Source organism: Pelmatolapia mariae, linkage group LG14 (assembly GCF_036321145.2).
Source record: "Pelmatolapia mariae isolate MD_Pm_ZW linkage group LG14, Pm_UMD_F_2, whole genome shotgun sequence".
Lineage (NCBI taxonomy): Eukaryota > Metazoa > Chordata > Actinopteri > Cichliformes > Cichlidae > Pelmatolapia > Pelmatolapia mariae.
This window is the reverse complement of record NC_086239.1, coordinates 25,163,182-25,224,321: the sequence shown is the minus strand read 5'-3', so window position 1 is coordinate 25,224,321 and position 61,140 is coordinate 25,163,182. Positions and strand designations below refer to the sequence as shown.

Genomic DNA, 61,140 nt, shown 5'->3' with positions numbered 1-61,140 from the left:
AAATGACTCTTTAATGGTACGAATTATTCCTGGTGAGCTCAATAATCATGTCGACTTTAAATGAAAAGTAATAAGTAACTTGAAGGATTTGGAGGAGTAGATTTAGACTTGGGAATACATTATGGTTACCACATACAACACTGTAAGCCGCCGCTGCATGGTGCATGGATATTCGAATATGTGTTTATTTATGGAAACCAGAGGCTTTTTAAACCACTGTTGTTGTATCCAAGTGCTATGCCATGGCGGGTTACAGGGTGCTTTGGCGTAACCGTAATGTAGGCCCAAGTCTAAATCGCCTCCTCCTGCAAATCCGTCGCGTTACTTTTTACTTTTCATTTGCAGTCGACATGATTATTGAGCTCACCAGGAACAATGGGTATAAGATCAGAAATGTACTGTGCTGGTTACAAAATGCTTTTTTCTCACTTATCTAACTCTTGGCAATATGGTAATAGACAAATTTCCACTTTGGGTGGAATATCCCTTTAATTGATAAGAAACCCTGCAACTTGTATTATTATGTTTATTTATTTATTTATTTTTTTAGGATGTGGACTTCCATGAGGCCGAAAGTGAAATGGAGAAGACGCTCATTGGCATCTACGTCATCAAACCAGAAGGAGAGCGTGACCTTGACCCGGCAGAAGACATTGGTATCATAATTGAGGGTGTCGCTGTGCTCAGAGATCTTCCTGATGTTGCCACTGCTGTTGTGTTGTTGTTCGGCCTGATCTACACTTTAAACATGAGCTACCCATCCAACCTCAGGTACACTTTTGAGTTTTTTCAGAAAGTACTGATGGGACTTGATGCTAAGAAGCTATCAAACAAAGTTCAAGTGCTCAGAAACAAACTCCTTGAATAAAGAAGAGGAAGCGGGAGGCCCTTATTGCTTAACTTAGTTTGAATGCTTTACGTTCAGGTATAGTTAAGTTGTTCATAAACACTTTTTTTCATTGTCAGTACTGTTTCTTGGGAACATTCACCAGTTTTAGAGAACAATAATGTTCATTTGCATTTTAGCAAAATACTGTTACTTAAAAAATTGGTGTTGCACTTCTTCTACTGCTACTTGACAACATACAGAAAATGACAGACATTTTAAAAAGTTTTAGCGGTTAGGCCGCTGTGATTTGATATTTCAAAGAATGTGACATTTGGCAGCTGTCTGCAACTTGGGATGTAACCATAACTTGAAAAACTGAGTAGCACTGTTTTACAGTACAGTTTTTGAACAAAACAGCCAATTTTCACTGTTTTAAATGAGTTTAGTTTGCTCTTTCATGCTTATCAGTGTTTGAAAATAATTCCTGAAACGTCTTGTAAAATGTAGGATTTTTTTTGATAATTTGGATGCTTTCTGGACCAGTTGAAAGACAAGTTGGTTAGCACTTCACTGATCTTTGAAGTAAAATATTGTTTTATGCACAAAGTATTTAGTTAAAGTTGTAACAAGTTGTCTGCATTGATTGCACTTTGTGTTAAGCTACGGCTCTACAGTCTTTTCGGTCTGTCAACAAGTATTTAATATGCACTGAATGTGCTTAGTAAAGACAGGACTTTGTTGGATCATTTTTTTAATCATTTTAGTTTGACGACAAGTTGGTTAGCACTTTATACTGATCTACATTTTCTGCACAAAATATTCACTTGGAAGTTGTAACAAGTTGTATTGATTGCACTTTGTGTTAAGCTGTTGTGCTTGGAAAAAAGTATTTTATATGCACTGAATGTGCTTATTAAAGGCAGGATTGTGTTTGATAATTTGGGTGCTGTCTTCATTTCTTCCTAAAAGATCTCCCTAAGATTTACTTAAAAATGTTATGTCAAGTGGTTCCACATAACTGCTTTAAGTAACTTTTAAGAAACTTTGCTATTTTGTATGGAAGTAACCAGTGTAAATGATTTATATGTAATTGTATTGAATAGAAATTACTTAACATTTTTATGTAATTCAAAAGCAGCAAAGTTATGTAGCAGCTACATAACAGTTTTACAAAGATACTACCTAACCAGGTTATGTCCTTCTAAAGCAGAAAAGTTATGTACCAGCTAAGTAACAGTATTACAAAGATATTGCCTAAACAAGTTATGTAGGCTTAAAGCAACAAAGATAAGTATCAGCTAAGCATTGCAATTAAGTTACATTTAGCCAATACACTTACGTAAATCTAACTTAACAGTATTGAGTTCAAACTAAGTAACAACATTTCTTAAAAGTTACTTAAAGCAGTTGTGTGGAACCACTTGACATAACTTTTTTAAGTAAATCTAATGTTTTATTTTTTTGAGTGCAGGCACGCTCCGTTTTGCATAACTATTTTTAAATCCCTGTAGAACTGCAAGCACATAAGCTAGCGCAATAATTTTTTTTGCATATGAAACCGGAGGAGTTGTACTTACATCTTATGCCATCAGCTCGTCCTAGGTCTGGCTGACATTCCCTGCGACCGCTGTGTGGTCTACCTGGATGACCTCCTCGTCCACGCGACAGACTTCGAGAAAGCCTTGGCTGCTGTTTTCCATGCTATCCGCCAGGCTGGCCTTCGTCTCCACCCCAAAAAGTGCCACCTCTTCCGAAAGGAGACAACTTTCTTGGGTCACGTTGTCAGCGGAGCAGGGGTTTCCACTGACCCTGCGAAGGTGGCTGCTGTGAAGGACTGGCCCATTCCGGGCAACACTGCTGAGTTGCGGAGCTTCCTTGGACTGGCATCATACTACCGGCGTTTCGTCAAGGACTTTGCTTCCATTGCAAGCCCCCTGCACTGGCTCACACAGTAGGGCCGGGAGTTCCACTGGAGTGAGGACTGCGCCGTGGCGTTTGATCGGCTCCGATCTGCACTGGTTGAGGCGCCGGTGCTAGCCTACCCAGACCTGCAGCTTCCTTTTGTCGTGGACACCGATGCCAGCAACATGGGTGTGGGGGCTGTACTGTCACAAGAAGGCCCTGAGGGAGAGCGGGTCATCTCCTACTACAGCCACTCCCTCAGCAGACCAGAGAGGAACTATTGTGTCACCCGTCGAGAACTGCTGGCCATCATCCTGGGTCTCCACCATTTCAGACCCTGCCTCTATGGGAAGAAGTTCCTCCTGCACACAGACCATGCGTCCCTCACTTGGCTGCTCAGCTTTAAAGAACCGGAGGGACAGCTAGCCCGGTGGTTGGAGACGTTGCAAGATTACCACTTTGAGGTTCGTCACCGGGTGGGACGTCTCCACACCAGTGCAGATGCCGACGCCCTTGTGAGGAAGAACAGTGCAGGTACTGCCAACGCCTGGAGGACCGGGAGGGCATGACTTCAGTGATTGCGTCACCACAGGGCGGCCATGAGAATGACTCTGTTCCGGGTGGGCACTGTAGCAGTCTTCAGGTCCAGTCCGCCGCAGGGGATACCGAGGGTCTGGAGGCCATGGATCCCCAAAGGCTGCAACGCGACCAGAACCAAGACCCAACAAACACAACAATGTTGACAAATCGTTTTGCTCCGTCAAAGGCACCTGCGGGTGCCATTGGTTTCATTCTATACATCATCTATAATTGACTGAGACTCTCCTCCAGACACTCAATTCCTTTAACTTTAAATATGTTTATATTGTCCATTCTGTAAAATAGTCAGATGTCTATTCATATTAATGTAGAGAATTCACCTGCTTGCTGCTACTACTGCACATTCACCCAATGTATATACTATATATAAATATATTTATAATGTTATTCCTCTACCCCCCCCCCCCCTTTTTTTTTTGCACATGTTGAGGAGCGTGTCAGGATACATTTCACTGTGTGTTATACTTGTATAACTATGCATGTGACAAATAAAGAACCTTGAACCTTGAACCTTCTATAATACGGGACTTATTTTTCTATGAAGGCTGGAACTTTGAGAGTGTTTAAACAAGAGAGAAAAGTGTGAAAATGTCCTTGCCTGTCTGAGAAAAGTGTGTAATGAGGGGTTTTAATGCCTTAAAACATCTATAATAATAAAAAAAATAAAGTTGGCTACTTTGCGGATTTCAACTATCACGGGTTATTTTTAGAACGTAACTCCCGCAATAAACGAGAGGTCAGGTGTAAACTGTCCATTGCTATTTTCTTCTTGGTTAAAATTTGTATCTTTCTTTTACTCTTCAGTTACTACTTTGTATTTTTCCTCTGCCCATTTAGTTTGACCTCCAGATAAACTACACAGTGATCTTATACACCTGCTTCTTGAATTTCACATTTCTTTACCCTATATAGTTACCTTCTTATGTGTAAAAAACAAATAGTCAATTCTTGTGTAGCTGTTATTGGGCCCTGAGTAGTGTATAGTCTCTCTTTTAGGGGTGTACTGCCCTGCAGATGTGAACTATCCCAAATTCTTTGTGTTGTCTTAATTGTTTTTGTAATAAGATTAGTATTTTTCTTATTTGTTGTGTCCAGTTTACTGTCTAAAACTATATTAAAGTTGCCACCACGTATTAATATCCCTTCCATTTCCAGACTTATGGTATCAAAAAAGGTTTTAAAGAAATGTTTTCCACTGTTGGGCTATGCATATACATGAATCACTGTGGCCATTTCATCTTCCAGTCTTCCTTTCACAAGGACAAATCTCCCTTCTTTTTCCTTAATTTTTTTAATGCACTCATTTTGCTTAAAAGACAGAAGGTGAAAGTGGGAAGTGCATCCTTGTTTTTGTTAACATAAGACTTATTGCCGCAGGGCTCCATGGAGTAACTTTGCCTTAATACATGTATTGTTTAATGTCCACCTTCAGTAGCTAGACTTTGTGTCACTGACAATGGGCCAATCTACTTGGGAGACTGAAGAAGTCACTTGGATGAGTGACGAAACATTTCTCCCACTGAAAATGCTATGTCCAAATGACCAGAATCAACTTTTGGGGATTTACTTACCTGGATGATTGAGCATGCATCGGGATACTTGGGAGACAGATTCTGTTCAGCATCAGCAACAATGTACCACATGTGAGATGAAGAGCTAACACAGCACAAAGGCAACAGTATATGATCAGTAGTTTAGAGGTATTTTAGACATTCAATTTGTGTTTACACTAAAAACCCATCTTGTAGAGTACCATATATTATATTTTGTTCTGATCCTATACCAAGGAAGAGCTGGACTGTTATTGCTGTTACCAATATATTAAGAGAATAAAGGTAAACTTTCCTGATTTCATTTGCTATGTATCTGTGTGTACCTGCTCTTTGACAATTATGCATGAAACGCATACATGGACAAAGCAAAGCAATTACTGTCATCAAGTTGAACACACACACATTGGACAAAACAAACAAATGGCCAACTGTACCCTCATACACACAATAATAACATGGACTGAACCACCACTTACAACCACTAGCACTTTATATAATTACTGTATAAATTATCCATATATCTCACTGATATCAACTGCACTACTGTAAATTCTGCATTGACAATCATACTGTAAAATACAATAATTATAGTTTTACAACTGTTTATTAATATTCGCAATTGTATATGTACAATTTGTATAGTTTTCATATTTCATATTTCTGTATTTTTCTATATTTTTAACCATATGTATTACCTGTTCATAGCCTGTACATAGCTTGTACACTCACTACAACTATAACCTGTACATACTTATAGCATACATACCTTCATACTGTGTACATTGTGACATACCTATAATTGATCCATATTCTGTAATATATCTATATTATTGCTAAAGCACTTTCAGGATGGATGCAAACTGTATTTCGTTGCCTCGTACTTGTGACATGTGGAATGACAATAAAGTTGAATTGTATTTAATTCTATTCTATTAGACTGTGCTGCACACTAAAATTCAACAGTGGCATGGGAATAGAGCAGCTGCGAGAGAATTCAACAGTAATGAATCAATGGTACGGAAGTGGAGGAAGCAAGAATGACTTGAGTAAAGTTTGACCTATCTGACTGTTTTGTTTGGCTTAATGCCCCTTATAATCCAGTGCACCTTACGTATGAAAACAGACCCGCTCATCGACAGTGCGCCTTATGGTCAGAAAAATACGGTACATGGAAAACGCAAAGCAACGATTGTCATCTTTTAGACTGTGCTGCACACTAAATTTCAACAATGGTTATAGATAGAGGCTTCTTGAAAATGAGAACGAACAAGATAGAAAATAATAGATACTATTACTGATTTTACCTGTAATTGCATATTATTCAAATGAAAACTTTCCTGAGTTTTACAGAACAATATAAAAGCATGTCAAGATGAATGTGTGAATGACTCAATAACCTTTAGCTATCACTAACTTGGTATGGTTTCTTCTTTGAATAAGTAATTAAAATGCATCAAAAAGGAAAAGTAGTTTCTATAAAGACAGTATCAATTGGAGTGTATCCTGCTGACAGCTTCTTTCTATTCTGACAGGATGGTGACCAACTAATTATGTGAAAATGATCAAATTAAAATCCAATTTTACCGCATTCATTTTTCAGAGTGAATTTGGTGCCTTCTTCCCCATCATGTATTTCTTTGTATTCTTCTCTGGTTTCATTAGGATTATATAACATTTGGGTATGAAGATGCAAATTAGCAGTCCAAAACTTGATGCAAGTATAGCAAATATTTCTACAGCAACACTGAACTTCCCAGGGGAGCTGACATATGCTGGGACAAATGTAATCCATACTGCACAGAATATCAGCATGCTGAAAGTGATAAATTTGGCTTCGTTGAAATTATCAGGTAGTTTTCGAGCTAAAAATGCAAAAATAAAACATAAAATAGCCAGAAGTCCTATATAACCAAGCACAGCCCAAAAGCCTATAGCCGAACCGAGGGCACACTCCAATGTGATCTTGTCTTTAATTTCCTTAAAATTCTTAAATGGAAAAGGAGGAGAAATTGTTAGCCAGATGATACATATGTTAATTTGAATAAGAGTAAATGCTGTAACACAGAGTCTCTGCTGTGTCTGCCCAAACCATTTTTTAACATTACTACCTGGACGCGTAGCTCTGAAGGCCATTAAAACAACCATAGTTTTTCCCAGAAGACAAGAGATACAGAGGACAAAGGTGATGCCAAATGCTACATGACGGAGCATACAGGACCAATCAGAGGGCTGACCAATGAAGGTCAGAGAACACAGGAAGCACAGAATTAAGGAGAAGAGCAGCAGGAAGCTCAGTTCAGAGTTGTTTGCCCTGACAATAGGAGTTTTCCTATACTTGAAGAAAATGAGTATCACACCAATCGTCATGTGTGCCCCAAATACAGATGCTGCAGTGAGCAGTGCACCCATAATCTCTTCATATGATAGAAACACTGCTTCCTTCTTTATACAGGCATCTCTTCTTTCATTTGACCAAAACTCAGGGAGACATCTCACACAGGTGACTGAATCTGGAAATTAATATTGAAGCAGACGTTACTTTTACCCAGTACAGTTGTGTATGCCTCTTCCATGATATATTCTACTGGTGCTTTAGAATTAGAAGTTGAAAAACAACATTATTGTTGAATGACTGCTACACTGTTTTGTGATTAAGTGACGATTGACACAGCATTCATCAGAGATTGTGAATGTGGTATACTTTCCCCTAGAATTTAAAGGAATATGCATATAATTAAAAAAAAAATTCATGAGAGTACACAGGGAGAACGATACATAAATCTCCTGTTAGAAAATCAAACATGTCCCTTTTATCCTATTTATATATATATATATATATATATATATATATATATATATATATATTTATATATATATATATATATTTATATATATATATATATACAGTGGCTTGCAAAAGTATTCGGCCCCCTTGAACTTTTCCACATTTTGTCACATTACAGTCACAAATATGAACACATACAAAGTGGTGTACACGTGAGAAGTGGAACAAAAATCAGACATGATTCCAAACATTTTTTACAAATAAATAACTGCAAAGTGGGGTGTGCGTAATTATTCAGCCCCCTGAGTCAATACTTTGTAGAACCACCTTTTGCTGCAATTACAGCTGCCAGTCTTTTAGGGTATGTCTCTTCCAGCTTTGCACATCTAGAAACTGAAATCCTTGCCCATTCATCTTTGCAAAACAGCTCCAGCTCAGTCAGATTAGATGGACAGCGTTTGTGAACAGCAGTTTTCAGATCTTGCCACAGATTCTGGATTGGATTTAGATCTGGACTTTGACTGGGCCATTCTAACACATGGATATGTTTTGTTTTAAACCATTCCATTGTTGCCCTGGCTTTATGTTTAGGGTCGTTGTCCTGCTGGAAGGTGAACCTCCACCCCAGTCTCAAGTCTCTTGCAGACTCCAAGAGGTTTTCTTCCAAGATTGCCCTGTATTTGGCTCCATCCATGGCTCCAGCCTCCCTGTCCCTGCTGAAGAGAAGCACCCCCAGAGCACGATGCTGCCACCACCACATTTGACAGTGGGGATGGTGTGTTCAGAGTGATGTGCAGTGTTAGTTTTCTGCCACACATAGCATTTCGCATTTTGGCCATAAAGTTCCATTTTAGTCTCATCTGACCAGAGCACCTTCTTCCACATGTTTGCTGTGTCCCCCACATGGCTTGCGGCAAACTGCAAACGGGACTTCTTATGGTTTTCTTTTAACAATGGCTTTCTTCTTGCCACTCTTCCATAAAGGCCAACTTTGTGCAGTGCACGACTAATAGTTGTCCTATGGACAGATTCCCCCACCTGAACTGTAGATCTCTGCAGCTCGTCCAGAGTCACCATGGGCCTCTTGGCTGCATTTCTGATCAGCGCTCTCCTTGTTTGGCCTGTGAGTTTAGGTGGACGGCCTTGTCTTGGTAGGTTTACAGTTGTGCCATACTCCTTCCATTTCTGAATGATCGCTTGAACAGTGCTCGGTGGGATGTTCAAGGCTTGGGAAATCTTTTTGTAGCCTAAGCCTGCTTTAAATTTCTCAATAACTTTATCCCTGACCTGTCTGGTGTCTAAATCCAATCCAGAATCTGTGGCAAGATCTGAAAACTGCTGTTCACAAACGCTGTCCATCTAATCTGACTGAGCTGGAGCTGTTTTGCAAAGAAGAATGTGCAAGAATTTCAGTCGCTAGATGTGCAAAGCTGGAAGAGACATACCCTAAAAGACTGGCAGCTGTAATTGCAGCAAAAGGTGGTTCTACAAAGTATTGACTGAGGGAGGTGAATAATTACGCACACCCCACTTTGGCAGTTATTTATTTGTAAAAAATGTTTGGAATCATGTATGATTTTTGTTCCACTTCTCACGTGTACACCACTTTGTATTGGTCTTTCAAGTGGAATTCCAATAAAATTAATTCATGTTTGTGACTGTAATGTGACAAAATGTGGAAAAGTTCAAGGGGGCCGAATACTTTTGCAAGCCACTGTACATATCCCCAAGAAAGAGGAGGAAGAGGAGGAACCATCATGAAGAATAGGCCTCTGCACGTTATGTATGCTGGCAGACAGAGGAAGTGGAACTGGTAGGAATCCTACCAATGCCTCGAAAAAGCTAGACTGAAAGACAGCACAGAGGCACTAATCATGACAGCAGAGGAACAAGCTCTGAGCACAAGATCCATAGAGGCTGGGGTCTGTCACACCAGGCAAGACCCCAGGCGCAAGCTGTGTAAAGATGCCCCTGAGACAATCCAGCACATAACAGCAGGATGCAAGTTGCTAGCTGGCAGGGCATACATGGAACGCAATAACCAAGTGGCTGGCATAATATACAGAAACATCTGTGCCGAGTATGGTCTGCAAGTCCCAAGGTCAAATTGGGAGAAACCCCCTCGAGAATGATCGAGTTAAGATCCTGTGTGGCTTTCTGGTAGGACTTGACAAAGAAGTGCAGGAGACAGATGCTGTCCAGTGTAGCAAGTGATTTATTCACCATTTTGTGACCAACCAATATTTACAAAAATAAATAAAAAACTCATCTCCATAATTAACTCAGTTCAAATAAACATAACTAAACTTAAATCAATGGAAATTAAGGTCAAACTGCACACAGCTACACTGACCCGGTCCTTCCTTCCTGAACACCTGCGTTCATCTGCTTAAATAGTCCATTCACCCCTGGACTATTCCATTAGGGTAGGTAAGGCAAACATTTCTATACTCAAACCTGTACTACTACTCTTCCTAGCAATAAAACTCTAAGGTATAGTCAATACATATTAAAACAAATCCATTTCTCTACTAACACTCTAAAAATCAGCTAATAACATGTTAACTTAACAAACTTGTCAGAATTGATTTAAACCAAGATGTTACATAATCTGTAAAAGTGCAAAACATAAACTAACCCGTGATAGTAGATGTTTGCCCATTGCAGACTACATATGAGATATGGCTAAATCAAAACAAGAATGTTAACTAAAAATATGGACAAATGGTGTTCTCACTCACTTTGTCACAGGCTTTCAGATACAGATGGACAAAATGGAGATGGCTAACCAACCGGACATAGTGGTGGTAGACAAACAGAAGACGACAGCCGTAGTGATAGATGTAGCAGTTCCCAATGACAGCAACATCAGAAAGAAAGAACACGAGAAGCTCGAGAAGTACCAAGGGCTCAGAAAAGAGCTCAAGAAGACGTGGAGGGTGAAGGTAACAGTGGTCCCAGTGGTAATCGGAGTGCTAGGTGCAGTGACTCCCAAGCTAGGTAAGTGGTTCCAGCAGATGCCAGGAACAACATCCGAGATCTCTGTCCAGAAGAGCGCAGTCCTAGGAACAGCAAAGATACTGCGCAAGACCCACAAGTTCCCACACCTCTGGTAAAGGACCCGAACTTGAAGGATAGACCGCCCGCAGGGGCAAGAGGGAGTTTGTTGAAATATATATATATACTTTTCTAAGGTAGCACGTTTTATTACAGCTCAGTACTTAAATATTAATAGTAGGGTAACAAGGCAGAAACAAAGTAGTAATGCAGTTATTATTATTATTATTAGTTAAGTGATTACCATGCAATTACCAAAGTAATAACCACTTAATAACTAAGTAATATTATGGTAGCAACATTTGTTACAGTAAAGTAATATTATGCTGACATTTATGTTAATGCATAATAAGCGCCCAAAAACTAAGTGTAATACTGTAGAAATACAGCTCGGTAAAAGAGTGGTAATAGTAGGGTAACGATGCAGTTTCCAAGTAATAACTACTGAATCACCACTGGTGGTTTCTGTGTAATAAGCAAGAAACAGAACTGCAAAATGCAAAACTGCCTCTCTATTTAATAACATATTAATCAACTATTAAAGCAGACTTAAGAACGTTGTGATTACCTGGAAACACCTGTGGTAGTTTTTCTGTAATAAGGATAAATAGAAACAGCCTACAAAGAGCTGGCTGCCAGTAGGTGGCAGTCTGCTGTCTGCTGGGAGTCTGTCATTTGTATTTTAGCCCTTGATAAAAACAAAGAAGAAGTAGTGCATCTTTTTGGCTTGCTTCTTAGAGCGATGCTTGCACAAAACAATGGATTAAAACAGTATATTGGACAAACGGGAGAACATAGATGGCATCTTATTTTTGTGTACTGGACATTTTAAAAATTTGTTCCGCTTCCTTTCCTACCTGAAATATTTTTACGATACTATGCATTGTCATCCATATATAAACTATGCTGTGAAAGAGGGTCCTTTACACTTCTATGCGGACCTAATGTATTCATATGTATTATTCTTTTAAGCTTAATTATTAGTATTTTACCTAAGTGTTTTCACTTCATTACAGACTTCCTGGTGCTGGTTTCATTCAGTTATAATGATCATGGTATTCAGTTCCTACACTGAAAAAATGGGAATTGGCAGGCTTTTGAATTTGCACAAATGAATTTAGTTAATGCTACACAAGCCTTTCATGTTTCTCTTATTTACACGATTGAATAAAGTACCATTTACTTGATTGTAAACAACACTGAGACTACTCATTTTTCTTGCATTGATTTAAAGTGACTAAATTAGAATACTAAAACCATTGTAATCATGTTTGACCACAACTGGAAATGATGCAATATATTCAAAGATAACTAAATATGATTGGATAATAAGACCTAGAGTCTTATCCAATAAGACAACAACATAATTTAAGCAGAGCGCAATTGACCGCCAGATTCTGGAAGACTGTTTAGCCACATGCAACCTTTGGCACTGAGTCAGGCATACTGAGAAGGTAAGTAATCTAAATAAATTTGTTTTAATTGGGTACGTTTTCACAGAATTGTTGTAGTGCATGCTATAGGAAAAGTAATCTGTAATGCATCTACATGTTGTTTTTACAGTGCTAGCTAAAGTTAGTATTAGCTTCGTGGCTAAAGCTGAAAAATAGTAACAAATTGCACATAGTCGGGAGAAAGCAGCTGTTGTCGGTCAGATATGGAATTTATGCATGTGACAGAGAGCACTGGCGTTTTTGATGGCTTAGCAAGTTAAAGCGTCACTGAGAGAGCGCAATAGTGTTTGTGTTACTCGTGCTAGTTATGGCTACAGTGGCTAATTAGTCAGGCTGTAACCCTCAGAGTTTAAGAAGCTGGGAGCGCCACAGTGCCATACCTTAATTCTTGCTGTTGACATGCACTCGAGTTATAATAAGTATCCTGCCACCTTAGACGTGGGTTTAAGAATCTGTGCCCATAAATGCCAAATCATTTTTCCATTTAGTCATTGTTTTAGGTGAAATGTCACTTACTTGACTATTCTATTGGTCAAGCCCAAATAATACAGCAGATATCTACAACAGAGTATGTCTTATTAAGGGATGTATTGTTAATTTTCCAACATTGTCCTAACAAAAATTAGGACCCTTTTTTCCCCCTTTTTTTCTACTTTGTGTGGAACATATGTGAGCTGCTTCTCAAAACATTATGTATAAATGAGAGAAAGATTGGTACTCTTCTGGACTGGAATACCTTTTTTCAATTAAAATTAATGTTTTTGTGATGGTGGAATTTTCACCTTTATGATTACAGAAGTCAAAACATCAGATGATGATAGCTTACCATCTAAACTCCCCATCTCTTGGCAAGTCTGAATTAGAGGTCTCAGCTGTATCAGCTTTTCTAGTGGATTTGCTTAAAGAGGAGATAGCTTAAGTCATTAGGTACATATTCCCTGACATTCTAGAGGTCAACCTTGCACAGTGTGTGACATTAAAGGGCATAACTTATAGAAAGGGAATGGTACTGGCCCAAAGGGCAGCAGGTGGATTGCCAGAATACTGAAAAACCATATCTGTATTGTACCACAGTATATTCTACATCGTCAGAGAGCTTGGTGGCTGGTACAGAGAGAACGACAGAGCTTTTGAGCTCACCCAGTATCCACAACAATATTCACTCTCGTTTCACTCTGTGAACTCCTTGATACTTATCCATTGGTTGACAATAAGATTGGATCAGTCCACATTGTGACTTTAAAAAGGCATATAGAAATAAAAGGTGTTCAGATAAGTGTAATAGGTTCAGTCGCATGTATTTCATTAGATCAATTCTTCTTTTTTTATGTCTGATCTTTATAACTTTGACTATTGGGTATGGATAGCTGTATGAAAACTAAAATGAAATGATTCTTTCTGAATGTCTGGTATGTAATTCTTTTTTGCCTACGGAGTCCTGTGGTCCTAAAGACTGTCTTGGCTGACGGAACCTGTCGAAGGCTCACTCTCTAATGGAGCGACTGAGTCAACTGAGGATCTCACGAGAGCTTGGACTAATACTGAAAAGAATTGTGGCACAAATGGATAATGTAAGTGACAAAGCCTTAACACTCACTTAACATGATCCTCTTTGGATGAAACTTTATAATTGTGGAAGATTTCAAATGTTTTCCCATGATAAATTTTGTATTTTTACATCTGCTTGTTTTTTTAACCTTCACATTGTCAACTTATTATTAATTGCCAGTAAACCTATTATTAATTTGTGTGCCTTTACTTTAAAAACATTCATGTAAAGTACACTATTAAAACTTAAATCAAGGACAAGGGCTGAATGAAGATGCTAATTACATACATTTCATTTCAGTGTGAAGATGTTGATGCTGGACGTGAGTGTGTCAAGCGGAGTGTGTATCTACATGGGTGAAGACCCTGGCATGCTTATCCGGGAGTATAAGGTATGTACTTGTCTTTTTTTTTCTTTTTTTTCGGACTTTCCACAGTGTCATATTACTTACTTGGCATGAAATGACTAACATGGCTTCTTTTTTACAGAGCATGGAAGAACGTGCCATCAATGAGACTGTTGAAGACACCACTGTTTGAATTTATCTTCTTAAAGAGCAAGCTTCAGCAGATGAACAAGAGTTGTCCTTGCAGGCATCAGGGTGGTGAAAAATTTGGATAATGTAGCATTTGCTGTGATAATGCTATTTGGACTCATGTATGCATTAACCCTCTCAAGGCAGGCGTTGCCGATTTGCAACAGTTAAAAACTAACAACCTGATTACCCCACATACATATTTTATGAGGTTTTTTTACTCAGAAGTACCACTGCAGGACTTGGTTGTGCATTAGCAACAAAAACTTAATTTGAGCCTGAAAGGGTTAAACCTTGCCTAACCTGCTGACCTCCGCTACACCTTTGACGTTTTCCAGAAGGTTTTCATGGAACTGGATGGTGTTAAACTCTCTAAAGTTCTTGCTTTTAAAAACCACCTGTTTCATTGAGAAGTCAAAGACAGCACTTCTGCAATTCTTTGCAGTTTTTCATTTTGTGTTCAGTAACGTTATACTGCTTATGTTTTTATTGCTTTCCCCTCATGTGACTGCAATGCAGGATGATTTTTCCTTCTGGTATCATGTTGTAAGAAATTTTTACTGATGATTTTTGTTCTGAGTCAACCTTAATGTCCTGCTTATATGTTTAAAAGGAAGATTAAGATTCATGTAGGTGTGTGGTTGGTATTAGTTATGTAACAATGTCATTTAAGGCTCAACTTAGTTGAAATTTTGTACAGGTAAATACTTGTACAGAAGCTGAAACTGTTATCAAATAATACACAAGTTATATTTGTGTAGATCTGTTTATTCATAAAAGCGTGTTGCTTTTTTTCAGGTAGTCTTAATTTAGTTTAAATTTTCAATTGTGTAATTAATACAAATGTTATATGTAAGAGATGACAGGATCATCTATGAGGGGCCGTACAAGCCAAAATTCATTCTTTCACTCTCACACACATACATTCTTCTTTCACACACACGTATTGTCACTCTCACATACATATGTTCTTCTTTCACATACATATACTTTCGCTCTCACATAGTTTTATTTTAGTTTTTATATTTAGACATTTTTATTCTCATGTTTACACATATTTAACACACACATTGCAATATTGTGCTCTCTTATACATGTATTTTAATGTACATATTTACAAATTTTCACTCTAACATACATGCATTTTCATTTATGCATTCCTACATTTTGCTCTCATTTACATGCATTCAATATGCATTTAATCTCACAAATAAAATATGTATGTAAGAAGAGAATGCATGCATGTCTGAAGAAAATATATGTATGCAAGAGAATAATGTATGTGAATGAAAGAGTATAGTGGAAACGGAAGGAGTTTAATGGAAACGGAAGGCTGGGTGTCTGTACTGCTGTGATTGGCTGAGAAGCACGCGCGGGTCACTTTCAAGTGTCTGACAGCATGGAGGGGGGAGAAGAAACTTGAGTTCTTCAGCAAGCTATCGGGGTGTTAAGAAATATTTTATCATCTCCTGAAACGGTCACATCGTTGTCCTCGTCACTTGATCGAGATGGGACGGGCTCAACTGCACCCAGTGTTACCCACAGCACGGTGGAAAGTGAAACTTCAAATATCTGCTTGATTCATCAAGACATCACATATTTCCATAAGTGCTCTAACGTTTTCGGAGATGCCTGTTACCCACCAGCTGACCGGGTGGTCACTCGGGTTAAACATAATATATAAAGCTCAACTGACAAAAAATCACAGACTACACCACCAGGTATTATAGGAAAAACCATAAAGCCTTTGAACTAAAACAAACGCTGTTGTGACAGTGACGTACACTGTCTTGTTGGTATATATGCATGATTTGTATCACCTTCATGTTTCCAAACCGATACCATGAGCAGCAGCTTTTACAGCTGTGGCTCCAGCAAACATCAGCTGATACTAGAAATTAATTTTAAATAAATTCTAACAACAGCAGATCAAGCTTGAACATGCTGTTGTTGTTTAGCGCAACATCCGTTGGTTTCCTGTTTCTGGCGCAAAGTGGGAGATAAACAAACAAGAGAGACAATCAGCTGATCATTGATCGGTTTCATGATTGAAGTAGCAACAGGAGAGGGAGGGAGAGAGAATGAGGGGAGAAGAGGCAGCTGTGCAACGTAAAGACAGAATAACTCCAGCTTTGTCTTTTTTTCATTCTAGCTGAAGTCCGGGACTAATCGCGTTCCTTTTCCTCTCGATACGGATGTATTGTAATTGGTCCAGCCCAGAGTTGATTATGACCAATTGGCTAATCCACCACCTTTCATTGTTTATACCGTTACAAAAACAAACAAACATAAAAATGAAAAATCACCATCGGCCCACCAGGCAAATGCCCGGTATGCCCAATGGCCAGTACAGCTATGCGGTCAGCTGGTGGGTAACAGGCATCTCCGAAAACATTAGAGCACTTGTGAAAATATGTGATGTCTTCGAGCAGGTATTTGAAGTTTACACAGCACCATTCTCACATGAAAATATCTTAAAAGTTTATTTTGTGACCCAGAAAGAGTAATATTTCAAACTCCGCCACTCTGTATTCCTCCGCCAGTGCCTCGTTTGAGTTTTGGACGAAATGCATTCTGGGATATTGCATTTCGTCATTTCAAGCTGATTGGAGACCAGAACAGCCAATCAGATATTTTTGCATCCAAGTCTGTGATTGGCTGGTTTTGTGGCACAAATATAACGGTGTACAGAAAGAGTTGAGCGCGCACGGGCAGAAATGTTGAGAGCACGAGCAACACATTGCGAGCAAGCGCAAATATAACAACTGAGCGAGAGGAGCTGCTATTATGTGTGTGTATGGATAATAGCAAACACTGAAATACATTTTTTGCACGCAGCAATGAATTTTGTTCACTCAAATTCAGCTTTTCTTCGCTCAAAATAAATTTCTCCTCAAAATGCAACACTTGCACCTGCAAACTTTTTTTTACGTGCGCTCAATTTTTTTTTACGTGCGCTTAGAATATTGGCACAAAAATAACGCCATAAAAGACTGCCCCACTCCAGTCGAACTCAGTGTAGCTACTTGACTCGTTGAAGCTACCCGGGTGTGTGCTGGTCTAAAAAGTTCCCTCATCTCACTTTCCACCGTGCTGTGGGTAACACTGGGTGCAGTTGAGCCCGTCCCATCTCGATCAAGTGACGAGGACAACGATGTGACCGTTTCAGGAGATGATAAAATATTTCTTAACACCCCGATAGCTTGCTGAAGAACTCGAGTTTCTTCTCCCCCCTCCATGCTGTCAGACACTTGAAAGTGACCCGCGCGTGCTTCTCAGCCAATCACAGCGGTACAGACACCCAGCCTTCCGTTTCCATTAAACTCCTTCCGTTTCCACTATACTCTTTCATTCACATACATTATTCTCTTGCATACATATATTTTCTTCAGACATGCATGCATTCTCTTCTTACATACATATATTATTTGTGAGATTAAATGCATATTGAATGCATGTAAATGAGAGCAAAATGTAGGAATGCATAAATGAAAATGCATGTATGTTAGAGTGAAAATTTGTAAATATGTACATTAAAATACATGTATAAGAGAGCACAATATTGCAATGTGTGTGTTAAATATGTGTAAACATGAGAATAAAAATATCTAAATATAAAAACTAAAATAAAACTATGTGAGAGCGAAAGTATATGTATGTGAAAGAAGAATATATGTATGTGAGAGTGACAATACGTGTGTCTGACAGAAGAATATATGTATGTGAGAGTGAAAATATGTGTATGTGAGAGTGAAAGTATATGTGTGTGAAAGAAGAATGTATGTGTGTGAGAGTGAAAGAATGAATTTTGGCTTGTACAGCCCCTCATAATCATCTATAAGCACTTTCTTTTATTTGCTGCTAAGGTCAGTTTTTTGTGAAATATTTGCAAATGTTTTAAATTTTTCTTTCAGTTATTTCTGCAGGCTATCTTTAAAAATGTGTTAACAAGTTTATATGGATGTGATTTTGGGCTTGTTTATGGCAGCTTGCTGCTTTCACTGCTGTTACAGTTTAATAAAGGTGAATTGTTCAGCAGCACTCACAGTCTTTGCCTTTTTTGTCAATAATGATCAGTTAATATTTAAATTGAAAAAATTAAGTAGGATTTAAACCCATAATTTGTGTTGCAGGAACATAATAGCAATGTGTTTATATTACACAATATCATTGCGTACCACTGGCAATCAAAAATAAGTTGGTGTTAAACATTAAAATATATTGACATTATGCAATACACTGATATTATGGTAACAGATAAATAGCATGTACATCAAACATGATTTTTTAAAGTAATCTGATGTAAATAAAATACTTTGATTTGACAAGCATTAATTACTTGAGGGAAAGTGGAAAATTAAGTCAGTCATACTTATTCATATTATGTGGGACCGATGTACACAATAAAATCAAGTAAATTGAAAGAACTTTTATTTTTTCAGTGTACTTATTAAGCAGAAAATGTGTTTCATGGTGGTCAGCACTACTTTTTAAGTTTGGTTATTAATTTGTTATTACACAAAAATGGGCAGTTTTGCATTTTGCAGCGCTGCTTCCTGCTTATTACACAGCCTCTTTGACAAGTAATTGAGTGGTAATAACTTAGAAATTACCACATTACATATTTGTTTCTGCCTTGTTTCCCTAGTCCAATAACATTAATGTTAGTTTAATATTTCTTAACTATAACCACTGTTGCTACCATGATATTACTTTGATGTTAAGAGGTTATCACTTTATAAACAAGCTATAATAGAATGTGCAGGCATACAGACTAACCTGAGGCAATGAGTTAAATATTTTCAAATATTTCAATCAGGCATTCTAGCTGGAGATTATCTCTGCATAAAAGCATTAATCAAAATGATAAAATAGTTCTCGTATGGCCTTACTACATATGTAACATTGCTTTGCAAAACACCAAAGTTAAAATGAAATGTCACCACACCTGTAACGTTGCTGATTTCTCCCTCTGCACATCTTATACAGTCATAGCAGCAAACAGGCCTTCCTTTCTGGAGAACCTTGCGTGTTCCTGGGGGACATTTCTCGCTGCAAACTGACACAGGCACCTGCATGATCAAGAACGTTTAACTGTGTATAGACATTGAGAAAAAAATGTCTCTATGATGTTCTTTGTCAAAAAATAAATAAAACTCTTAATGTTGAAGCATCAAAATCAAAATAAACAAATTAAGTACATATGTATAAAATTAAAAAATAGAACAAAAACATAAAAACAATGAAATTGTATGATAGCTTACCTGCTTTGAGTTTCTTGCCCAAATTAAAGACTTGTTTTGCAGATTTAGCTGCTTTTCTGCAACTAATGATGGATTATAAAGACCAACTGTGACAAACTCCACAACGCCGTTTTCTTTTGGCTGCCAGTTTATAATATCATACTTTGCTGCTGGATCTCCATTCTCATTAAAGTGAACCTCATCTCCTTCCTTAGTTGTGAAATGGATCTTTCGTATGTGTTGCAGAACCTAAGAAATATGTTAACACCCCTTAATTCATTGTGTGACAAAGATTTTCCACACCTACTGACTGAAAATATACAGAAGAACTGCAAAATGAAGTTCTTGTAAATATTTTTAACTAAAACATAATTTTTAAATAATTAGTAAAAAGCTCACCATGAATGGATCTAGCTGCACATTTCTGTTACATGTTTTATTACAGCTGAGGATATTGTGAAGTGCATGGGCCACTGCATACACTCCTTTGTAGACATTGTTAAAGAGAGGCATGAGAGACATGTCAATGAAGCTATTTTGAACTCCAGTCACATCTTCATGCCCAGTACACTCTTTCTGAATGTCTGATGATGATGGTGACTGCCTAAATTTACAGTTAAATAATGTCTCCCAGAACTCAATAAACAGTTCGTTATTAGATGAATTCAGTGGCTTCTCATTCAGTATGAACTCTCTCAGGCCTGTGACATGTGCTTTAGGAATGGAAAGACCTATGGCACCATCCAGTATGTGATGTGTGTCCATTTCTGCAGTTTGTGAATCAAATATCCAAGTCTCACTGCCTATCCACTGATACCCAGACAAGTTATGGTATGAAAACTCAGGTAGCAGCACATGAAAATCTGCACGGGTAAGGAATGTAACAATCACCTTGGAGGTTGAAGCCTTTATAATGTCAAGTATCCTTTGTATCTTGGCAGATGGATCTGTTCTAAAGAAAGGTACAGAATACTCCAGACAGATGCCCAGCTGCTGTGCAGTTTCTGTGAATGTGGCCATGCCTTTATTTCCATAATCATCATTGGATCTGATAGCTCCAACCCAAGTCCATCCAAAATACTTGACCAAATGTGCCAGGGCTCTGCTCTGGTAGTAGTCACTGGGTATTGTTCTGAGGAAGGATGGGTACTTGGTTTTGTCACTGAGACAAGCACATGTGGCAAAGTAGCTGATCTAGAAAAAAAAAAACAGAAAAACTTATAAATGAAAAAGACACAGATGAAAAAAAATGAAGCTGTTAAAAATAAAATATTTGAAATTTTTATTTTTAACAGCTGTGATGCATATGCATAGATACAAAAGTAGCAAGTCTACTCAGTACTGGTATATAAAATGTACCAGGCAAAGCTTTGATCTAAGAAAATAAAATATTTTTTAAAAGTATCAATAGATTTTAAAAAAAGATTAGATATGTAAAATACCCACCACTGGTATAAAAAAAGGTCCAATGACAGTAGCTACTGCCATGCTTTTAGAAGAAGAGGTCGCTCCTATAATGGCCTGCACATGTGCAGGTCTGGTACACGGTGTCTTTGACGGTACAGACACAATTTCATTACCATTAGCTAAAGCCAGGGTAGCTCCAATGCTTCTGCCATCAGATCCACAAATGTCATAGATTTTATAGCCCACAGAGATTCCTGGCAGTAGGTCTGTACTGTTATTAATTTCCTCAATGGCAAAAAGCATAGCCTGGGCAAACTGCAAATCTCTGAAATTTAAACTTAATTGAGACAATTATGAATAATTTGCATTGCATTGTGTTCCTTAAAACAGTCACAAATATTTATGGATAAATGTTTAAATAGAAACAAAAGCATTTCTCCTGAAAACATATAAGATAAGATAAGATAAGATAAGGTTTATTAGTCCCACACGTGGGAAATTTGTTTTGTTACAGCAGAAAGCGGACAGTGCAAAGTTGCATAGAAAAATTGGAAAAAACACTAATGGAAGGAATTTAAACGACTGAGAAAATCAAAATACATTTTATTCTTCTTTTGATTCCCAACAGATTCCTTAAATGCAAATTGATTTGTAATGTGTCATTTACCTGGTACATTGTAGTGGCAGAGGTTTGATCATGTAGGAATCTTTTCTGTCTTTCCAGCCTGTGTGAAAGGAGAACACCCCCCCCAATATAATATCTCCATCTTTAAATAGCAGCAGGTTCTCAGGATCTCCTCTACGCCTGCACACTGGCTCCTCAGCATAAGAGGCAGATGCCACTAACAGCAGTTGCAGAAGTGCCCATCCCTTTTCTGGCCATCTTTGTGTTGATGTCATTTCTTGAGCTAAACCCTTAGTAGCATTAAAGTACTGTAATGACGATGAAATACTTAGACTGGTATTTATACCTTTTGGTGCAGCATAAAAAAAAAATCGAATAGAGACAGTTCATTCCCAGTAGATGTACAGATTCAGCAAAATGAGGGACATGCCCAAATTTGCCATTTAATGTAGGTTCATATATGTAAAATAAGGATATACACAGGTTCATTTAAATATGAATTAACAATGCAAATCACAATTCATTACAAATGAATATGTAGAAAAATATTTTTCCAAAACAGTACTTTTATAGAGTACGTTTTTACAGCACTCTTAGAGTTTTATGAAACAAGTTACAGTCATCCATTCATTTCCACTTTCACATCTGTAATGAATAGATGTGATATTAAGATCTGTCATCAGTCTGATACCAATTTCATTCCTAAGTTTACATGACATGCTGAGGAAAATTTACACCATTGAACCCTACTCTAAGAAACTGTCATGGATTTAACAATGTCTTTGAAGTGTGGTTTAAGAAAAAGTGTTTAAAGATTTTACATCATGTGTAGCGCCATCTTGAATCAGTACAGACCCTGATGTCACTAGGTTGGTTTTTGGTGTTACATCTTTTGCTCGATGCACTGAAATGGGGTAATCCACCTGTGGGCCCTAATGTGTGGGTTTGTAGATCACTTTGCAAATGACAGTTGTGTGGATAAGTACTTGCTTGAGTCAGTTGCATCAGTGGTTCACCAGACCCACAAGTTGAAGCTGACACTGTCCCCTCTGTGTTGTTGAGTCATGATGTGGAAAAACCAAGCGTCGCAATCAGCTGGCAGTGCAGATGTCCTTTTTCAATGAGTAACCAAGCACTTCCATCCAGTTTACACCAGTTTGCAACCAGTGTGGGGGTCAGTACTCAAGAACAATAATGTATTACACATTATGTGTTACATTTAAGTAAAACAGTATGTTACACACTCCTAGGTTAAAATTATTTGTTATGTTAGTCAATACTTTCTGGTAACTCTGTAAAATGACCAGTTATGTTGTTTGGATGAGCTGCATTTTATCACATGAAATATTGCTGATTGCATCCAACGGGCATCTGCTCTGCCAGCTTGGTCTGTATACTGACCCAGCGAAGAAAAATCAAATCTGGCTTTAGCCTGTTGGTCCGGTGAACCACTGGTTCTACTTGGGAGACAAACTCCATTCAGCATTAGCAACAATGTACCAGATGTGAGATGAAGAGCTAACACAGCACAAAGGCAAGAGTACATGATCAGCAGTTTAGAGGTATTTTAGACATTCAACACCAACAGATTTTTTTTATTTACTGTAATTTTTGTTTACACTAAAAACTAATGTTCTAAAGTACCATATATTATATTTTGTTGTAATTCTATACGAAAGAAGAGCTTGACTGTTATTGCTGTTACCAATATATTAAGAGAATAAAGGTAAACTTTCCTGATTTCATTTGCTATGTATCTGTGTCTAGCTGCTCTTTGAGAATCATGCATGAAACGCATACCATATTTTTCGGACTACGAGGGGCACTTAAAATCCTTCTCTCAAAAATCAACAGTGCTCCTTATCACCCAGTGCGCATTATGCATGAATTCTGGTGGTGCTTATTGACCTTGCACAGATTTTATGTGGTACACGGCGCTCAAAAATCTGTCAAAAAATGTTTTAGTATGACTTTGATAAGCTACAAAGGCGCACCGCTTGATGGATTGTCGGAGCATTATGGCTACTGTAGTCAGGAACATCGCGGAGTAATCCGCGACCAAACTCCGCTTCAGGTCCCAAAGTCAAACGAACAATGCGGCATCACTGAGAGTTAAAAACTGTCTAAATTCTTTCATCTTTAATCAAATGATCAGTGTTGCTGCTTTACCAGGTGTAACAATTAAGTTTAACAGTCAGGCATCCATGAAAACAGAATTTATTAAACTTACCAGAGTTAGAAGTTAGAAGGAAGTTAGCTCACTAGTTTCCACCTAAACATGATATACCATGTTCTGAGATTTGTGAAAAAATTTAAACATACAGCGCTGCTATGACTTCCAACATAAATGAAGACAGAAAACTAAACAGCAGTGACGTTTGTAGGGTTAATGAAGTTGGACTAACTAGTATATAATGATGTGCTACGTGATCGCTAGCGACACAGTTATGTTAGCATAACATTAGAACAGTTAAGCTGGAGAATGAATGCTAACTTTTTTCCACTTGATAAAAGTTAATGTGAGGGCTTCCGAAGGTCAGGTACAAATGCTGTCGCATGGCAGGATGCTGTAAACAGACCAAACTTCTGTCAGGAGAACACCTCATATAATCCATCCACAATATGAGGCTAGTCATTAATGTACTGCAACAACCTGGGAATAGAGCAGCTGCGAGAGAATTCAACATTTATGAATCAATGGTACGGAAGTGGAGGAAGCAAGAATGACTTGAGTAAAGTTTGACCTATCTGACTGTTTTGCTTAATGCCCCTTATAATCCGGTGCACCTTATGTATGAAAACAGACCCGTTCATCGACAGTGTGCCTTATGGTCCGAAAAATACGGTACATGGAAAACGCAAAGCAACGATTGTCATCTTTTAGACTGTGCTGCACACTAAGTTTCAACAATGGTTATAGATAGAGGCTTCTTGAAAATGAGAACAAACAAGATAGAAAATAATAGATACTATTACTGTTTTTATCTGCATTTGCATGTTATTCAAATGAAAACCTTCCCGAGTTTGGCAGAACAAAATAAAAGCATGTCATGGTGAATGTTGAATGACTCAATAAACTTTAGCTATCAGTCACTTGGTATGGCTTCTTTTTTTGTTGTTGTTGTTTAAGTAATTTGCAAAGTAAGTAATGAAAACACATTAGAAAGGAACAGTAGTTTCTATAAAGACAGTATCAATTGGAGTGTATCCTGCTGACAGCTTCTTTCTATTCTGACAGGATGGTGACCAACTAATTATGTGAAAATGATCAAATAAAAATCCCATTTTACCGCATTCATTTATCAGAGTGAATTTGGTGCCTTCTTCCCCATCATGTATTTCTTTGTATTCTTCTCTGGTTTCATTAGGATTATATAACATTTGGGTATGAAGATGCAAATTAGAAGCCCAAAACTGGAAGCAAGTATAGCAAATATTTCTACAGCAACACTGAACTTCCCAGGGGAGCTGATATATGCTGGGATAAATGTAATCCATACTGCACAGAATATCAGCATGCTGAAAGTGATAAACTTGGCTTCGTTGAAATTATCAGGTAGCTTTCGAGCTAAAAATGCAAAAATAAAACATAAAATAGCCAGAAGTCCTATATAACCAAGCACAGCCCAAAAGCCTATAGCTGAGCCGAGGGCACACTCCAATGTGATCTTATCTTTGATTTCCTTAAAATTCTTAAATGGAAAAGGAGGAGAAGTTGTTAACCAAATGATACATATGTTAACTTGTATAAGCGTGAATGCCGTAACACAGAGTCTCTGCTGTGTCTGCCCAAACCATTTTTTAACATTACTACCTGGACGTGTAGCTCTGAAAGCCATTAAAACAACCATAGTTTTTCCCAGAAGACAAGAGATACAGAGGACAAAGGTGATGCCAAATGATACATGACGGAGCATACAGGACCAATCAGATGGCTGACCAATGAAGGTCAGAGAACACAGGAAGCACAGAATTAAGGAGAAGAGCAGCAGGAAGCTCAGTTCAGAGTTGTTTGCCCTGACGATAGGAGTTTTCCTGTACTTGACGAAAATTAGTATCACACCAATCGTCATGCATGCTCCGAATAAAGATGCTGCAGTGAGCAGTGCACCCATAATGTCTTCATATGACAGAAACACTGCTTCCTTCTTTATACAGGCATCTCTTCTTTCATTTGACCAAAACTCAGGGAGACATCTCACACAGGTGATAGAATCTGGAAATTAATATTGAAGCAGATGTTACATTTACTCAGTACAGTTGTTTATGCCTCTACCATGATATATTCTACTGGTGCTTTAGAGTTAGAAGTTGAAAAACAACATTATTATTGAATGACTGCTACACTGTTTTGTGATCATCAGAGATTATGAATGTGTTAGTCTTTTCCCTAGCATTATAAAGGAATATGCATATAATCTATGTATATATATGGAGAGAGAGAGAGAGAGAGAGATCCCAGAAAGAGGAGGAAGAGGAGGAACCATCATGGAAGAATTGGCCTCTGCACGGTATGTATGTTGGCAGACAGAGGAAATGGCTGACATCCAGAAATCCTAGCAGTACCTGGAAAAAGCTGGACTGAACGACAGTACAGAGGCACTAATCATGGCAGCAGAGGAACAAGCTCTGAGCACAAGATCCATAGAGGCTGGGGTCTATCACACCAGGCAAGACCCCCAGGTGCAACTTGTGTAAAGATGCCCCTGAGACAATCCAGCACATAACAGCAGGATGCAAGTTGCTAGCTGGCAGGGCATACATGGAACACAATAACCAAGTGGCTGGCATAATATACAGAAACATCTGTGCTGAGTATGGCCTGCAAGTCCAAAGGTCAAATTGGGAGAAACCCCCTCAAGAATGACCGAGTGGGGCTTTCAGATACAGACGGACAAAATGGAGATGGCTAACGAACCTGACATTGTAGTGGTAGAGAAGCATAAGAAGACAGCTGTAGTGATAGACATAGCGTCCTGATAGCACTAGATGTTATACACCCCCCTTGGTTGATGATGTTGTTAATTCTATGTTGTCCACATGCTCCTCTATTCTGGACACAGTGGCCCCAGTAAAGTTGAAAAGTCCCAGATCTTCATCTTAACCTTGGTTAAATGACTCTATACAAGCCTTACGACGTATCTTTCGTCCAACTGAGAGGAAGTGGAAAAAAGACAATCTTCAGGTATCCCTTGACACTCTACATAGGAACCGCTCTATATACCAGGACTCTGTTAAGACAGCTAAAGCGTCTTTCCTGTCGGATATTATTATGACTAATAGCTATAACCCCCGAATCCTGTTCAAGATCTTTAACTCTGTGATCAATCCTTGTCCTGGAATGTTGGATTTGGCCTCCCCAGCTCTCTGTGAGCAATTTTTAAATCATTTTACAAGAAAAATTGTATTGTTAAGGGCCTCACTTTTACACCCTTCTGTGGTGAATCCTCTTCCTACTTCAAGATGTCTGTCGACTTTTTATCAGTTTGAGCCAATCTCACTCTCCACCCTCAAGAGATTAATTGCACAGCTGAGAAGTTCAAATTCTGTACATGACATTCTCCCCTCCTGCATTATTAAGGATGGTTTTGATGTAATGGGGCCTTATATTCTATCTTTGATGGACCTATCAGTACTGGTGGGCTGTCTCCCAACTGCTTTTAAACACACAATAGTGCAACCTGTTCTAAAAAAAACCCATCCTTGACCAGAATGATCTTGCAAACTATAGACCGATCTCCAAACTCCCGTTCTTATCTAAAGTATTAGAGAAAATTGTCTTTTTGCAACTACAGGCCTACTTAAACACAAATATTAGTGACAAATTTCAGTCTGGTTTTAAACTACGCTGCAGTACTGAAACGGCTCTGCTGAGGGTCTTCACCGATCTTCTTTTAATTACTGACTCAGGTCGCCCTGCCGTTTTAATTTTATTGGACTTGTCTTTAGCTTTTGACATGGTGGACCATAATATTCTTTTAAAGAAGCTAGAACATGCTGTAGGCATTAAGGGTTCTGCCCTTAACTGGTTTAAGGTCTTTTTCTGTGAAGATGGGATGTTATTCATCCACCATGGCTCCTCTTTGTTGTGGTGTGCCCCAAGGGTCTGTGCTGGGCCCTTTGTTGTTTTCTTTGTACCTGCTACCTCTGGGCTCTATCTCTTACCACTGTTATGCTGACGACATTCAAATTTATTTTCAATTGACTGATGATTTGACGTTTTCACTGGACTGCTTGTTAGATTGCATGAAAGAGGTCAAAGATTGGCTGTCAGACAATTTTCTTATTTTGAATGAAAAGAAAACTGAGATTGTGGTGTTTGATAGTCATATCCCTCGGGACCAGTTAGCCTTTCTATTTGGCCCCCTTGCCATCTTCCTCTCTGACACTGTAAGCAATCTAGGTGTTTTCCTGGACATTTCATTTAAGCTCGATAAACAAGTGTCCTCAGTAGTCAAATCTGGCTTTTATCAATTGCACCAAATCGCTAAAGCCAAACATTTTATACCGTGCAACGATCTTGAAAAACTTATCCACACTTTTGTGACTTCCAGATTAGACTACTGCAAATTCCCTTTACTTTGGTCTTCAATCCGTGCACCTTCATAGACTTCAGCTTGTTCAAAATGCTGCGGCTCGTCTCCAACCCGAACCCGAAAATTTGCTTCCATTACTCCAGTTCTTGCTGACTTACATTGGCTACCCATTAAATACTGTATTGATTTTAAAATCTTGTTGCTTACCTTTAAAATTTTAAATAATGTTGCGCCTAACAATCTTGTCGACCTTCTTAGCTTGTATACTCCTATTCAAGCATTAAGATCATCTGGTCAACTACTCCTGGTCCAACCTAGGTCCCGCCTGAAGACCAGGGGCGATCGTGCTTTTGTCTCAGCTGCACCGAGCCTCTGGAATAGTCTTCCTGTTCCTATTCGTGCCTTGGACTCTATTCAATCTTTTAAAACATGGTTGAAAACGTACCTATTTAATTTGGCATTCCCCACTAGCTAGTGCTCTTATCTCATCTATTTTAACCTTTTACTGCATTATTCCTGATTCTCCTAGATAATATTTTATATTTTGAATTGACCCTATCTCTGAACTGAGGCCCGATATCTATTTTATTTAGCCCACACTCCTGGTTTAATTAGTGCTTCCTATCTGTTAGTATTAGTACTTGTGCTTGTTTTTGTACTTTGTTAATGTTTTATATCAATGACTTATTGCATTATTGTGAAGCACTTTGGTCTACCATTGGTTTTAAATGTGCTATATAAATAAAATTGTATTGTATTGTATTGTAAGGAACACGAGAAACTGGAGAAGTACCAAGGGATCAGAGAAGAGCTCAAGAAGACGCGGAGGGTGAAGGTAACAGTGGTCCCAGTGGTAATCGGAGTGCTAGGTGCAGTGACTCCCAAGCTAGGTAAGTGGTTCCAGCAGATGCCAGAACAACATCCGAGATCTCTGTCCAGAAGAGCGCAGTCCTAAGAACAGCACAGATACTGCGCAGGACTCTCAAGCCCCACACGTCCTGTAGAGGACCCGAACTTGAAGCATAGACCACCCACAGGGGAAGGAGGTAGCACGAAGTTGGACTAGCTTGTATATAAGGTAGCACGTTTTATTACAGCTCAGTACTAAAGTGGTAGTAGGGTAGTAATTCAGTGGTAATTCAGTAGTTATTACTTCGAAACTGCCCTGTTACCCTACTATTACCACTCTATTACTGAGCTGTATTTCTACAGTATTACACCTAATTCTTGAGCCCTTATGATTCAATAACATAAATTCCAGAATAATATTACTTTACTGTTATCAATGTTGCTACCATGATAACCTTTGATGTTATGTGGTTATCACTTTATAACCAAGCTGTAATAGAAAGTGCAAGCAGATATACTAATCTGTGGCAATGAGTTAAATATTTTCAAATATTTTAATCAGGCATTCTAGATGGAGATTATCTCTGCATGAAAACATTAATCAAAATGATTAAATAGTTCTTGTATGGCCTTCCTACATATGTAGCATTGCTTTGCAAAACACCAAAGTTAAAATGAAATATCACCACACCTGTAACGTTGCTGATTTCTCCCTCTGCACATCTTATACAGTCATAGCAGCAAACAGGCCTTCCTTTCTGGAGAACCTTGCGTGTTCCTGGGGGACATTTCTCACTGCAAACTGACACAGGCACCTGCATGATCAAAAAAATTTAATTGTGCATAGACATTGAGAAAAAAATGTCTCTTTGATGTTCTCAGTCAAAAAAAACCCGATTAACCAAAATCAAAACCTCAAAACCAAAATAAACAAAGTATGTACATATGTATAAAATCAAAAACAGAAGAAAAACATAAAAACAATGAAATTGTATGATAGCTTACCTGCTTTGAGTTTCTTGCCCAAATCAAAGACTTGTTTTGCAGATTTAGCTGCTTTTCTGCAACTAATGATGGATTATGAAGACCAACTGTGACAAACTCCACAACGCCGTTTTCTTTTGGCTGCCAGTTTATAATTTCATACTTTGCTGCTGGATCTCCATTCTCATTAAAGTGAACCTCATCTCCTTCCTTAGTTGTGAAATGGATCTTTCGTATGTGTTGCAGAACCTAAGGAATATGTTATGACTTGATTCATTGCGTGACAAAGATTTTCCACACCTACTGACTGAAAATATACAGAAGAACTGCAAAATGAAGTTCTTGTAAATATTTTTAACTAAAACATAATTTTTAAATAATTAGTAAAAAGCTCACCGTGAACGGATCTAGCTGCACATTTCTGTTACATGTTTTATTACAGCTGAGGATATTGTGAAGTGCATGGGCCACTGCATACACTCCTTTGTAGACATTGTTAAAGAGAGGCATGAGAGACATGTCAATGAAGCTATTTTGAACTCCAGTCACATCTTCATGCCCAGTACACTCTTTCTGAATATCTGATGATAACTCCTTAAACTTACAACTAAATAATGTCTCCCAGAACTCAGTAAACAGTTCGTTATTAGATGAATTCAGCGGCTTCTCATTCAGTATGAACTCTCTCAGGCCTGTGACATGTGCTTTAGGGATGGAAAGACCTATGGCACCATCCAGTATGTGATGTGTGTCCATTTCTGCTGTTCGTGAATCAAATATCCAAGTCTCACTGCCTATCCACTGATACCCAGACAAGTTATGGTATGAAAACTCTCGTAGCAGCACATGAAAATCTGCACGGGCAAGGAATGTAACAATCACCTTGGAGGTTGAAGCCTTTATAATGTCAATTATCCTTTGTATTTTGACATATGGATCTGTTCTAAAGAAAGATACAGAATACTCTAGACAGATGCCCAGCTGCTGTGCAGTTTCTGTGAATGTGGCCATGCCATTATTTCCATAATCACTGTTGGTTCTGATAGCTCCAACCCAAGTCCATCCAAAATACTTGACCAAATGTGCCAGGGCTCTGCTCTGGTAGTAGTCACTGGGTATTGTTCTGAGGAAGGATGGGTACTTGGTTTTGTCACTGAGACAAGCACATGTGGCAAAGTAGCTGATCTAGAATAAAATATGAAAAACTTATAAATGAAAAAGACACAGATGAAAAAAAAAATGAAGCGGTTAAAAATAAAAGATTCAATATTACTGTAAAAATACAAAAATAACAATTCCACATAAAATGTACCAGCAAAGCTTTGATCTAAGAAAGTAAAATATTTTTAAAAGTATTCAAAGATTTAAAAAAAAGATTAAATATATAAAATACCCACCACTGGTATAAAAAAAGGTCCAATGACAGTAGATACTGCTATGGTTGTAGAAGAAGAGGTCGCTCCTATAATGGCCTGCACATGTGCAGGTCTGGTACACGGTGTCTTTGACGGTACAGACACAATTTCATTACCATTAGCTAAAGCCAGGGTAACTCCTGCGCTTCTGGCATCAGATCCACAATCATCATAGATTTTATAGCCCACAGAGATTCCTGGCAGTAGGTCTGTACTGTTATTAATTTCCTCAATGGCAAAAAGCATAGCCTGGACCACCTGTAAATCTCTGAAATTTAAACTTAATTGAGACAAACAATTATGAATAATTTGCATTGCATCGTGTTCCTTAAAACAGTCACAAATATTTATGGATAAATGTTTAAATAAAAACAAAAGCGTTTCTCATGAAAACATTTAAACGAAGGAATTTAAACAACTGAGAAAATCAAAATAAATTTTACTCTTCTTTTGATTCCCAACAGATTACTTAAATGTAAATGGATTTGTATCTTGTCATTTACCTGATACATTGTAGTGGCAGAGGTTTGTTCATGTAGGAATCTTTTCTGTCTTTCCAGCTTGCGTGAAAAGAGAACACCCCACCCAGTATAATATCCCCATTCTTAGATAGCAGTGGGTTCTCAGGATCTCCTCTACGCCTGCACACTGGCTCCTCAGCATAAGAGGCAGATGCCACTAACAGCAGTTGCAGAAGTGCCCATCCCTTTTCTGGCCATCTCTGTGTTGATGTCATTTCTTGAGCTAAACCACTTAGTGGCATTAGAGTACTGTAATGAAGATGAAATAGTTATTCTGGTATTTATACCTTCTGGTGCAGCATAAGAAATAACTGAATAGAGAGAGTTCATTCCCAGTTTCAGCTAAATGAGGGACATGCCCAAATTTGCCATTTAATGTAGGTTCATATATGTAAAGTAAGGATATACACGGGTTCATTTAAATATGAATTAACAATGCAAATCACAATTCATTACAAATGAATATGTAGAAAAAATATTTTTCCCAATACAGTACTTTTATAGAGTACGTTTTTACAGCACTCTTAGATTAAGTTACAGTCATCCATTCACTTACACTTTCACATCTGTGATGCATAGATGTGATATTAAGACATGTCATTAGTCTGATACCAATTTCATTCTGAAGTTTAGATGACATGCTGAGGAAGATTTATACCATTGAACCCTACTCTAAGAAACTGTCATGGATTTAACAATGTCTTTGAAGTGTGGTTTAAGATAAAGTGTATAAAGTTTTCACATCATGTGTAGCGCCATCTTGAATCAGTACAGAACCTGATGTCACTAGGTTGGTTGTTTGGTGTTACATCTTTTGCTAGATGCACTGAAATGGGGTAATCCACCTGTGGGCCCTAATGTTTGGGTTTGTAGATCACTTTGCAAATGGCAGTTGTGTGGATAAGTACTTGCTTGAGTCAGTTGCATCGGTGGTTCAACAGACCCACAAGTTGAAGTTGACACTGTCCGTTCGGTGTTTGCCGTTGAGTCATGTGGAAAAACCAAGCATCACATCAGCTGGCAGTGCAGATGTCCTTAACGTTCAATGAGTACCCAAGCACTTCCAACCAGTTTACACCAGTTTGCAACCAGTGTGGCAGTCAGTACTCAAAAAAGTAATGTATTGCACATTATGTGTTACATTGAATTAAAACAGTATGTTACATACTCCTAGGCTAAAGTTATTTGTTACACTATTTGATACTTTCTCATTAATCTGTAAAATGACCAGTTATGTTGTTTGGATGAGCTGCATTTTATCGCATAAAATATTGCTGTTTGCATCCAACGGACATCTGCTCTGCCAGCTTGGTCTGTATACTGACCCAGCATGGAAAAATCAGATCTGGCTTTAGCCTGTTGGTCCGGTGAACCACTGGTGCACCCACGCAAACAGCCTCTCCTCCACAAAGTCCTCATATATAAAGTACTCTACAATTCTCAGCATTACAGTTAACAAGTGGATTCTCCCATTTCAGTGCAGCAAGCCATCAAGAAAAAAGAAACACCTTTTGTTTAAAACATGGAAGGTGAAAGTGCATAGTATATCCTTGTTTTTTTTTTAAACATAGAACTTATTTCCGCTGCTAGGAGCAGTATGACTCTTTTTAGAGCAGTGCTCCATGGGGTAAGTTACCCTTAATACATGTAGAGTTTAATGTCCACCTTCAGTAGCTAGACTTTGTGTAACTGACAATGGGCCAATCTACCTGGGAGACAGATTCCATTCAGCATCAGCAAAAATGTACCAGATGTGAGATGAAGAGCAACACAGCACAAAGGCAACAGTAGATGATCAGCAGTTTAGAGGTATTTCAGAAAATTCAACACCAACAGATTTTTTTTTATTAACTGTAATTTTTGTTTATACTAAAAACTCATGTTCTAAAGTACCATATATTATATTTTGTTGCAATCCTATACCAAACAAGAGCTTGACTGTTATTGCTGTTACCAATATATTGAGGGAAAAAAAAGGTAAACTTTCCAGATTTCATTTGCTATGTATTTGTGTCTAGCTGCTCTTTGAGAATCATGCATGAAACGCATACCATATTTTTCGGACTACAAGGTGTCATGTGAAGGCTGTGTGCAGGCAGGAGTGGTGGTAAGGAGGACCCAATGCGCAGACACTCAGAGGCAGAAAGTAAACTGAAACTCAGATTTATTGCTAGATGGTAAACAGAGAACTAGCAAAACTGAGAATACAAATACTAAACTGAAAATACCAATAACCTGGACTGGCGGGTGGGCGGGTGGGCGGGTGGGCGGGCTGGCTGGCAGACACAACACACAGCAAGATGAGGGTAGATCACGACACGGACACAGAGAAACACAGGGCTTAAATACACAGAGGGAGCAATCAGAGAATGGAAAACAGGAGGGAAACACAGCTGGGGCAAATCAGGCCTAACGAGACAAAGGAAGCAAAACCAGACACATTAACACGGACACGGACTTTCAAAGTAAAACACAGACTGAACTTACAGACACAGACTCACAAGCAGGCACTGCAACAGAGGGAACAGAGACGTGGGACCAGGGCAGACACAGACACTGACTGGACACAGAATAGAGGGAGTAAGGAAACCAAAACTTGAGAACCACATAATCACACACCAAGAAGAACTGAGGAAAAAATTGAAATGCAAAACAGAAACCAAAACCTTCACAAAAATAAACTAAGATAAGAACACACGTCACGTGATGGAAGCCGGGTGAACGCACTGTTTTTTCGGAGCTCCGTGCCGCTCGGTCTTAATTCCTTGTGTACTACATGTTTTATAAGGCGTCCTGTTTCTGTTCTGGTATGTACATTGCAGGCTATGTCCCTGAAAGACTTTTGGCCACAGTCTTTTGACAAGATGGGTAAGCAGCGACCGAACAGAGAAAGAAAAGACACTCCGTCTGAACCGGGCGAACCCCCTCAAGATGGCGCCCGCTCCGACTCCGACCCTACTGCCGAATTGGACCCAGCCCTTGCCAATGCCTTTAACTTGATGACGGCTAATGTTGTTAAAGTAATTGACGAGAAACTTAGTCCTCTGACCGAGACTGTTTCTAAGCTCATGGTGGAACTCCAGTCAGCACACAAAAGGTTGGACGAAGCGGAAGCTAGGGTGCCAGCTGTGGAGAGCGTTGCTATTGCTCAGGAGCCCCGGATCACCAAGCTTGAAAATCAAGTCAGCGCTCTCACGGAAAGATTGGATGCAGCGGAAAACTACAGCACACGACTGAACGTCCGGCTTGTTGGCCTACCGGAGGACACTGAATCTGCTCAGCAGGTGGACTTTTTTGAGACTTGGCTAACCCGCGTTCTCAGGATGACCACCAAGGCTGGGCGCATAAAGTTGGAGAGGGCTTATCGTGTACTCGCTCCAAAACCAGACCCTAACAAGCGTCCCCGCCCGCTGCTCATTCGTTTTCACTCTTCCAGAGATAAGCAGAGAGTCATGAAAGAGGCGCGCCAACTCAGCTCTGAAGATGGGGGTCTCAAGCTTAATGGCTCAACGGTGTCATTCTACAACGACTTCTCCACGGCGGTGCTGAAGAAGCGAAAGGCCTATGATGCAGTGAAGTTGCTTTTGCGGGAGCGGGGGATACAGTACGCCATGCTCTTTCCGGCGACACTCCAGGTGACACACAACGGCTCGACGAGGACATTCTCCACCCCTGGGCAGGTGCAGGATTTCCTGGCTTCCCTACCTGATTGAATCCCCCGCCGCTTGGTTCTTCTTCCACCCGTTATTGCTGCATCATTGACTGCATCCGGGTCCTGGTTTGGTTCTGACTGTTCCCTGCACGCCGAATCAGCCGAGCGGCTTGGGCACTCGGTTTATGAACAGGTGCTCTTCACTTGGAATGTCTAGCTCCAGCATGATGAGCCCAAGTTTTTGTTTTTTTCATATGTGTGGTGTTGTTATGACTAGTTTGCTTTCTGTTGTGGGCTTCAGGGTTAGTTGTTTGCTTGGTCCCTGTTTAACTGGAGAAAGACCCTCAATCGTATTATTCTTTCTTACTTGTTGTTCTATTTTGTGTTCGCAGCTCAGGTTTTACATGCTTTTTCTTCTCATACTCGGCTATTGTAGGCACCATTACCTTTTCTTTTTTTTCTCTCTCTTTTTGGTGCCTCCTCTCTTTCTGTTTGATTTTGCCTTTTATTTATGGGTAGCTGAGGTTACTTGAACATTCATATTACATGTGTGGGTGGGGTACATGATTAGTTCTTCAATTTCTGGTACTATTAAGTTATGTTCGTGGAACGTTCGGGGTCTGCAGAAACCCACTAAAAGACTAGCTGTGCTTTCCTTTTTGGAAAGGGAGGAGGTTTCTTTGGCGTTTCTCCAGGAGACTCACTTAGGGGATAAGGACAACATCAAACTTAAGAGGGGCTGGGTTGGACAGGTGTTTGCAACTTCCTATTCTTCTTTTAATAGGGGCGTAGCGATCCTCGTTAGCAAAAAGCTGGCATTCCAGTGTCTCAACTGTGTCAAAGATGACCAGGGTCGCTATATAATAGTTAAGAGTACACTTATGGGAAAAGAAGTGACATTTAAGAATCTGTACTGTTCACCTGGCTACTCCCCTAGCTTTCTTGCTTCTACTTTTGCCACATTTGCCGATCTTGCATCTGCAGACAGCTTTGTGGGCGGGGACTTTAACTGTCACATTGATCCTTTGCTGGATAAGCAGCCGTCTAGTAGTTCCCCTCCCTCGAGCCAGGCCAGAATGTTCACTTCGTTATGCTCCGACTTCGGTTTCTGTGATGTTTGAAAGCAGCAACACCCTACTGACTTAGGATTTACATTTTTCTCCCCGCCCCATAAAAGTCACACCAGAATCGACTATTGGTTCATCCCCGCTTCCAAAATTCCCCAGTCTCTCTCTTGCGAGATTGGTAACATTATCTTATCCGACCACGCTCCCCTGTATTTATCTTATTGCCTGCCAGATGTTAGAGTTCTGTCTGGATGCTGGAGATTTCGCTCATCCCTGCTTAGAGACGAGAAATTTATTTCACATTTTAATTTGGAATTCAGGATCTTCTATTCAATCAACTCCCCATCCTTAGACAACCCCTCTATCCTCTGGGAAATGTGTAGAGCTTTTTCCCGGGGTCTGATCATCTCTTTTGTGGCCTTTAGGAAGCGACAAAGGAATGAGCAGTATTTAACCCTCAAAACCAAGCTGACCGAGCTGGAAAAATGTCATATTTTATCTCCTACGCCACATTTACTTAAGGACCTCACTGCCACTCGCACAGCTCTAAATACTTTTATGATGCAGAATTCCGAGCATACTCTTAAATTTGCCAAGCAGAGGATGTACGAATTTGGTGACAAACCAGGTAGATATCTTGCCAACCTTGTAAAAAGAAGGGCTGATTCTCTTGCCATTGCTTCTGTTACTAATAAAAAGGGAGCTAAATTATTTGATACAAGGGCTATCAATGAGGAGTTTGCGTCATTTTACTCTAATTTATATAAATCTGAGCAGTCTGGTGACGCCTCCAGCCTCATGAAGGATTTCTTTTCTAGGTTGAAGCTCCCTAAGATTACAGAGGCCCAAAAAATTTTACTTAATGCTCCTATTACAAGAGAAGAAGCCCTGTTTGCCTTGAATGCCATGCCATCAGGTAAAGCTCCAGGTAGGGATGGATTTAGCTGCGAGTTTTACAAACAGTTTCAGACAGTCCTTCTGGATCCACTCTTAGCAATGCTCAATCACTCTTTCCTAAATGGCATCCTGCCCCAGTCCCTTAGAGAGGCCAATATTTCTGTTATTCTTAAAAAAGGTAAACCCCCCTGATAAATGTACTTCATATAGGGTCGATCCTCTTAGTCCTCTACTCTTTGACATAGCCATAGAACCACTGGCCCAGGCCGTAAGACAGGATGTTTTAATTTCTGGTATTCGTGTTAAAGAGAAGATACATAAAATCTCTTTATATGCAGATGATGTGTTGGTGCTCTTATCCCGACCTGAAACCTCCCTCCCCCATCTTGTTGAAGTAATTTCATCTTTCGGTGCATTTTCAAGCTTTAAGATTAACTTTGCCAAGTCAGAGGCCATGCCCCTGGGGTCATTGTTGACAGTTCCGGTTACAACTGTTCCCTTTCCATTTCACTGGTCTCCTACTGGGTTTACTTATTTGGGGATACGGATTTCTCCCTCTTATCATCAGCTGTTCAAGCTCAACTTTGTCCCTCTTTTCGATTCAATTAAGGCTGATCCGGAGCGCTGGGCCCCCCTCCCCATTTCATGGCTTGGCAGAGTGGCCCTGATCAAAATGAATATTGTGCCCAGACTGCTATATCCTCTGCAAATGATCCCCATCATGTTGTCTAACAAATTTATTAAGGTTTTGGAGGGTTGGTTAAGTGGTTTTATATGGAGCAAAAGAAGGCCCAGACTTAAAATGGCCACACTCCAGATTTCCAGTCGAGATGGAGGTGTTGCTTTACCCAATCTGCGACTTTACCAACTTGCTATTCATCTTGATCGCAGACTGGTTCAGATGCGACTCTACCTCGATCTGGCTTGATATTGAATCCTCTCAGTCCAAATGTCCCCTGTTTAATTTGTTATTTGTTAAAGAGATCAGTGAAGTCAAAAAACTCTCCAACAATCCTATTACCATATGCTCTGTCAAGGCCTGGAGGTCTGTTCGTGCTTTGGAGGGTCGGGCCCATTTGACATTCTCCCTGGCTCCTGTTATGAATGGCCCTTATTTCTTGCCTGGATGTCTGGATTGGGGTTTTGTGGTCGGGTCTAATTTGGGGCTGGTTAACTTGGGTGATCTGTTTAGAGGCTGGACCCTTCTTTACTTTAAGAAGCTTCAATAATGTTTTGGCCTTCAAAATGTGGAATTCTTTAGATACCTGCAACTGAGGCACTTTATAATTAATGACACCACCCTATTGTTGGACCCTACTAGGTCTGCAGTGGAGGATGTTTTGTCCTCCCAACAGTCTGGAAAATCCATCAGTTCCTTTTATAAGGTTCTTAACTCTAGCTCAGCCCCTCGCTTCCTGGCTGCTAAACAGGCCTGGGAAAGACCTAGGCCGCTCAATAAATGATCCAGACTAGCAGGAGATTTGGGCCTGTGCCTCTAAGCTATCTGTCTGTAATCGGGCTAAATCGATTCAGTTAAAAAATGTTCATCGGGCATACATCACACCCTCTATAAAAAGTAAAATAGATGTAAACTCCTCCCTTTTATGCTGGAAGTGTAATGCGGAGGAGGGTGACTTTATGCATTGTTTTTGGTCATGTGTGAAAATTCAATATTTCTGGTCGGATGTTGCAAAGGTACTTTCAGTTATTTACAACTCTGTTGTTCCTCTGGACCCTCTCTGTCTTATACTGGGAGTAATGGACAGTGTTGGGTAAGTTACTTTAAAAAAATAATTAATTACTAATTACTAATTACTTAGTCAATATTGTATTTAAAATACTTATCTAATTACTGTGTCAGAAAAGTAACTTAATTACTAAATAAGTAATTAAACTAAATACTTCTTAAAATCCCTATAAATCTTGAGTGGACAAACAATAGAAATTAAACTCTTTAAATAATAAATAATTGTTTTTAAAGACGGAGACGCTACAGTACGCAGCGGTAGCATCTCTTCCACAATGTAGCCTGCAATCATTTTTTTAAGCTCACCTTCAGACGCTTTCTGTGCTGCTGAAGTAAAATCAAGTTTTGCCTGCTTAGCAGGAGTTGCCGCGGTGTTATCCATGGATGATGAACAAGGATCACTCAGAAGTGTTCGTCTATGCTCTCGTGTCAGGCGCTTCAGTAGATTACTCGTGCTATTAACAGAAGCCGATAGTTTTTTCTCCCCAGGACATAGCTTACATATTACTGTAATATTCTTGTCTGCTTGTTTCAGAAAAGTGAGGAGACGGGAATATGTCCATTTCATAAAACAGCCACACGATTCAGCCGAGTCCGACATCTTCCGCTTTAGAATACGACTATGCAGCAAACTGGCGCGAAATGACGTGCACCTGCACTACAGCGATGTTAAAGCGGCAGAGTTTACTTCTACGTTTAGAAGATAAATTATTGAAATTGAAATTATTTTACATTGTAACGCAAGTACATTGTAAGTAACTGTAATTAAAATACCTAAAAATGAACAGTAATTAGTTACTCTACTTTTTCAGTGGAAAAGTAATTTAATTACAGTAACGCGTTACTTAGTAACGCATTACACCCAACACTGGTAATGGACAATCTGGTTATCAAAGGCAAGCACAAGAGACTGTTCCAGCTGTTATCTTTTGCGGCCAGGAAGAATATCCTGCTCCTCTGGGGCAGGCCAGCAATCCCAACTAAGAAATCCTGGCATAACATTGTTAGGTACTGTATTCCCAATGAATATATAACTTGTATGCTCAACTCCACCTTGGACTCTTTCCACAGAGCCTGGGACCCATATCTGAAATACATTGGACCTGTACTGTCATCCTCCTTGTTACTGGGCTTTCCCAAACTGAATTAATTTGCCTGAATATTGGTCTTATTGATTTGTTGTGATTCCTAGTGGGGTTGTGGTTTACCTCAACTGCCTTGTATGTGCCTCAGAACCTTGTATTGCCTGAGCTAAGTTCTTTTCTGGTTCTTGTGTAGTTTTTCTTTTGTCATTGTCTGTTACTCTGGAAAAAATCCTAATAATCCTAAAAATATATATATAAAAAAATGTTTTAGTACAACTTTGATTAGCTACATTTTCGGACTATGAGGCGCACTTAAAATCCTTCTCTCAAAAATCAACAGTGTGATGGAAGGACGGAAGTGACGGAAGGTAAGTGACGGAAGTGACGGACAAGGTAAGCGACTCATGTTGTAACTGACGTCAGACTCCGGAGATTTTGGCGGAAAATTAAAGCGAATGGTAGTTTAGATTTGTCTGCCATCTATAATCCAGTTTTGAGTTCCCTCCCCAGACGCCTTAATGCCCACTCACATCCTGGGCCATCTGACCTCAGGAATTCACATGACAAGGTGGGGCCAGGTTTCACAATGAGCACACCCGAAACCCTGGCTGATTAGGTCCCACACCTGCTTTCACACCTTGGCTCATGTGATTAGAGGATCACCAGGGGGTCCTTTGTCCCTCTTTGGGGGGATACTCCCACTTGGTTTAAATCTGGGACTCTCGGCCATTTGACCTTAGAACTGAAGAAGCTTCTCGGATGAGAGGTGAAACGTCTTCAAGCAACTTAAAGAAGTCCAGACGCTTTTCTTTGCAAACTCCTTTGACTACGATGACCTGGATGACTGAGAACCTTCACAGACATTTAGATTTGAACAAATTCCTTTAAGCTTCAGTATTACCAAATACACTTATCAATTGTCTTATAACTAACAACATTTGTCTAAATCATCTCCAACACCCTGGAGAACAACGGGGAGAGTTTAGAGGCTCTCCAAGATTACATTGATCAATGCTTCCAGGATCTCGTGATGAAGAAGGCTCAGAGTGCAGCTTCCCCGGCAAAACCTGAGACGCCGTCATCGAAAAGACTTCGCCCGGCAGATTCCCCCGGCACAACATCGCCAGCCAGCAAAGATATTGTCGACATACTGGAGTCAATCGACCAGTGACTGTCCAGTTTCGATGCAAGGCTGTCCTTTGTGGAGATTCTTCACCGGGAATTTAAATCCTTGCGAGAGTCCCTGGAGTTCAGCCAGCAGCAGGTGGAGACGCTCGCTGCTGAAAATGCCATGCTAAGGGAGTCGGTGAAATGTCTCACAGACAATGTTACTCAGCTAAATAGAGAAAATAAAAAAATAAAAGAAACAGTTATAGATCTACAAGCCCGTAGCATGCGTGATAATCTGGTATTTTCTGGTATTCCAGAAGCCGCTGGAGAGGACGCGGAGACCACGGTAAAAAGCTTCATCAAAACCCACCTGAAGCTGCCGGAGGACACGGTGATGAACATCGTCTTCGATAGGGTGCATCGCCTCGGCTTCATGCGGGCTGCGGCCGGGAGACCACGTCCTATCGTGGCCAAATTCGGTGACTTCGAACAAAAGGAACATGTGAAAAGCCGCGGCAGGGAATTAAAAGGAACGGACTTCAGCGTGAACGACCAGTTCCCCAAAGAGATCCTGGAATGACGCAGGGTCCTCTTCCCTCTTCATCCAGAAGGGCTCCCGCGCTGTCATCGCTGTGGACCGGCTGTACGTGGACGGACAACTCCACCGCGACCCCGACATCACTCCGTGGCTGTATTAACTTCACACCAGATAAGAATCCGCTACACCCTTTCCCCACCCACTCACACTAACTTGCATTAACTGTTTAACTTACTAGTATCAAATCACATCTTGAGTGTGATTTCATAGCAGAATTAGCACCGTCACTCTCCGTCAATGGTTTGATTGGAATGTTTCCGGGTTTTGTTTTTTTTTTCCTTCTCGTTTTTTCTTCTCTCTTTTCCCCCCTCTTTTTTTTTTTTTTTTTTTATTATAACAAAAACCAACAAAATAAGCAGACAAAAAATACATATATCGATCACCTGGATCACCTGTTGAGAAAGAAAAAAGAAAACAAGCAAAAGAAAACGAGAGTAATAGAATAAACAACATCACAATGATATATGGGAATATAACACTAAATACTTAATATTAAACATTATTGTGCAGCACGTAAGATCGACAGCGCACAGTGTGCTTTGAGGTAGGAGCCAAAAAGGGTGTAGTTTGTGTGTGTGATCACCTGTGTGTACACCTGTGAGCATTAACGCGCTTGTTGTTGTTTTCTTGTTTCTCTTTTCCCCCCTCTTGTTTTTATGCTGCTCACCCTTGTCCTTGGTTTCTTTCTTTCTTTCTTTTTTCTTTTCTTTCACTGCTTCGGTCACCTGCTTCCAGACTCATCCACAAACAACATCCTTTATTTCGACACATACGCACAGCACGATCACGCACAGTCATGCGCTCAACGGCAGCACATTTACATCAGTCAGACAGCGCACACAGTCATAGGATACACACACTTAAGCCAAGCGTACTCATATTAGTAAATATGCACACACATAGTCAGACTCAGGGAGCATCTCGCCACACATTTTTTCTCTCTCTCCCTCTCTTTGTTTACGAACAAGTGATGTATTCTCTCCACCTGTCTAAGCAACACACACAGCATACACCCCTAGTTATACACAGACATCTATGGGTGCACTAAGATTCGTTACATGGAATGTAAATGGAGCTGGCTCCAGAGAAAAGAGGTTAAAAATATTTAACCAACTCAAAAAACTACAGGCAGATGTTGTCCTTTTACAAGAGACCCACAGACCTCTTAGAGGTTCGAATGAACTTAAAACACCTGAGTTTCCTAATGTGTTCTCAGCTTGTTATAATTCTAGACAAAGGGGAGTAGCAATTTTAATACATAAAAATATTAATTTCACAGTACTCGATACAGTTATAGATCCAGAGGGTAGATTCTTAATCATTAAACTATCTATACTTGATAAAAAGCTATGTATTGTAAGTGTATATAGTCCAAATGTTGATGATCCCTCATTCTTTCACGGTTTTTTCAGTGCACTCTCTGAACACTTAGATGGCACACTTGTTCTTGGAGGCGACCTCAACCTTGGACTAAATGAAGAAATGGATAGGCTCAATACAGCAGGAACTCAGCGTAATTGGCAGTCCATAAATATAATCAAACAGTATATGAGCGACTTTGGTCTTTGCGATGCATGGCGCTCCCTTCACCCCATCAGTAAGGAATATACTTTTTTCTCACATGTCCATCACTCCTACTCTCGTCTGGATTATTTTTTGGTCAGCAGCTCACTGCTGAGGGACATTTCAGACACTGAGATTCACCCTATAGCTGTCAGCGATCATGCTCCTGTATCTTTAACACTAATGCACAAGAATAATACTACGCCAAGTAAAAACTGGAGATTTAATACATCACTGCTTAAAGATGAAGACTTTATTAAATATTTTAAAAAAGAGTGGACTTCATATTTAGACTTTAATGACACTCCCGGAACATCAGCTTCTGTTCTATGGGAAGCAGGGAAAGCTGTGATGAGAGGTAAAATAATTTCTTTCTCATCACATAAAAAGAAAAAAGAAAACAAAAATATCCAGGAATTAGAAAAAAACATCAAATCACTAGAAGAAGCCTACGCGTCCCACCAAGATCAGGAAACACTGAACAAAATACGCAAAACAAAACTAGAATTAAATGAGATAATTGATAAAAAAACAAAATTCTTAGTACAAAGACTACGCTTACAAAATTATGAACATAGTAATAAATCCGGTCAATTTCTAGCAAACCAGCTAAAAATAAATAAAGAAAAAACTATATGTGCTGTTCAAGATTCATCTGAGAACACAGTATATGACCCGAAACAAATAAACAACATCTTCAGGGATTTCTATAAAACGTTGTATTCACCACAAATAAGCCCATATAAAAAGGAAATTGATCAGTTTTTAGACAACATAATTCTCCCAAAATTATTAGATTCTCAAGCAATGGCACTGGATTCGCCACTGACACCAGGTGAACTCCAGGAAGCCCTGATAAGTATGCCCAATAATAAGGCTCCAGGTCCAGACGGCTTTCCTGCAGAGTTCTACAAAGAATTCTGGACGATTCTAGCACCAGTTTTTTACAGAACGTTGTTGGAAATCAAAGAAAATGGCAGACTTCCATCAAACATGAATTCTGCAAACATTAATCTCCTGCTAAAACCAGGCAACGACCCTGTATATCCCTCAAGCTATCGTCCAGTATCCCTTATAAATGTAGACCTTAAAATAATCTGCAAAGCTCTCTCGAAGAGACTAGAGAAAATAACCCCCCTCTTAATTCATCCTGACCAAACTGGTTTCATAAAAGATAGGCACTCATCAACAAATACACGTAGATTACTTAATTTGATAGACTACTCATACAGTAAAAACCTTGAAACTACAATATTTTCTTTAGATGCAGAAAAAGCGTTTGACAGAGTTAACTGGAAATTTCTATTTGCAACTTTACACAAATTTGGTTTTGGATCTTCTTTCATCAACTGGTTAAAAATATTATATAATTCCCCAACAGCTTGTGTCAGAACAAATGACCAGACATCCTCCAGCTTCTGTCTCCTGAGGGGCACCAGGCAGGGGTGCCCACTCTCCCCTTCACTGTTTGCATTTTTTATTGAACCACTAGCAGCAGCAATTAGACAGAATTCAGTAATTAAGGGCATAAAATGCAAGAACGTGGAACATAAAATCAGCCTTTATGCGGATGATGTGTTACTCTTTCTCCAAAATTCACAAACCAATATCTCTGGGGTGATTGAATTGATAAACTCTTTTGCAAGAATATCAGATTACTCAATTAACTGGTCAAAATCTACAGTCCTTCCGATTAATTGCTCCTTTCATAATTCCTCTTCTACTCCACTGCAATCGGGAAATATAAAATATTTAGGTATTAATGTTTCTCCCAAGCTTGCAGATCTAACTAAATTAAACTATATCCCACTTTTAAAGAAAGTAGAAGGTGATCTGGCTAGGTGGAAATGTCTACCCATATCACTCATGGGAAGGGTTGCTGCTATAAAAATGATGGTCTTACCAAAAATAAATTATTTATTCTCAATGATCCCAACTAAACCGCCACAAGATTGGTTCTAGATTCATATATGTCCAAATTCCTTTGGAAAAATAAGCCCCCACGTATAAGCTTAAAAACACTACAAAAGACCAAGGATAAAGGAGGATTAGAACTACCTAACTTTCAGCACTACTGCTTAGCCAACAGGCTTCAGTTTATCTCAGGATGGCTAAAACATACCCTCTTAGATGAACCTTGGCTAAATGTAGAACAAGCACTTTGCAATAATCTAGAGATTTCAGATCTACCATTTATCAGCTCAAACATTCAACGACATTCAAGCAGAAGAAAACGAGAGTAATAGAATAAACAACATCACAATGATATATGGGAATATGACAGTAAATACTAAATATTAAACATTATTGTGCAGCACGTAAGATTGACAGCGCTTCAAAAGCGTCAACATTAGCTCCTCTCTGACAGCATGGTGGGAGTTTCTGAAGTTGACAGAGTCTTCATTAATCCCATGCAAACGTACACCTATCTGGAACAACCCTGACATATTACAAAACAATAATATGATAAACTTTTCAGATTGGAGTGGTAAAGGAATCAAATATTTAGAACATATACTAGAAGGAACAGAATTTATTTCATTTGACAGACTAGTTACACAATATGGAATCAACAAGAAAAGATTTTTTGAATATCAACAAATTAAATCCATAGTAAAAAAGAAATTTAAACCGGGTCAAGTTGAACTACAAACACCACCAAGTGTGGTTCAATTTCTTACTCTTAAAACCCCCAAATTACTATCCAAAATAAACAGAATGCTTTCTAAAACAGATGAATCAATATCACTTCCTATTACAAAATGGGAAGCGGATTTATCAGTTAACTTAGACCAAAACTTCTTGTCTCAGATTTGCTTAAAAACCTTTCATCTAATTAGAAATCCCAGTCTTCAATTAATTCAATACAAAATACTACATAGAGTGCACTATACAGGTCATCGGATGTTCAAGATGGGCTTTACGTCTACCAACAACTGCTCACACTGCCAAACCAATTCACCGGACAATTATATCCACACTCTTGGTTCTGTCCACCAGTTCAGAAGTTTTGGCACGATATATGTGAAGACTTATCAAAGTGTCTGAAATGTAACATTCCAACTTCCCCTTTAGTGTGTCTGTTGGGCAGCTTAGATAATGTCACTTCAGAAAAGAATTTAGCCCATATGGTTTTCACTGCCCTATGCATAGCCAAGAAAACAGTCCTCATGAACTGGAAAAATAAAAATAATCTTAACTCTAACCAATATAGAAATTATCTATTAGATTACATTAGTCTTGATACAGCCTCTGCCACCACATCAGATCAATTGCTCTGGGCTCCTTTGATCAGCTCCATCACCTAGTGGGGGTGGGGGGTCATAGTTTGGTCCCGCCTTCACTGTTGTGATTGGTGTCGGGGTAGGGACAGGCTTAGGGCGTCGGGGGGTTCCCCAGGAGCATCTTCCTTGGGGGGTTCAACCCGGGGTAGCGGTCATGGCCAATTAAGGGCTCTGTTGGCTCTTAGGTGACAGTTTCCTCGTGGCTGCGTGCAGCGGGGCTAGGAGAGGGTCTGTGCTGACGGACGTGGGTTACTGACCTGGTAGCCTGGCTGCCCCTGGGTGGGTCCGGGACGGGCGTGAGGTTCTGGGGGCGCTCCGTCTCTGGGCTGGGGCCCTGGCCGGGCCTCGGGGGCTCGGGTCCTGGTTGGTGTGTTGCCGGGGTTGTGGGCGGGTGGGTATATGGGGGCCCAGCCCTGGCGCAGGGTGCCGCCAGTGCATCGAGCCACCTGGGGGGCTCTTCAACTGGTGGGGGAGGTTGTTACATCTTGCAGGAGCTTTCCTCTCTTCAGGAATTCTCTCTGCAGGAGGGGGAGATATAGGAGAGGTGGAGGAAGATCTCAGCCTGGGCGTCTATTGTCTTGTGTAGTCTGGAAGATGAGTGGATGATGGGGTGGGTGCAGTTTTCTCTGTGGTGAGGTCGGGTGGGCTGTCCCGGGCTCTGTGGAGCCGGGCGGCGCTGCTGCACTGGGCCCTGGTCCGGATGGGCCTGGGCCCCCTTTCCCTGGCGGGTTGCAGAGTATGGGGGTGCCTACTGGGGTCAGCGGGGGAGCTGGCCCCAGGGAGGGGCCACTTGCCCCTCCCTTCCTTCCCTCCCCATCTCCAGCTGCCTCCCTCTTCCCGCTCCACCACAATCACCCACACATGCAGGGCCTTGGGGTAGGGGTGTGTCACCAGGGTGCAGAGGAGGCATCCCCCCCCTCTGTCCCCTTCTGGCTGCCTCTGCCTCAATTTTATCTCACAACTTAGACATTCACATTACTCACACTCTCATAACACATACATATAGGATCTTGGGGGTGGGCACGCAACACGGACTCCAAATTACCATCAGGGTGTACACCTCACCCCTGGCGTCGTTGCCCACCTCTCAATTTTAAATACACGTAGACATTGAGGGCCAGCAGGAGGGGCTATGCGCTTACCTGCTGCTCTCTGGCAGGTAGCTCCATGCCCTCCTGGGTTTTAAATGCACCTTAGAACACACATACATCAACACTACATATGAGCGGGTGGAGGGAGGTTTGGAGTCTTCTTCTCACACCCCCGGTCTCTGCGGCCTGCTGGAGCGGGGGGGCTAGGAGGAGGAGTTGGCCGTCCGACTGGGGTCTGGAATGTGGGGCCTCCCTGCTGCTGCGGAGTCGGGGCGGTCTGCTTCTCCCCACTGCAGGGAAAAGGGTAACACTACCTGGGTCTGGGTGCAGTTTCCCCCTCCAGGGGCAAGGATACCTAGACCCGGTTCTTAGAGTACGCTTGGGGAGTGTGATTGTGTGTACAGTGTCTCTTTATGTCTGTCTGCACGTTGGTTGAGTGTGGAGTAATTGCTTATGACAGCATGAGGGTGGGAATGGATGTTTGTATCTGTGCCTGTATGTCTGTGTCTATATGTCAGGTTGGGTATCAGACGCCACCTCTCTGGGGACATCTCAGGCCCTCCAAGGTTTGGAGGCCTATCTCCCCCCACCACTTCCCCTGCCGGTGGTGGACGCCCTCAGACATCGGTGCGTTGGTGGTTCTTTATGTCCGGGAATGGGCGTCCAGGTACCCACCGGCTCACTCCTTGGTGGCTGCTTATCGGGGCCTGGAGCCTGGGGCTCGCTCGGGCCACTTCGGGGATGGGGTGCCCTCGGCCTCTCGGCCTGGGGCTCGGTCACTCAGGCACAGCTGGCTGCCGGCGGAGCTCACGGGCACGTCACTGCAACCCCCCCTGGCTTCTGCTCCGCGGCTGCTGAGTGACCCCTCATCTGGGACTCTCCTCAGCTCTTTCTGGGATAGTGGCGCGGCTGCCCCTCTGTTGGTCTTCCTTGGTCTCTTGTGTTCTGGGGGCCTCTGGATGTCTTGAGTTTGATCTCCTCCATACCTGCTTCATGCCCTGGAGGACGGGGCAGTGGCCCCCCACACCCTCTAGCAAATCATTACATGAAGGAACCTTTTAAAAACAAGCGCGTTCATGCTCACAGGTGTACACACAGGTGATCACACACACAAACTACACCCTTTTTGGCTCCTACCTCAAAGCACACTGTGCGCTGTCAATCTTACGTGCTGCACAATAATGTTTAATATTTAGTATTTACTGTCATATTCCCATATATCATTGTGATGTTGTTTATTCTATTACTCTCGTTTTCTTCTGCTTGTTTTCTTTTTTCTTTCTCAACAGGTGATCCAGGTGATTGATATATGTATTTTTTGTCTACTTATTCTGTTGGTTTTTGTTTTTTGCCCTTTTTCCCCGTCCCTCTTCTCAGCTGTTTTTCTTTCCTTCTTTTCTTTCCCTCTTTCTTTCTCCCCTTTCTTTCCCTCAGTCAAGTCTGTCCCGTATTCAGCAAGTGAAAATAAAATAAACAATAAAAGGTGAATCAAATAGACCATTACGGCAAGGCTGGGATGGTCCATTTGGTAAAGTAAATCCGTTGGGCATCTTTCTTCGCCTTTAGACAATAATTCTGATGGCAAAAGAGCCAAACGGGACAGGCAAAAAAAAAAAAAAAAAAAAATCAACAGTGCGCCTTATCATCCAGTGCGCATTATGTATGAATTCTGGTGGTGCTTATTGACCTTGCACAGATTTTATGTGGTACACGGCGCTCAAAAATCTGTCAAAAAATGTTTTACTACGACTTTGATAAGCTACAAAGGAGCACTGCTTGATGGATTGTCGGAGCATTACAGCTACTGTAGTCTGGAGCCTCGCGGAGTAATCCGGGTCCAAACTCTGCTTCAGGTCCCAAACACTGCGGCATCACTGAGAGTTAAAAACTGTCTAAATTCTTTCATCTTTAACCAAATGATCAGTGTTGCTGCTTTACCACGTGTAACAATTAAGTTTAACATCCAGGCATCCATGAAAACAGCGTTTAATAAATTTAACAGTTAGAAGTCAGCAGGAAGTTAGCTCGTGAGTTTCGACCTAAACATGATATACCATGTTCTGACTGAGAGATTTGTGAAAAAATTAAAACATACAGCTCTGCTATCACTTCCAACATAAATGAAGACAGAAAAAATAAACAGCAGTAACGTTTGCAGGGTTACTAAGGTTTAATGATGTGCTACGTGATCGCTAGCGACACAGCTATGTTAGCATAACATTAGGGGATGAATGCTAACTGTTTTCCACTCAATAAAAATTAATGTGAGGGTTACTGGTGGTCAGGGACAAATGCAATTTCATGGCAGGATGCTATAAATGGACCAAACTTCTGTCAGGAGAGCAACTGAGATAATCCATCCACAATATGAGGCCAGTCATTAATGTACTACAACAACCTGGGAATAGAGCAGCTGTGAGAGAATTCAGCTTTAATTAATCAATGGTATGGAAATCGAGGAAGCAAGAAGAATGAGTTGAGTAAAGTTTGACCTATGTGACTGTTTTGCTTCGCTTAATGCGCCTTATAATCTGGTGCACCTTGTGGTCTGAAAAACACCATCCCATCATGCACAATCTGATATCCTCGTGTTGGTGTTGTTCCCACATCATCATAATAAATGTTGTTCCAGGTTCAACATTGCAAGTGACCAATCACATTCTTGTAACATAATACTTTTGCAAGCCAAGCCATTCATTCATTTGCGAAATTCCAATGTTGCAAGGACAATATGTATAATGCTTACCGTTTATGAAAGAACAGTATCCTGAAATGCAAAGAATTCAAATTGCTGGATCAGCGGAAAGAGGCGGCTTCTAGCAAGTGAAGTAGACTTTTTTATTTACAGCGTTTTTTTCCGAAGTCGCAAAAGTATGACGTCACAACAATGTGATTGGTCACTTGCAATGTTGAACCTAGAACAACATTTACAGGGTTCGTACGGGTGCTTGAAATCTTTGAAAATGCTTGAATTCTAATGTCGTCTTTTCAAGGTTTGAAAAGTGCTTGAATTTCAGATGTGGTGCTTAAAAGTGCTTGAAAGTGTAACTGTATTTCATTCACCACAAATAACTATCTGACTGAATAGTTTTCTTATCAGATAGAGAAATAAAATGAGTCGCAAAATGTAAAAGCAAAATTTCTCCGCCTGGGCTGCTGCCTGTTTTAATGTGTGACCCCGCCCCTCCCCCGGACAGTCGGGGATGAGTGCGCTAACATACCTGGAGGTTGCTGTTTTAATGAGTGTTTGACAGAAAACGACAATGGCGGAGTTTGCGTTCTCCAGTCGCATGATAGGTGAGTGCTAGTAAATAATTTTCCAGTACATGTGCGTTACACATGCTATTTTTTAAAATTATGATTATTATTTCGCTAGCTATCAAACCCGCGGGATAAATGATTGAAATGCACTGAGTGTGATGCAATACGGCAGCGCTATTATAGCAGTTAGTTATGGCATGGAGATTTATGGAGCATGCAGTGAACTTAGCTAACATTACTTAGCAGTAGCAGTAATATGAGTTACTTTACTCAGGTGAAAGCTTTAAACATTAGCCCGATACATAGCTAGCCAGCTTAAGGCTTTCGACGGACCCAGAGGCTCCATTTCAACTTTTGTCAAAAGTACTGACTTCAAACTATATACCAGTTTTTAAACTGTGTTGATAGGCCACGTAAAACCAGAGTTATGATCAAAAGTACAGAGGCGTTTACTACAGGAAGAGACGGTAAAAACGGCGTTTTCTAAGGACAGCGCTAGCAAACACTCTCCGCTTGTGAGCAAAAAAGGAAAAAAAACACCCTTCCCTATTTGTGTCAAACAATCAAAAATATATATGGAAACGTGAGATTTGGTTGTTTAGGAAGAGGGGGAAGTTTTAGGAGTGAGCGAGCGAAAGAAAGGGAGAAAGTGAGTTTTCACAGGTGAGAGACTTGTGACGTTTACCGTGTTTGGAGTCTCAAGTTAGTGTGTTGTCTTGTGTAGTTAGTGTATAGTGTAGTCGTTGTTTTGTTTTGTGTGTCAGTTCTACTAGTGAATGTCACAGTTGCTGCAAAAAGCCACCAAAGGCAGATTTCAGTGTAAATGCTGTCTCCAGGTGGAAAACGTTAGGAGTGATACACCTGCTGTTGTCATACCTGCAGGGTTTATCCCTGTGCTGGGTGAAATAATGGTAATATGAGGGACCGATCCATATGGTCACAAAGAATAGTCACTTGTTTTTGTGCTACCAAGTTCCCCGGCTTTCATTCAAAATGTGTTTATCGTCAGCACCGACACATTAAACTACTTAAACATTATAAATGGCTTCAAGCTCACACTGAGGCCTGTGGGGCAGCATCAGCCACTGAGGCAGTAGACAAATATGTCTTTTTGTATATGGATATTTCATACATTAAGGCTGCCTGTTCATTTAAGGGAGATGAACAATACATTATAATTGTACCTAATAATATCACTGATGATAGATTAAATAAGTAGATTTTAGGTAAATGCTTGTGCATTCTTTAAGTCGTATATATTAAACTGAACTGAGTATGTTATCTGTTGAAAGCCTCTCCCAGTCAGTGCTGTTCTTCATGCCTGTCTTACTGTACATGATGTTATTAGCACAAACACTTTAAAGGTGATCATTTAGGACTTCAGCAATAATACAGAGAGCAATGTAGTTAAACATCTTACAGATAGTTTTATTGGGAATTAACTTAAAAAACAAACAAACATCTGTCTCCTATTTTTTGTGTATCAATATCTGATGAGAAGACTTAATAATTTCTTTTTTCATTTTTTCAACAGAAGATGAATATCTCTAACAAGTTGATTTGTTCACATTTGCACATCTTAATTTTTTAAGTGAAATATGTTTTTTGAGTTTACTATATGTATCTAAGACAACCTTTTCCTTTTGCAGTATTTTTCTGTGGTCCGTTTTTCTATGTTATAACAAAAGGGGAACAAAGGTGTTTAAGTTCACCTAGGATGATTTGTTTTAATTTTCACATGGTCTTACTGAGGTGATGTGAATTGAAGGGGGGGGGGGGTGTAAAATGAGCTGGAAAAAGTTGAAAATGGACCTTGAAAGTGCTTAAGAAGGGCTTGAATTTGACCCTGAAAAAGGTGTACGAACCCTGCATTTATTATGATGATGTGGGAACAAGACCGACATGAGGATATCAGATCATCCATCCCATCATTATCAAGTTAGACTGTGCTGCACACTTAAATTCAGCAACAGCTATACATCGAAGCCTTGTGAAAATGAGAGCGAACAAGTTATAAAGTAATAGATACTCTTACTGATTTTATCAGCATTTGCATGTTATTAAAATGAATACCTTGCTGAGTTTAACAGAACAAAATAAAAGCATGTGATGATGAATGTGTGAATGACTCAATAACTTTTAGTTATCAGTCACTTGGTATCTTTTTGTTGTTGTTGTTTGAGTAAGTTGCAAAGTAAGTAATGAAAACATATCACAAAGGAGAAGTAGTTTCTATAAAGACAGTATCAATTGGAGTGTATCCTGCTGACAGCATCTTTCTATTCTGACAGGATGGTGACCAACTAATTATGTAAAAATGATCAAATTAAAATCCAATTTCACCGCATTAATTTTTCAGAGTGAATTTGGTGCCTTCTTCCCCATCATGTATTTCTTTGTATTCTTCTCTGGTTTCATTAAGATTATATAACATTTGGGTATGAAGATGCAAATTAGCAGTCCAAAACTTGATGCAAGTATAGCAAATATTTCTACAGCAACACTGAACTTCCCAGGGGAGCTGACATATGCTGGGACAAATGTTATCCATACTGCACAGAATATCAACATGCTGAAAGTGATAAATTTGGCTTCATTGAAATTATCAGGTAGTTTTCGAGCTAAAAATGCAAAAATATAACATAACATAGCCAAAAGTCCTATATAGCCAAGCACAGCCCAAAAGCCTATAGCTGAGCCGAGGGCACACTCCAATGTGATCTTGTCTTTAATTTCCTTAAAATTCTTAAATGGAAAAGGAGGAGAAATTGTTAGCCAGATGATACATATGTTAATTTGAATAAGAGTAAATGCTGTAACACAGAGTCTCTGCTGTGTCTGCCCAAACCATCTTTTAACATTACTACCTGGACGTGTAGCTCTGAAGGCCATTAAAACAACCATAGTTTTTCCCAGAAGACAAGAGATACAGAGGACAAAGGTGATGCCAAATGCTACATGACGGAGCATACAGGACCAATCAGAGGGCTGACCAATGAAGGTCAGAGAACACAGGAAGCACAGAATTAATGAGAAGAGCAGCAGGAAACTCAGTTCAGAGTTGTTTGCCCTGACTATAGGAGTTTTCCTATATTTGAAGAAAATGAGTATCACACCAATCGCCATGTGTGCCCCAAATAAAGATGCCGCACTAAGCAGTGCCCCCATAATTTCTTCATATGACAAAAACACTGCTTCCTTCTTTATACAGGCATCTCTTCTTTCATTTGACCAAAACTCAGGTACACATCTCACACAGGTGACAGGATCTGGAAATTAATATTGAAGCAGATGTTACATTTACTCAGTACAGTTGTTTATGCCTACTACGTTTACTGGTGTTATGAAGTTGAAAAACAACATTATTATTGAATGACAGCTACACTGTTTTGTGATTACGGGCCCTCTACACTTCTATGTGGACCTAATGTATTCATATGTATTAATCTTTTAAACTTAATTATTAGCATTTTGCATTCAAGTTTCAACTTTGTGAAAGACTTCTTGATGCTTGTTTCATTCAGTTATAATGTTCATGGTATTCAATTCCTGCTTATTACACAGAAAATGCCAAAGGTGTTTCCTGGTGGTCAACACTATTTTTAAGTTTGGTTATTAATATGTTATTAAATAGACGAAATAGGCGGTTTTGCATTTTGCAGCTCTGTTTTCTGCTTATTACACAGCCTCTTTGACAAGTAATTGAGTGGTAATAATTCAGAAATTACCATATTATTACATTTTTGTTTTAGTCTTGTTTCCCTACTCTTTCCACTTTTTACCTAGCTTTCCACATTATTACCCTTTGTCTTTGGGACCTTATTATCCAACATCAATTTTGGCTTAATATTTCTGGATTGTAACCACTGTTGCTACCAAGATATTACTTTGATGATAAGTGGTTATCACTTTATAACCAAGCTGTAATAGAAAGTGCAGGCATACACACTAACCTGAGGCAATGAGTTAAATATTTTCAAATAATCCAATCAGGTATTCTAGATGGAGATTATCTCTGCATAAAAGCATTAATCAAAATGACTAAATAGTTATCATATGGCCTTCCTACATATGTAACATTGCGTTGCAACACACCAAAGTTAAAATGAAATATCACCACACCTGTAACATTGCTGATTTCTCCCTCTGCACATCTTATACAGTCATAGCAGCAAACAGGTCTTCCTTTCTGGAGAACCTTGCGTGTTCCTGGGGGACATTTTTCATTGCAAAGTGACACAGGAACCTGCATGATCAAGAACATTCAACTGTGTATAGACATTGAGAAAAAAATGTGTCTATTATGTTCTCAGCCAAAAAAATAAATAAAACTCTTAATGTTGAAGCATCAAAACCAAAATAAACAAAGTATGTACATATGTATAAATTAAAAAACAGAACAAAAACATAAAAACAATGAAATTGTACGATAGCTTACCTGCTTTGAGTTTCTTGCCCAAATTAAAGACTTGTTTTGCAGATTTAGCTGTTTTTCTGCAGCTAATGATGGATTATAAAGACCAACTGTTACAAACTCCACAACGCCGTTTTCTCGTGGCTGCCAGTTTATAATGTCATACTTTGCTGCTGGATCTCCATTCTCATTAAAGTGAACCTCATCTCCTTCCTTAGTTGTGAAATGGATCTTTCGTATGTGTTGCAGAACCTAAGGAATATGTTATGACTCAATTCATTCCATGACAAAGATTTTGCACACCTACTGACTGAAAAATATTCTTGTAAAATTCTTCTAATTCTTGTATTTTTAATTAAAAAATCTTTTTGATAACGTATCTTAATGTGAACACTGTAATGTAAATTAGCAAAAAGCTCACCATGAATGGATCTAGCTGCACATTTCTGTTACATGTTTTATTACAGCTGAGGATATTGTGAAGTGCATGGGCCACTGCATACACTCCTTTGTAGACATTGTTAAAGAGAGGCATGAGAGACATGTCAATGAAGCTATTTTGAACTCCAGTCACATCTTCATGCCCAGTACACTCTCTCTGAATGTTTGCTGTTGATTTTGACTGCCTAAACCTACAGTTAAATAATGCCTCCCAGAACTCAGTAAACAGTTCATTATTAGATGAATTCAGCGGCTTCTCATTCAGTATGAACTCTCTCAGGCCAGTGATATGTGCTTTAGGAATGGAAAGACCTATGGCACCATCCAGTATGTGATGTGTGTCCATTTCTGCTGTTTGTGAATCAAATATCCAAGACTCACTGCCTACCCACTGGTACCCAGACAAGTTATGGTATGAAAACTCAGGTAGCAGTATATTAAGATCTGCACGGGCAAGGAACCCAACAATCACCTTGGAGGTTGAAGCCTTCATAATGTCAATTATCCTTTGTATTTTGGGATATGGATCTGTTCTAAAGAAAGATACAGAATACTCCAGACAGATGCCCAGCTGCTGTGCAGTTTCTGTGAATGTGGCCATGCCATTATTTCCATAATCATTATTGGATCTGATAGCTCCAACCCAAGTCCATCCAAAATACTTGACCAAATGTGCCAGGGCTCTGCTTTGGTAGTAGTCACTGGGTATTGTTCTGAGGAAGGATGGGTACTTGGTTTTGTCACTGAGACAAGCACATGTGGCAAAGTGGCTGATCTAGAATCAAACATAAAGAACTTATAAATAAAAAAGACAGAATGAGAAAAGTTGTAGCTCTTAAAAATAAAATATTCAAATTTACTTTAAAAACATTTTGTAAAAATACAAAAATAACAACTGTAAAATGTACAGGGCAAAGTGATCTAATATAATAAAGATTGTTTTGCAGTATCAATAGATTTAAAAATAAGATTTCATATTTATAAAATACCCACCACTGGTATAAAAAAAGGTCCAATGACAGTAGCTACTGCTATGGTTGTAGAAGAAGAGGTTGCTCCTATAATGGCCTGCACATGTGCAGGTCTGGTACACGGTGTCTTTGACGGTGCAGACACAATTTCATTACCATTAGCTAAAGCCAGTGTAACTCCTACACTTCTGGCATCAGATCCACAATTGTCATAGATTTTATAGCCCACAGAGATTCCTGGCAGTAGGTCTGTACTGTTATTAATTTCCTTAATGGCAAAAAGCATAGCCTGGACCACCTGTAAATCTCTGAAATTTAAACTTAATTGAGACAGTTATGAATAATTTGCATTGCATCGTGTTCCTTAAAACAGTCACAAATAATTATGTATAAATCTTAAAATAGAAACAAAAGCATTTCTCATGAAAACATTTAAACGAAGGAATTTAAACAACTGAGAAAATCAAAATACATTTTACTCTTCTTTTGATTCCCAACAGATTCCTTAAATGTAAATGGATTTGTTGTGCGTCATTTACCTGATACATTGTAGTGGCAGAGGTTTGATCATATAGGAATCTTTTCTGTCTTTCCAGCTTGTGTGTAATGAGAACATCCCCCCCAATACAATATCTCCATTCTTAGATAGCAGTGGGTTCTCAGGATCTCCTCTACGCCTGCACACTGGCTCCTCAGCATAAGAGGCAGATGCCACTAACAGCAGTTGCAGAAGTGCCCATCCCTTTTCTGGCCATCTCTGTGTTGATGTCATTTCTTGAGCTAAACCACTTAGTGGCATGAGAGTACTGCAATGAAGATGAAATACTTAAGCTGGTATTTATACCTTTTGGTGCAGCATAAGAAATAACTGAATAGAGAGAGTTCATTCCCAGTTTCAGCAAAATGAGGGACATGCCCAAATTTGCCATTTAATGTAGGTTCATATATGTAAAATAAGGATATACACAGGTTCATTTAAATATGAATTAACAATGCAAATCACAATTCATTACAAATGAATATGTAGAAAAAATATTTTTCCAATACAGTACTTTTATAGAGTACGTTTTTACAGCACTCTTAGATTAAGTTACAGTCATCCATTTACTTACACTTTCACATCTGTGATGCATAGATGTGATATTAAGACATGTCATTAGTCTGATACCAATTTCATTCTGAAGTTTACATGACATGCTGAGGAAGATTTATACCATTGAACCCTACTCTAAGAAACTGTCATGGATTTAACAATGTCTTTGAAGTGTGGTTTAAGATAAAGTGTATAAAGTTTTCACATCATGTGTAGCGCCATCTTGAATCAGTACAGAACCTGATGTCACTAGGTTGGTTGTTTGGTGTTACATCTTTTGCTAGATGCACTGAAATGGGGTAATCCACCTGTGGGCCCTAATGTTTGGGTTTGTAGATCACTTTGCAAATTACAGTTGTGTGGATAAGTACTTGCTTGAGTCAGTTGCATCGGTGGTTCAACAGACCCACAAGTTGAAGTTGACACTGTCCGTTCGGTGTTTGCCGTTGAGTCATGTGGAAAAACCAAGCATCACATCAGCTGGCAGTGCAGATGTCCTTAACGTTCAATGAGTAACCTAGGCTAAAGTTATTTGTTACACTACTCGATACTTTCTCATTAGTCTCTAAAATGACCAGTTATGTTGTTTGGATGAGCTGCATTTTATCGCATAAAATATTGCTGATTGCATCCAATGGACATCTGCTCTGCCAGCTTGGTCTGTATACTGACCCAGCAAGGAAAAATCAGACTTGGCTTTAGCCTGTTGGTCCGGTGAACCACTGGTGCACCCACAAAAACAGCCTCTCCTCTACAAAGTCCTCATATATAAAGTACTATACAATACTCAGCATTACAGTTAACAAGTGTATTCTCCCATTTCAGTGCAGCAAGCCATCAAGAAAAAAGAAACACCTATTGCTTAAAACATGGAAGTTGAAAGTGGACAGTATACACTCAAAAAAATGAAATTGGGTGGCTGGTACATGTTCAAGACTCAAACTTGTAATTTGACCTAAATAATTTTATGTTTCTATGGTGAACGCAATTAAATCATGTAGCATCTGCATGAAATTCAGCAACTTAATTTGTTCTTGTTGACATGACATGATACAATCTAGTACGAGTGGTTAGTTGCCTGGACTCACGAAATTCACAAGATCACATTAGATGTCAAACTGCAGGAAAATCGCTGGAGTTTTAAGAGGCAGACAACTACACCCACACCACGTGTATGCTATCGCTATTTATTGTGGTTTAACCTGTCAAGGACAAAAACGTACAGAAAATTCTGCATCGAGCCTTGTAATCATAGCTTTCCTAGTTTTGTTAAGCCTGGATTGACAGCTTGGTGGCGTGATGGTTAGTGCTGTTGCCTCACAGCAAGAAGGGCCTGGGTCCAAATCCATAATCTGGCTGGTTTGCAGTGTGTAATTAGAGTTAGGTTAATTAGTGATTCTAAATTACCCATGAATGTAAGTGCAAATGGTTGTTTGTCTCTATAAAATCATCAACCCCCTTATTGGTTCATTAAGCAAGACTAGCAGCAATTGCCTTGATTAACAAAGTAGTTGTTCAAACAACAAGATTTCATTGTCTTTTCCTAAAGTTTTTAACTTGTGTAGAATGAATTAAAACAAATTTCACTTTACATACTTCAATAAATCACTTCAAGTCAATGTAAGTATACTACATTGATCCAATGTAATCTGATTCCATTAAACCACCAAATGCCAAATGTGTTGGTTTGACATGGTCAAAAATTGGTTATTGTACTTGGTTAAATCACATGGCACACAAAAAAGGTGCCATGATTAAATTGTGTTCATCCAACAACAGATTTTTTTGAGTGCATCCTTGTTTTTTTTTTAAACATAAAACTCATTTCTGCTGCTAGGAGCAGTATGACTCTTTTTAGAGCAGTGCTCCATGGAGTAAGTTACCCTTAATACATGTAGAGTTTAATGTCCACCTTCAGTAGCTAGACTTTGTGTCACTGACAATGGGCCAATCTACCTGGGAGACAGATTCCATTCAGCATCAGCAACAATGTACCAGATGTGAGATGAAGAGCTAACACAGCACAAAGGCAAGAGCACATGAACAGCAGTTTAGAGGTATTTTAGACATTCAACACCAACAGATTATGTTTATTTACTGTAATTTTTGTTTACACTAAAAACTCATGTTCTAAAGTACCATATATTATATTTTGTTCTGATCTTACACCAAAGAAGAGCTTGACTGTTATTGCTGTTAGCAATACATTAAGAGAAAAAAAGTAAAAACTTTCTGATTTCATTTGCTATGTTTTTGTGTCTAGCTGCTCTTTCAGAATCATGAATGAAACACATCCATGGACAATGCAAAGCAACTACTGTCATCAAGTTAGACTGTGCTGCAGTAATCAATGGTTATACATGGAAGCCTGTTGATAATGAGAACAAACAAGATAGGGAATAATAGATACTCTTCCTGTTTTTATCAGCATTTGCATGTTATTCAAATGAAAACCTTCCAGAGTTTGACAGAACAAAATAAAAGTATGTCATTATGAATGTGTAAATGACTCAATAACTTTTAGTTATCAGTCACTTGGCATGGTTTTTTTTTTTGTTGTTGTTGTTGCTGTTGTTTAGGTAAGTTGCAAAGTAAGTAATGAAAACACATTAGAAAGGAGAAGTAGTTTCTATAAAGACAGTATCAATTGGAGTGCATCCTGCTGACAGCTTCTTTCTATTCTGACAGGATGGTGACCAACTAATTATGTAAAAATGATCAAATTAAAATCCCATTTTACTGCATTCATTTTTCAGAGTGAATGTGGTGCCTTCTTCCCCATCATGTATTTCTTTGTATTCTTCTCTGGTTTCATTAAGATTATATAACATTTGGGTATGAAGATGCAAATTAGCAGTCCAAAACTGGAAGCAAGAATAGCAAATATTTCTACAGCAACACTGAACTTCCCAGGGGAGCTGACATATGCTGGGATAAATGTAATCCATACTGCACAGAATATCAGCATGCTAAAAGTGATAAACTTGGCTTCATTGAAATTATCGGGTAGTTTTCGAGCTAA

General features: G+C 39.5%; 4 protein-coding genes across 4 annotated transcripts in view; all 4 read right to left on the bottom strand.

Moving 5' to 3' along the window:
* Nucleotides 1-6,480: 6,480 nt before the first annotated feature.
* LOC134641096 (extracellular calcium-sensing receptor-like) lies at nucleotides 6,481-21,772 on the bottom strand. The gene is made up of 6 exons (XM_063493306.1): nucleotides 21,582-21,772; nucleotides 20,954-21,251; nucleotides 19,907-20,701; nucleotides 19,529-19,756; nucleotides 19,213-19,336; nucleotides 6,481-7,394 (listed from the first exon to the last, which is right to left on the bottom strand). Exons 1-6 carry the CDS (start codon nucleotides 21,611-21,613, stop codon nucleotides 6,481-6,483), a joined length of 2,391 nt encoding a protein of 796 aa, XP_063349376.1. The 5' UTR covers nucleotides 21,614-21,772.
* A 3,069-nt stretch (nucleotides 21,773-24,841) lies between these two features.
* On the bottom strand, nucleotides 24,842-32,262 carry LOC134641154 (extracellular calcium-sensing receptor-like). The gene is made up of 7 exons (XM_063493406.1): nucleotides 32,232-32,262; nucleotides 31,827-32,010; nucleotides 31,306-31,603; nucleotides 30,305-31,093; nucleotides 29,930-30,157; nucleotides 29,616-29,739; nucleotides 24,842-25,755 (listed from the first exon to the last, which is right to left on the bottom strand). Exons 1-7 carry the CDS (start codon nucleotides 32,260-32,262, stop codon nucleotides 24,842-24,844), a joined length of 2,568 nt encoding a protein of 855 aa, XP_063349476.1.
* Nucleotides 32,263-53,554: 21,292 nt separating this feature from the next.
* Nucleotides 53,555-57,755, bottom strand: LOC134641152 (extracellular calcium-sensing receptor-like). Its single transcript, XM_063493402.1, has 6 exons — nucleotides 57,565-57,755; nucleotides 57,048-57,345; nucleotides 56,035-56,829; nucleotides 55,638-55,865; nucleotides 55,322-55,445; nucleotides 53,555-54,468 (listed from the first exon to the last, which is right to left on the bottom strand). Exons 1-6 carry the CDS (start codon nucleotides 57,639-57,641, stop codon nucleotides 53,555-53,557), a joined length of 2,436 nt encoding a protein of 811 aa, XP_063349472.1. The 5' UTR covers nucleotides 57,642-57,755.
* A 3,115-nt stretch (nucleotides 57,756-60,870) lies between these two features.
* LOC134641201 (extracellular calcium-sensing receptor-like) overlaps nucleotides 60,871-61,140 on the bottom strand; it is a 6,257-nt gene continuing 5,987 nt past the window's right edge. Inside the window, exon 6 of the mRNA XM_063493488.1 lies at nucleotides 60,871-61,140. This exon is cut by the window's right edge and continues 644 nt beyond it. Coding sequence (XP_063349558.1) covers nucleotides 60,871-61,140 — 270 coding nt within the window.

What these genes read in the sequence shown, in the direction of transcription:
- LOC134641096 (XM_063493306.1), bottom strand. Translation starts at nt 21,613, where the DNA reads ATGATCAAACCTCTGCCACTACAATGTACCAG. An exon ending in GACCTTTTTTTATACCAGTG is followed by an intron (nt 20,702 to 20,953) that starts GTGGGTATTTTA and finishes TTTTTTTTCTAG; the next exon opens with ATCAGCTACTTTGCCACATG. An exon ending in AGAAATCAGCAACGTTACAG is followed by an intron (nt 7,395 to 19,212) that starts GTGTGGTGACAT and finishes ATTAATTTCCAG; the next exon opens with ATTCAGTCACCTGTGTGAGA.
- LOC134641154 (XM_063493406.1), bottom strand. Translation starts at nt 32,262, where the DNA reads ATGAACCCGTGTATATCCTTACTTTACATAT. An exon ending in TGCAGCTAGATCCGTTCACG is followed by an intron (nt 30,158 to 30,304) that starts GTGAGCTTTTTA and finishes CATATTCCTTAG; the next exon opens with GTTCTGCAACACATACGAAA. An exon ending in GGGCAAGAAACTCAAAGCAG is followed by an intron (nt 29,740 to 29,929) that starts GTAAGCTATCAT and finishes TTGATCATGCAG; the next exon opens with GTGCCTGTGTCAGTTTGCAG.
- LOC134641152 (XM_063493402.1), bottom strand. Translation starts at nt 57,641, where the DNA reads ATGTTCTCATTACACACAAGCTGGAAAGACAGAAAAGATTCCTATATG. An exon ending in CTGCCACTACAATGTATCAG is followed by an intron (nt 57,346 to 57,564) that starts GTAAATGACGCA and finishes GTCTCAATTAAG; the next exon opens with TTTAAATTTCAGAGATTTAC. An exon ending in AGAAATCAGCAATGTTACAG is followed by an intron (nt 54,469 to 55,321) that starts GTGTGGTGATAT and finishes ATTAATTTCCAG; the next exon opens with ATCCTGTCACCTGTGTGAGA.